Source organism: Dichotomopilus funicola (genome assembly GCF_033296635.1).
Source record: "Dichotomopilus funicola strain CBS 141.50 unplaced genomic scaffold C8A04scaffold_4, whole genome shotgun sequence".
NCBI classification, from domain to species: Eukaryota; Fungi; Ascomycota; class Sordariomycetes; order Sordariales; family Chaetomiaceae; genus Dichotomopilus; species Dichotomopilus funicola.
In genome coordinates, this window is record NW_026944025.1 from 516867 (window position 1) to 583674 (window position 66808).

The 66808-nt window shown below is 55.9% G+C and overlaps 19 protein-coding genes across 19 annotated transcripts; 9 read left to right on the forward strand and 10 right to left on the reverse strand.

Moving 5' to 3' along the window:
* Positions 1–613: 613 nt before the first annotated feature.
* C8A04DRAFT_24994 (fungal-specific transcription factor domain-containing protein) lies at positions 614–3951 on the forward strand (the record flags this gene model as incomplete). The annotated part of the gene is made up of 4 exons (XM_062779390.1): positions 614–894; positions 1175–1401; positions 1654–2129; positions 2191–3951. 4 exons carry the CDS (start codon positions 614–616, stop codon positions 3949–3951), a joined length of 2745 nt encoding a protein of 914 aa, XP_062640564.1.
* Positions 3952–6423: 2472 nt separating this feature from the next.
* Positions 6424–9144, forward strand: C8A04DRAFT_9227 (uncharacterized protein; the record flags this gene model as incomplete). Its single annotated transcript, XM_062785406.1, has 1 exon — positions 6424–9144. One exon carries the CDS (start codon positions 6424–6426, stop codon positions 9142–9144), a length of 2721 nt encoding a protein of 906 aa, XP_062640565.1.
* Positions 9145–10789: 1645 nt separating this feature from the next.
* On the reverse strand, positions 10790–12003 carry C8A04DRAFT_9264 (Alpha/Beta hydrolase protein; the record flags this gene model as incomplete). Its single annotated transcript, XM_062785419.1, has 4 exons — positions 10790–11429; positions 11511–11615; positions 11700–11862; positions 11931–12003. The coding sequence occupies 4 exons, from the start codon at positions 12001–12003 to the stop codon at positions 10790–10792; spliced, it is 981 nt and encodes a 326-aa protein (XP_062640566.1).
* Positions 12004–14645: 2642 nt separating this feature from the next.
* On the forward strand, positions 14646–17501 carry C8A04DRAFT_34393 (glycoside hydrolase; the record flags this gene model as incomplete). The annotated part of the gene is made up of 4 exons (XM_062782810.1): positions 14646–14907; position 14966; positions 15034–15461; positions 15517–17501. The coding sequence occupies 4 exons, from the start codon at positions 14646–14648 to the stop codon at positions 17499–17501; spliced, it is 2676 nt and encodes an 891-aa protein (XP_062640567.1).
* Positions 17502–18859: 1358 nt separating this feature from the next.
* C8A04DRAFT_34395 (ribosomal protein L34-like protein) lies at positions 18860–21355 on the reverse strand (the record flags this gene model as incomplete). The annotated part of the gene is made up of 5 exons (XM_062782811.1): positions 18860–19226; positions 19291–19419; positions 19861–20294; positions 20346–21275; positions 21341–21355. 5 exons carry the CDS (start codon positions 21353–21355, stop codon positions 18860–18862), a joined length of 1875 nt encoding a protein of 624 aa, XP_062640568.1.
* Positions 21356–22581: 1226 nt separating this feature from the next.
* On the forward strand, positions 22582–23057 carry C8A04DRAFT_25000 (ribosomal protein L38e; the record flags this gene model as incomplete). The annotated part of the gene is made up of 4 exons (XM_062779391.1): positions 22582–22611; positions 22685–22718; positions 22801–22929; positions 23008–23057. The coding sequence occupies 4 exons, from the start codon at positions 22582–22584 to the stop codon at positions 23055–23057; spliced, it is 243 nt and encodes an 80-aa protein (XP_062640569.1).
* Positions 23058–23436: 379 nt separating this feature from the next.
* On the reverse strand, positions 23437–24240 carry C8A04DRAFT_25001 (uncharacterized protein; the record flags this gene model as incomplete). Its single annotated transcript, XM_062779392.1, has 1 exon — positions 23437–24240. The coding sequence occupies one exon, from the start codon at positions 24238–24240 to the stop codon at positions 23437–23439; it is 804 nt and encodes a 267-aa protein (XP_062640570.1).
* A 1994-nt stretch (positions 24241–26234) lies between these two features.
* C8A04DRAFT_34398 (ribosomal protein S5 domain 2-type protein) lies at positions 26235–27924 on the forward strand (the record flags this gene model as incomplete). The annotated part of the gene is made up of 2 exons (XM_062782812.1): positions 26235–26549; positions 26644–27924. 2 exons carry the CDS (start codon positions 26235–26237, stop codon positions 27922–27924), a joined length of 1596 nt encoding a protein of 531 aa, XP_062640571.1.
* Positions 27925–29754: 1830 nt separating this feature from the next.
* On the forward strand, positions 29755–30936 carry C8A04DRAFT_9209 (geranylgeranyltransferase; the record flags this gene model as incomplete). Its single annotated transcript, XM_062785398.1, has 2 exons — positions 29755–29914; positions 30014–30936. The coding sequence occupies 2 exons, from the start codon at positions 29755–29757 to the stop codon at positions 30934–30936; spliced, it is 1083 nt and encodes a 360-aa protein (XP_062640572.1).
* A 353-nt stretch (positions 30937–31289) lies between these two features.
* On the reverse strand, positions 31290–31958 carry C8A04DRAFT_25004 (uncharacterized protein; the record flags this gene model as incomplete). Its single annotated transcript, XM_062779393.1, has 2 exons — positions 31290–31807; positions 31913–31958. The coding sequence occupies 2 exons, from the start codon at positions 31956–31958 to the stop codon at positions 31290–31292; spliced, it is 564 nt and encodes a 187-aa protein (XP_062640573.1).
* Positions 31959–33164: 1206 nt separating this feature from the next.
* C8A04DRAFT_9290 (uncharacterized protein) lies at positions 33165–34455 on the reverse strand (the record flags this gene model as incomplete). The annotated part of the gene is made up of 2 exons (XM_062785432.1): positions 33165–33994; positions 34122–34455. 2 exons carry the CDS (start codon positions 34453–34455, stop codon positions 33165–33167), a joined length of 1164 nt encoding a protein of 387 aa, XP_062640574.1.
* A 1884-nt stretch (positions 34456–36339) lies between these two features.
* C8A04DRAFT_25006 (protein trafficking Pga2) lies at positions 36340–36877 on the reverse strand (the record flags this gene model as incomplete). The annotated part of the gene is made up of 2 exons (XM_062779394.1): positions 36340–36665; positions 36757–36877. 2 exons carry the CDS (start codon positions 36875–36877, stop codon positions 36340–36342), a joined length of 447 nt encoding a protein of 148 aa, XP_062640575.1.
* A 649-nt stretch (positions 36878–37526) lies between these two features.
* On the forward strand, positions 37527–38116 carry C8A04DRAFT_25007 (kinetochore component CENP-S-domain-containing protein; the record flags this gene model as incomplete). Its single annotated transcript, XM_062779395.1, has 3 exons — positions 37527–37559; positions 37684–37807; positions 37941–38116. The coding sequence occupies 3 exons, from the start codon at positions 37527–37529 to the stop codon at positions 38114–38116; spliced, it is 333 nt and encodes a 110-aa protein (XP_062640576.1).
* A 188-nt stretch (positions 38117–38304) lies between these two features.
* C8A04DRAFT_9193 (uncharacterized protein) lies at positions 38305–40321 on the reverse strand (the record flags this gene model as incomplete). The annotated part of the gene is made up of 5 exons (XM_062785393.1): positions 38305–38749; positions 38858–39091; positions 39164–39670; positions 39732–40210; positions 40286–40321. The coding sequence occupies 5 exons, from the start codon at positions 40319–40321 to the stop codon at positions 38305–38307; spliced, it is 1701 nt and encodes a 566-aa protein (XP_062640577.1).
* Positions 40322–40725: 404 nt separating this feature from the next.
* On the forward strand, positions 40726–45682 carry C8A04DRAFT_34403 (WD40-repeat-containing domain protein; the record flags this gene model as incomplete). The annotated part of the gene is made up of 2 exons (XM_062782813.1): positions 40726–43511; positions 43993–45682. 2 exons carry the CDS (start codon positions 40726–40728, stop codon positions 45680–45682), a joined length of 4476 nt encoding a protein of 1491 aa, XP_062640578.1.
* Positions 45683–46559: 877 nt separating this feature from the next.
* Positions 46560–47829, reverse strand: C8A04DRAFT_25011 (eukaryotic translation initiation factor 4E type 2; the record flags this gene model as incomplete). The annotated part of the gene is made up of 3 exons (XM_062779396.1): positions 46560–46785; positions 46874–47719; positions 47801–47829. The coding sequence occupies 3 exons, from the start codon at positions 47827–47829 to the stop codon at positions 46560–46562; spliced, it is 1101 nt and encodes a 366-aa protein (XP_062640579.1).
* A 2260-nt stretch (positions 47830–50089) lies between these two features.
* On the forward strand, positions 50090–52285 carry C8A04DRAFT_34405 (uncharacterized protein; the record flags this gene model as incomplete). Its single annotated transcript, XM_062782814.1, has 2 exons — positions 50090–51950; positions 51996–52285. The coding sequence occupies 2 exons, from the start codon at positions 50090–50092 to the stop codon at positions 52283–52285; spliced, it is 2151 nt and encodes a 716-aa protein (XP_062640580.1).
* A 1041-nt stretch (positions 52286–53326) lies between these two features.
* Positions 53327–55427, reverse strand: C8A04DRAFT_25013 (uncharacterized protein; the record flags this gene model as incomplete). The annotated part of the gene is made up of 3 exons (XM_062779397.1): positions 53327–54474; positions 54825–54974; positions 55292–55427. 3 exons carry the CDS (start codon positions 55425–55427, stop codon positions 53327–53329), a joined length of 1434 nt encoding a protein of 477 aa, XP_062640581.1.
* Positions 55428–58866: 3439 nt separating this feature from the next.
* C8A04DRAFT_9292 (uncharacterized protein) lies at positions 58867–59841 on the reverse strand (the record flags this gene model as incomplete). The annotated part of the gene is made up of 3 exons (XM_062785433.1): positions 58867–59335; positions 59401–59607; positions 59678–59841. The coding sequence occupies 3 exons, from the start codon at positions 59839–59841 to the stop codon at positions 58867–58869; spliced, it is 840 nt and encodes a 279-aa protein (XP_062640582.1).
* Positions 59842–66808: the final 6967 nt, after the last annotated feature.

The following is a 66808-nucleotide window of genomic DNA, read 5'->3' on the forward strand; positions in this document are numbered from 1 at the left end:
GGAAGGCGGCGTTGGCAGCTCGCCACTGATGAGGAAGGAGTCAACGAAATATGCGGCCTTTCCTGGCTCGCGACTGCCGCTTGTCGATGGAGCATCGCCCGCAAGGTCCCCACGATTCCTAAACAGGATATCCATGACCCCAGCCTTGGCCCGGTATTGAAGTGGCACCACCCCGGGGTCTCCATCTTTTAACACTGCGGGTACGTATCGCGGTTCGCGGCTTGTGACTCTGGGGAAAGTGCCATGGCTCGATATAATGGCTGGGCCCCTCCTCTCCACCGAGAGGCTCGCATTCACTCTCCTTTTACTCTAAACTTACTCCCATTTTACACCTCTGTCTGGTGTTTTGGCACTATTTCTTGGCCATCAACACTCAAACGACCTGTCAACATCACGGCCTCACGAGAGTTGAATACAGCCTCACACGACGCACATATACATCACACGTAGGAGCCGTTCTCGCCCTGGATTCCCCGAGTCTCGACCACGCCACCGTTTGATCAGAATCAATTCCTCTTTGGGTACACAGCGAAAGTGCGAGTTCGAGGCCCCGGCCACAAACACACCGCCATACTAGCCAATTCATGTTCCTCACCTCACAAATACCTTCACGATGTCGGATCACGGCGATACACCTTCACCCCGGTCGTCATCGGAGCAGGCAAGCTCCATGTCTCCTCCTCCCGCGCCTGCCTCAACCACCGAGCCTACATCGTCCTCCAAGAAGCGCGCCTCAGTAGCGGGAGAGGGCAAGGCCACCAAGCGACGGGCCGCGCGGGCTTGTGTGTCCTGCCGGGCTCGCAAAGTGCGGTGCGATGTTGTTGAGGGCGCCCCTTGCGGGAATTGCCGTTGGGACGACGTGGAATGCATCGTTCAGGAAAGCCGCAGGCGGAAGTAAGTTCTAGGGCCCGTCCGGAAGCCAGGAAAGGTGGGGGGTAGAGCGGTTCGGGATTGGAGACGGCATTCGGGCTGCCTTATCCGGCTTCGCAAGCCGTTCCAAATTCTGCTTGTGAAGCGGGAAATGAACGCCCTGCATCCATCTATCCTATCCTTTTGCCTCTCTTCCCCTTCCTTTCCTTATTTTCCCCTGCATTGCGTCATTTTTTTCAAATGCCAAAAAGCAGACACGGAAGCAAGAGACGGGAGGCTAACTTCGGCACCCCTGCCGTGGTAGAAAAACTCTCCCGTACAACTGCGGCCCTGCATCAGCGGGGGCGCGTACTGGGAGTGCCGAGGCACTGCGCACCAAAAGTATAGGCGCTGCTCCTCCCATTATTACGGCCAATCTTGCGAAGCAGCAGCAACACCAGCGGCCGCAACAACCAACTTTTGTTTCCCATGGATCCTTTTCTATGCCTACCAACGGGGCCAACGGTGGACAGGCCGCTTCAAATTTACTGTGTAAGTCTTGGAACTCTCCGATTTCTCCAATCTTGGGGCACTGTCATTCCCCTCTTGAAACCCCATTTTCCCCTTTTGCCCCCCTGCGCCCCGCGTGACCCCACCCAGCCCGGCCGTGAAGAATCACATGCCAGGGCACGGTGGTGGACCAGGGGCCGGGAACAGGGAAAGATGAGAAAACAATGCCGCCCACCATCAAAAAAAGTTTCTGGCTTGTGACAGAGCTTCTGGTCTGACATGTGCTTCTCACAGACCAACCGAGCGCTGGTGCATTCACCGCTCCTGCGTCGGCGACCCTGACCGACTTCTCTCCGGCGACTGCCGGCATCCCGGAGTCCCCGGCCCTCCTTCACCCGCTCTTCCGGACCGCTCTCGACCGGGCCCACCATGAGTGGCCGGCGTTCATCAAGCCCATTCCGGATCGGATCCTGTCCGAAGACCGGCAGTACCTCGTTCAGAAGCAGGTCTTCTCATTACCGCCCTTACCTCTTCAGAATGCTCTGCTTGCAGCCTATGTCGAGTTTGTGCATCCTTACATGCCGCTCTTGGAGCTGCAAGACCTGCTTCGGGTGATCAACGACCGGACCGGGGCGTCGGGCAAACTTAGCCTGTTCCTGTACCATGCCGTCATGTTCTCGGCTACCGCCTTTGTGGACGAGATCCTTCTGAAGGAAGCGGGCTACGATAGCCGTCGCGATGCCAGAAGAGCCTTCTTCTCTCGGACAAGGGTAAGTAGAATTTACTCGAGCGGTATGTTAGCTGGCGGATTGAGACTGACTTCCGGTGTAGCTCCTCTACGACTTCGATTACGAGACGGACCGTTTGATCCTCGTACAAGGTCTGCTGCTTATGACATACTGGTACGAGACGCCAGACGACCAAAAGGATACATGGCACTGGATGGGCGTTGCTATCTCACTCGCCCACACCATCGGTCTCCACCGCGATCCGGCCAAGACACCCATGGTTCCACAGAAGCAGAAGTTGTGGAAGCGTATCTGGTGGTCCTGCCTCATGCGTGACCGCCTCGTCGCCCTCGGCATGCGACGCCCGACCCGGATCAAGGGCGAAGACTTCGACGTCCCCGTGCTCAACGAGGATGATTTTGAGATCGCCGCCCTCCCTGAGGAGAACCAATTGCTCGGACCCGAGTGCGCTTTGATCCGCGACATGGAGATGCAGCGCGAGCTTGCCATCATGTGCATCGAAAAGGCCAAGCTGTGCATGTTCATCGGCGACATGCTCAGAGTGCAATACTCGGTCCTCAGCCGCAGTGGTATGGGTCCGGAGCACACCACCAACAGCACACACATGTTGCTGCCCAACAAGAACGGCGAGAACATGGAGGAAGTCGAGAATGTCGACCGCCATCTCCAAGATTGGCTCGCCAGCCTTCCTACAGCCTGTCAGCACCGGCCCCTCAACACAACGAACGTTACCGAGGCCAACAAGGTCCTGGCCGTGCAGCGTAACCTCTTACACATGATTTACCACACCACTATCTCTGCGTTGCACCGCCCGCTCTTCCTCCCTGCCTCGCCTACCGAAGGCCCCAGCACCCCCGTCGACGTGCAGGAGACTGCCCGCCAGCGGGTCCGCGAAGCGGCCGAGAACATCACCCGCATGGCTGCCGAGATGCGCCAGCACAACCTCGAGCGATTCCTCCCCACCACGGGCGTGACTGTAATCCTCCCGGCTATGATTGTCCACATGCTCGACACCAAGAGCCAAGTCCCAGAAACCCGCGACTCCGCGATCCAAGGCTTAAAAGAATGCCTTACCGTCATGAGCAATCTGCGCAACATCTATGCCGCGGCCGATTTTGCAACCGGGTTCCTCGACGCTCTCCTGCGCAAGGGCATGCTCGGCCAACAACAGGGCTCGCCTGCTCCCGCGCCTGGCCCCACTGCTGCCACACCGGTGGGCATGAAGTCTTCCAAGATGCTCCATCGTGTCCTTGCCCCGGCACTAAACATCAGCCCCCAGGGCATGCTGTCAGGAATGGCCGACCGGTCGTCGACCCCGCCACCTGAGAACGTGTTCCTGAACTTGCGAACGACCGCCAACGACAACAACCGGAACAATATGTTCACCGCCGCACGTTTTTCGCAAGAACCCCCAACCACCATGGCCCCGACTGCCGCGCAATTCATCCCCGATACCAACGCCGACGACAGCTCCGTTGACTTGTCCGCCCTCGCAGCGGCCGTTGGTGCCGCCACCCCGCCTCACACCGACAGCGAGGATGCCGATGTGGAGATGGCCAATATGGCTGATACCATCATCGGTGCTGTCGGCTTGGACTTGAGCGGGGCTAACGCGACTCTTGGTGGGTTCGGGGACGGCGTCACGCCCGGTGGCGGACCGGTTGTGGGTAACCTCGACTTTGACCAGTGGCTACAGTTCCCTGCCGAAGGAGGGCTGAGCACTTCAGATGACTCGTTTATGGGCGGTATGTTTGCTGCGGGAGCTAGTGAGCACCAGCCTCTCCAAGGGGGGTTGGAGCTTGGAAGTGAGTGGATGAGCCTGCCGGAGGGTATTAGCCATTAATTCTCTTGCATTTTAGCGGGATTGTTCTTGGCTTTTTTTTTTTTCGTTTCTTGTTTACCACCTTTGGTATCTTTTTTTTCACACTTTGCCCTACCCGCGGTCGTCGGCATTTAGTTGGGTATAAGGGCCGGCGACCGGCCTTTCTGGGCGGGTTGGTTTTGAGATAATATGGATTACTTGGGCATGGGTTGGATCTGGAATGGACACATGACGGCGGCGTCTGGGTTGAATGACTTGGCCTCGGGTTTAAGAGAGCCAGAGAACGTACATATTTACCTTCGTGATGGTTTTTTAAAAGGCCATGTATGGGATTTGGGCCGGAAGACAAAAGCTCTAGGGTTAAGGAGGCATATCCGGCTAATCATTGAGGAATTCATGAATATCTAAACACTTTCTTGGCCGTGTTTCGTGTTGATAGTGGGCAGTATTTACGAAGTAACTAACAGCTAACCATGGCCAGCTAAGAAATGAGTAGGAAGTTAGTCTGAGAAGCTAAGCTCTTCATGGATTTAACACCCAGAGACATACATTACCGTCTCATAAGACCAGGGTTTGTTAAGCTGGGGGCATCCAAGTTACTTCCTCAAGAGGATTTGTTTGTATCATGAAGACAAGGGAGATGAAAATTCAAAGTGATCTTGTTTGCTCGACAAAGTGATGGCTTGTCAAAAAGCCAGCAACATTGGATTTTACGTCCTGCTTGCAACCGAGAGATGCAATGCGAATTTGATGCAGCCATCCGACGATTTGTCAGACTAACCAGGCATGTTGAGGGAGACCGGGAGGTTGGTCTGGGCTTTCGTCCGTTGCGGCCGCCAGGCGGCCCGTTTCACTCCCGGCCCAGCCCATGTTTCTCACCTCACCTCGCCTCGCCTAGCCCCCCAGGTGCCACGATGTATGACCCCGTCTGTGGTAAAGCTTCAGCCACCGTCGGTTGACTGGGACACAAACCTTGTCGGGGTCGAGACCTTCGGACTCCGGGGACCTGTTCGTTTCGGTTGCGTTGCTCGGCCACCAGCGAGCGCCTTCGGGGGACTCGGTTCTTGGGATATGAAAAAGCAAGAAAAGTGGATTTTTTTTGGGTTTCCGGGCGCAGTCCTGGCCACCTCGTGGAGTTGTTTTCGTCATCTTGTTCCCTCTGGGTGGAGCATCGCAATCTTGAAGAGTTCGAGCTTGTGTCCGGGGGGGGGGACAAAATGTGGCTTCGGATGGTCGCTGGGGGTTCATAAATTCAATATGGTCCGTGCGGTCCCTGTTGGAGCAGAAAGCTTTCCCAAACGGCTTTCATGACGCGCCTTAGCGCGTTTTTTCGTTGCTCTAACGCTCGGTCACTGAGATTTTGCGGTGGGTTTGTTAGGGAGCTGGTAGGGGTCCGAGCTTGTGTGGGACCATCATGGCCCGTTTAGGAAAGCACCTGACCTGCCAAGAACCCCAAAGAGGTTTAGACCAGCCGCTTCGGCCGAAATCAAATCTCCAAGAAAGCAGATCCGGTCGCACGCCAGATCCCCATCCCGTGTCCGCGGCTTCTCCAATTTAATCTGGCCTGGGTGCCTCATTTTGAGGGCCGGCCCTTCCTTCCATCTCACGCGTTCCCGGCTCTCCTGCTCTCCCCCGCCCACAAGGAAACTTCTTTTGTCGCTCGCTCTGTCTCTCTCTTGCCGCGTTTGTTGTCTTTTGCGGCGCAACCCTCGTTTATTCCGTTTCAACTTCTTGACAACTGACCACAGTCCCCTGCCGCGAGCCTGCGGTTTCATCTTCTCGTCCCATCATTCGCTTTCTCATCCCGCTGCATAAACGCCCACATTGCTTGGGTGGCGGTTGTCTTTTTGGGAACCGGAGTTTATACCCGCGCCTATACGTCGCACCTTCTAGGCCAACACATACTCATACCCACCTCACCACGCTCGTTTGACGTTTCACGGTGCCCAACCTTCCTTCGGCAGCCGCCCGCCTCATTTTCTGTCTCTCCTTTCTTTCTCTCGCTCGTTCTTTCAGCTGCAGCACGCGCCTGCTTGCCAGCTTGGACAGCAGCAGCATCCTCCGCCCTGCCGGTCAGCTTGTCTCTTGTCTTGTGTCATTTCCTCAGCGAATCAATCCGCTGTGGGCCAAGCTCGGAGCAAGCGGGGAGCAGCAGCAGCAAGGCGGCAATCAGACGCACAGCAGACGCACAGCTCAGCGGCCTCTTGTCCCACACCGAGCGAATCACAGCAGGCCTCCCAGCCTCGCCCAACGACGCGGTCGCCCTTCTTTTACCGACTAACTATGGGAACTTTCGAAAGACGGCTTTGTACTGTTTCGCCGGGTTCGTAGAAAAGGGCCATCCATTATGCTGGGCGCCGCCCGTCCCAGACGCCAACGCTATCACAAACCACCATCATCACCATCGTCGTTTCGTCCCGGCTCACTGTCGGCCACAAACACACGCGACGACATCGTAACTGAGAGACTAACAACTAAAACTATCAACAAATCATGAACGAATCGCCACTGGCCCGGGCATCGACGCACCTCGCGCCGGCCCGGGGCCGCCCGCTCCGGTCGACGTCCGAAACGTCCCCCACGCGACACCGAAACACCGACGACCTTCTTTCAAATCTGACCCCGCGAACGGTGGTCGATGCCTTCCGGAACCCCTCGGGTACCCTGAGGGCCTGCATGCAGGCGGCAACCCCGGCGGAGCAGGCCTTTGCCCTGCGGGTTGCCATTGCCTCCAACAGCATACACGAATGGCTGGCCGAGCTGTCCGCTTGGTCGTGGCCCACGAGTGGGGGCTCTGCGGGATTTGAGATGCCCGCCGTGAAGAGGAAGCTTTTCGCGTCGCCCTCACCGCAACAACAAAAACAGGAATACTACGGAAGCGTCCTGGCGTCCGACGTAGAAAGGTACGAGAGGCGCATTGACCGCATTGCGCAGGAGCTAGAGGAGCTCGATATCGAGGAGATCAAGAGCCAGGTCCTAAACAACCACATCATGCCGCTTTCCCGGCCCGGGACCCCTATGATGGACTCAGCCCGCTCTGTCATGTCTCTTTCTAGCATTTCGAGGCTGGACGATTTGACGGCCATCGTCATGGCCACGACTGTCCAGGCACTGCCGAATCTTTCCAGGCTTGTTAGGCTCATGGGTACTTGGAACTTTCGCCTCTTGGTGCTGCGCAAGATCCCAGTCTTCCTGACGTCCATTGCGGGTGCCGAGACCGCTTTGCAGTCTGGCTGGAAGACGATCAACGCCCCCAAAGGCCAAAATGGTGCATCTCATGCCGCGCCAGCACCCCTGTCTCGCGAGGAGTGCGACGTCATGAAGGCTGTCTTGGGAAGCAAAGTCGCCAAGGCCGGTCGCGACCTGGACGCCATGCTGGACATGCTCGAGGGCCAACAAGACACCCTCCCGGCGGAATGGATTGACAGGATAGACACGCTTGAGCAGGGGTACGGCGAATGGACCGTGGCCTGTGACAGGAAGCTCAAGGAAGCTGACTTGGCTGCCGCGGCGGCTCGGGCTGCTCCCAAGAGCGTCCCGGCTGCTGTCAGTGCCCAGTCACTAGGCGGCGACGGATCCAATGACAGTGTGGACAGCCCCAGTTCTACGCCTGCTGTCCGGCCTCCAGTCATCAAGGTTCATCACACCGCTGACGACGGAACCGCTTCGACTGATGAAGACTGCCCGGATACTGACAACGAGTTTGATGCGATGACACCGGACGGATCGGACGATGTGGGGGATTCCTCGGTGCTCGTAACCCGACCGGACGCACCAAACACAGATGCACCCGGCTCCGACTCTGAACTCTCAGATATTGCGGAGGATGGGGTGTTCCGGATGGAAGACACAACAGGCTTGGATGAGGGACCCAGCATGTTTACGGACTCCTTTTCTAGTGACATGATTGACCAGAGCACGCCTGAGCGCCCCCGCCCGCGACCAACAGACGCCACCGATATTCCCGAGACGGACCCATTCCGCTCGACCGCGAGGTCGTTCTCTGTGAGCTTTAACGACATGCCCACTGTGGCGGAACTTCCGAGCTTCCCGAGCCCTCCGGGCACTCCGAGCAGGTCGGGCATTGTGGAGGACGACGGGGTTACGGAGCCTAACACGCCCGTTGAGAGGAGCGTGCCCGGCTTGGACGACCATTTGCAGAAGCAGATTAGCGAGATTCTCGAGTCGGTCCCGGCTAAAATCCGGCTGTCTGCGGAGCTCCCGGCCGTCAACCTCAACCCGCCGGATTTTAAGATGCCCACGCTGCGGAGGAGCTCGCGGCCCGAGGTCATTCACCGCACCCAGTCTAACACGTCCATGCGCTCGGCCTATTCTCGCTCCGCAACGCCATCCTTCACACTTGCGCCTGTCCGTCGCCCGCGACAACAACGTGGGAACCAGGAGATCAAGATTTATCACCTCTCCCGGTCCACCGGTGAGGCACCCATCAAGTTGTTCATCCGTTGCGTGGGAGAGCACGGCGAGCGGGTCATGGTGCGGGTGGGTGGTGGTTGGGCCGACCTGGGGGAGTACCTCAAGGAATACGCCAGCCACCATCTCCGCCGCGCTGTCGCTCCGGGCGCAGATAGCAAGGTCGAGGTCAAGGACATCCCTCGCCCCGGATCTGTCCGCCCCGCCGATTCCACGCCGCCGAGCCGGCCATCGTCCGCCATGGATTCTCACTCCCCCATCTCCCCCTTGAAACTCCGCAAAACGCGCAACCCGGCGGCAGCCGACGACGAGCCCCATCGCCAACACCGACGGGCGTCCGCCGCACGGCCCAAAACGCCGCTCGCCAACATCAGCAAGCTCTCAGCCACCCCACCCTCGGACGCGTCGTCGTCCGTCCGGTCGTGCTCGAGCTCGCGTGTCAGCTGGGACGAGGAGGACGCGACGACCGCGCTAGGCATGGCCGGCCCGCGCGCCAAGCGGATCGAGATGAGCGAGGAGAGAAAGGCGTGGGTCGAGACCATTGAGCGGAAGGTCCGGATTGCCAGTTACGAGCGGAAGCCGGCTCCTACTCCGTCTCTGCATGCCCCTGCGAACGGCCATGCTACGCGTCCTGCTAGTGCTGCGGCTGGTGATCTGGGCGGGGCCGGGTTGGAGGCGAGTTTGATGGACCGCGGGAGGGCGGACGGGAAAGGGAAGGGGGGGATGTTTGGGGAGATGGGGAAAGCTGGGAGCACGACAAGGTTATTTAGGAAGGCTGGATAAGCCTTGGGAGGGTGGTGTTTTGTCTGTATCATGGGAGGAGTGCTTTGATTTATTTTTACGGCCACGACTGGGCGCCCATGGTGGATAGGTTGGGTAAGGTCGGGTCAAACAACAAAGGTCAGGGTCTGAATACGGGCATTATGGGGCTGGCGGGTGCTTTACTCGGGGTTATCAATTGGATGGGGAAGAATCAACATTCCTTTTCCTGCTTTCCCTTTGTCAAGGCCAGGTCAGGCAAGGTCAGGTCAGGCAAGGCAAGGCGCGGAGAAAGGGGAGTAAGCAGGGGGGATAGGGGATAGGAAGGGATTGTTGACTTTTGAGAGTAGTCGTTATTATTATTAGTTGCATGGCATGGCATAGCACGGATAGCACGGATGGATCGGGATTGGGATGGTACGATACAAGATACCCCTTGGGAAATTGGGGAATGGAAGGGAAGGGGGTGGGGGCAGGGCAAAGGCGAGGCGGACTTATTTGTAGCAAGCAGACGGATGGGTGGCAGGCAATACAGCATATTCTACTTTACATATGTGGACTGGGCGTGCGATACCTGTGCTTCATGGACTTTGGAGGTGGTGATTGCTTACACTGTCTGGGTGAGTCGTTGTCTTTGGTTGTCAGGGTTCTTCCGCTTCAGTTTCCTTCTGCTTCGTGTTCCTCCCGTATTGGGTTCCTCCCGATTTGATTTCCTCCTGTGTTAGATCCCCCCGTGTTAACTTCCTAGGTAAGCTGTTATTGTTATTACCACGCCCAATGTAGTCAATGTAGTGCAGTTGTACCGTAGCGCATGTCAAAGAGTGAGGGTTTCAGAGTTACCGACTTCACTCCACTTCACTTCACTTCACCTCTGATGACCGGCACTTTTGCTTCTTTTCCACTTCGCCTTCTTTTTCTGGTGCGTGTACTCCTCTTCTTGTGGTGTGGTGAGAATGTTACTTACTGGGAGTGTTTTACCGAGTGTAGTATCGGATTATCCGAGGTAGTCAGAGCTATTATTAGATTATTAGATCGGTCGTTGTTTTGGGACGGAGACACTGAGACGGAGGTACGGAAGGACGGAGGTAACATCATCGGCGGGTTAGAACTTACACTACTGTGGAGAAGGGCGGGTTAGAAGGGTTGAAAGGGAGTGCGTGGGGGAGGCTGCTTACTACACTACACGTGGGTTACTGTGTAATAGTCCATGGATGTATGTACACTACAACACTGCAGTACCTCGGTCGTTAATTAGGGAGGCTGTTTGTTGTCGGTGTATTGGAGGTTGGTTGGTGGCTTGGATGGGAGGGTGTTGTCTGGATTGTTTGTGTTGTTTGTGTTGTATGTGTTGTATGTGTTGTGTGTGTTGTGTGTGTTGTGTGTGGGTGTCATACTGGTGGGATGGATGGAATTAGTTTGGCTGAATGGAATCTGTCTGAACTGCATCTGTGTGGGATTTGTTTAGTTGATGAGATTGTGGGAGTATGATCAAGACGTTGGACACTGACTTTCCAAGCAGTGAAGGTGAGTACATGTTAAATTCCGCTGTACTGTCTCATAGATACTTTTGTGGATTATATCCAATCCCTAGCATTTGTACATCCAATTCTCTCCATCTTTATACAACCCACTATTACCAATATCCAACTCTATCTCCTCGTAGATACACCTAAAAATCCCCCCTCGCCTTCAACGACACGGCAATCTTCAAGTCCGCCTCAACATACGCCGTCAACTGCTTTTTCGTGTCCTCGCTTACCGCTCCCGTCTGCGGATCCGAATCCGCACACCCCTTCAACTGCTGGAAGTACCAGCTATGCGCATCAAAATCCAACGCGGTCGTGCCGGCGTTGCACCCGGTGCTAGCATACCCCTCGCAGTACTTCACCTCGTCCGTGGTCAACACCCCGTCGGAGCCCGCGTCAATCCAGTACTCCGGGCTGGTATGGCGGTAGTTGAGCAGGAGGGGCGGCAGGCGGGGGACGGGATCGTCGGAGTGGGTGACGCGGTATTCGCGGCCCGGTTGGGCGGTGACGTATTCGGCGAAGGCGAGGTTGCCGACGCGCGGGGAACCGTAGGTGTACAGGTCGACAGGGACGCCGGCGTCGCGGAGGGAGGCTGCGGCGAGGGTGGCGACGGCGCCGCCGAGGGAGTGACCCGTGGAGATCACGGAGAAGGAGGGGTTTGCGGTGAGCGCGGCGGTGACGGCGGCGTGAGCGCGGTCGGCCACTTCGAGCCAGGAGGCGTAGAAGCCGGTGTGGACGAGGCAGCCGGAGGTGAAGTCGCAGGGGACTTGGACGGCGAGAAGGCTGGGGGGGGGGTGATGGTTAGTAAGAATGGGATATTTCCTTCTCGTTGTAGGGAAGGGAGGTGAGCGAGGGCGAACTTACTCGGCGATGGTGTTGGCGGTGGTGGTGGTCCCCCTGAAAGAGACGACGATTTGCTTGCTCGCAGGGTCGATACCGACAAAACCCTCCATGTCCAAGAGAGAACCACTGTAGTTACGGCAATGGTAAGTTAGATCAAGTTATTTCTTCAAGACGGTGACCATCATGATACTCGAAACCAAAAAGGCTTACCCGAAAGAGGCAACGACAGTTGCGCCATGGGACTCAAACAAGGTGCATTGGCCCTCAACGCAGGTCACCGGCTGGCCAGCGGCCCTCTTGCCGTTGCACGAAGCGGCAGAGGACCACTGGGCGAACAGCTTGAGGGCATCGAACTCCTGGGGCGTCACGACATCTTTGTCGTTCCATGTTAGAGTTACAGAAGAGAATAAGTGAGGGACGTTGTGCGAGTTGTAAACTTACCTCGTCTGTTCAAGCTTGGCGCTCCGAGTACGACAGACGCCAGCGAGAGGCCGGCGAACACAAGACCCTTCATGTTGGCTGATCTGGAGTATTTCCCAGGGATCTAGAAGATCGAAGGTCACACGGGATCAAGGAGGTCTACCCAGACACAGCAGTCGTGCGTCCACAGGCTTCTTCTTGATGGCAGGACAAGACAGAGGATGTCTCGGATTTATCAACCTTGGCTGCGCAAGCGCCGGGGATCGAAGACATCTCTCAACAGCGGCGTCCGTCTATTGGCTTTTATATTGGGCCACTGGGCCTCGCCCAGTCTCGCCCAGTCCCCCGCAGGGGTGAGGAGATGGGGAAAGCAAACACTGCCTCGGAGCCGCGGAGCATGGGGAAAGCAAAGGAGGGCTGCTGCGTAGTGTACACAGTAAGTTAGGCCAAGTCGGCGGACCACAGTTACATCCGAAACCCCGAACACGGGGTCGGTCTCGTCCGGAGAACCAATACCACGACATCGCGAGTTCTCTATTCCGGCGATGGTGGTGTGGGGGAGAGGGGAAAGGCTGCATGTGTGTGTGTGTGTGTGTGGTGTGCATCTCTGGAGAATGTCACCGAGTCCTGCGTATGCCGTCTCGTCCATGGCGACTCTGACTGGGCAGGTGGTCGGCGGGAAACCTGAGCCACACCGCTGTGTGGTGGAAGCAGAACATCGGATTCGTCCAAGATCTCTGTGCCTCAGTGTGAAAGTTGAGCTCCGACTGGGCTGACAAGCCTGAGGCTGTCAGTGGCGTGCATGGTCAGCGGCGCGGGATGACCCGTTTTGATTGCCGATCGTCGCCAAGGACGTGCAAGTGACTTTTTCTCAGCTGCGAGACAGACAAGACAGACTCACAAAGTCGGCCAAGTCATGGTATTTTTAGAGGACCATCACATAAAAAAAGCAGTCAGCGCCAAGCGCAATTTGGTCCAGTTCTTGGTGGCGTGCTTAACGAGGTGAGAACCGACATTTTGGAATGAATAGGCTTGCTGCGAACGGAAAAACGAGAAAAAAGAAATGCTAATAAATTAACGTTATGGTCCAGATCTCCCAAGCCCCAGCTGCACGATCGAGAGGGGTCAAATGCCGAAGCTGCATCGCATCCGCCCTGTCGAATGTACAAAGTATTGTACTCGGAGCACCGTGGGTTCCAAATTGCAGCAGACCTCGAAGGAAGAAGCTTGGGATTTTTCCCACCTTCTTTCCAGCCTTCTTTTCTTCTCTTCTCCCCGCAAGAGAATGCGGGGCATCGAACTGACCCGATGACCTTGAGGTGGAAGTCACGACCAAATCCCACGGGCGGAGGAATACTCTGCCCCGGCGGACAACTGTGGAGTGCAGATGCACAAATCTTGGAAGGGGTAACCCGGAAAGCATCGCCTTGCGCAACCCCACCAGACCTTCCCTTTCCAGAAGCCAGCGGCCGGGGTATTGGCCGAGCCGTGTGCTCTCTTTTGTGCTCCGTGCTGCGTTTCCTTTTGTGCATTTCTCTTTTGCCCGCTGTCTTTCCAGCTCCTCGGATTTGTTAAGTTCCGATTCTCAGCAAGGAACCCTCGCATTTGGCACGTTGCAGCCGTGTCTCTCTGACCACCACCACGTTTATTGCTCCGACAAATCGGCCTTGCACGAGATGGAGGAATTCCAGCTTCTCCGTTCCTCAGCTGGACCTTTCTCAGGTCCTAAGGCACTTGGAAAAGCCACTGGATGAGAGCTGCTCCGTTCTGGTGCTCGGCTGGATCTCTTCGAAAACCTGCTTTGTGCCACCGCACCTCCGCACACATGATCATACTTGGCCGCCCCGGATACAACTCTGTAGTGGAGAGACGGCCGTTTATTCGCCAAACCGCGTCAACGGATCAACAACTGGCTGGACTTGATCACAAACAGACCATACATGTAGCGGACGATGGTCGAACCGGCCGGCCGACTTTCCATGTTTGCTCTGTTCGCCGTTCGACACGGCGAGCTAACCTCTTTAATGGGTTGATGGGCGATGACGCCCGGGAAACAACATCCGACGCCATGCAAACCGTTTTCAAATGTCAACCTCTCGACTGACTAACCGACTACTACTATGTCCATACGTAGTAAGCAACTCGCAACGACCGAGGTAGTTTATATGCCTGAGATATCCCCCCATATGTTATATCCCCTCAAACTTGGTCTCGTCGCCGAGGACACCGCGGGGCATTGCCTTGGCTACCCAACCGGCAAATGAGAAGCACCCCACATTGAGGCGCGTCCTCTGGTTTGCCGGGCGCGCCAAGGTCGCAGCCATGTCTTGAATGAGCACATCTTGTGTCTGTCCCAGGCAGTCTAAGGCCGTCCATCCTCATTTCGGCCATCGTCCGTTGTTTTCTGGGGCGTTTTCTCCCTTTCCCTCACGGTCGTGGCCACCCTTCTAGGAGATGCCGACAGCGATGAGCCGCCCGTCGAGTTATCTAGATCCGCGCCTGTAGAATCCGGAGCCGGACGTAACCTTGCGTGTGCTGCGATCGGCCCGCCTCAGCTGGCTCCGGCAGTCTTTACCGAAACGCGCCCTGCTGGGGCTAGAACAAACAATAAATCCCAAGACGGGACGCGTGCCTGGCCGTCCCATTTGTCCGTTTGCAACCTCACCGTGCTATCTCGCCGTCTACCTTTTTGTTTGTTTGAATTGCGTGCGTGGGGGTCTTGACGAAGTGGTCGATATGGTCTACCACAACGCGGGCGCCAGCGTTTGGCTTTCGCTCGCTTTGAGCCCCTTTTTGGCTGCCTCGCCGGCACTTGCTCGCACTGTCGGTCCCAGAGATCCGGTCCCGGATGGATTCCATGCCGCGCCCTACTATCCCACGCCGTACGGCGGCTGGCTCGACTCGTGGAAGGACGCGTACACCAAGGCCGAAGCGTTGGTCTCGCAGATGACGTTGGCCGAGAAGACAAACATCACATCGGGCACTGGCATTTTTATGGGTAAATTACCCTGTGGCCCCTTTTGAGAATCAAGCGGCACCTGCTAACGTACTACCAGGGTCAGCATGATTACTTTCAGGTATTACTTACATTAATCGAATACCGGCACACTGACGAAATATCTAGGCCATGCGTGGGCAACACCGGGAGCATCGACCGACTCGGCTTTCCCCAGCTCTGCTTCCAGGACTCGGCTCTCGGCGTAGCATCCGCCGACAATGTCACGGCCTTCCCTCCTGGCATCACGACAGGCGCAACATGGGACAAGTCCCTGATGTATGCCCGTGCCGTGGCCATCGGTAAGGAGTTCCGCGGCAAGGGAACCAACGTCCACCTGGGACCTACCGTCGGTCCGCTCGGGCGGAAACCCCTGGGCGGGCGCAACTGGGAGGGTTTTGGCGCCGACCCTGTGCTCCAGGCCAAAGCCGCCGCGTTGCATATCCAGGGTGTGCAGGAGCAGGGCATCATTGCGACCATTAAGCATTACATTGGCAACGAGCAGGAGATGTACCGCATGTACAACCCCTTGCAGCCGGGGTACAGCGCAAACATTGGTTCGTACTGCGGCCGACCAGGGAATTTGACAGTCCTAGTATTGACATCGTCCAGATGACCGCACGCTTCACGAGCTGTACTTGTGGCCCTTTGCCGAGGCCGTCCACGCGGGTGTTGGGGCTGTTATGACGGCTTACAACGCCGTGAACGGGTCGGCCTCGTCCCAGCACAGCCATCTCATCAACGGCATCCTCAAGGACGAGCTCGGCTTCCAGGGCATGGTCATGTCGGACTGGCTGAGCCACATCTCGGGCGTCGATTCCGCCCTTGCGGGCCTCGACATGAACATGCCGGGCGACACCAACATCCCGCTGTTTGGCTTCAGTCTCTGGCAGTACGAGCTAACCCGGTCAGTGCTCAACGGCTCGGTGCCCGTGGACCGCCTGAACGACATGGCCACGCGCGTGGTGGCGACCTGGTACCAGATGAACCAGGACAAGGACCACCCGCGGCCCAACTTCTCGTCCAACACGCGCGACCGCGACGGCCTGCTGTACCCGGCCGCCCTGTTGTCGCCCGTCGGACAGGTCAACTGGTTCGTCAACGTACAGGACGACCACGCCCAGATTGCGCGCCAGGTCGCCCAGGACGCGATCACTCTACTCAAGAACGAGGACAACGCACTCCCGTTGTCGGGTTCCAGCAAGATCACTGTGTTTGGCACTGACGCGCAGGTCAACTCGGACGGACCCAATGCCTGCCTCAACCGGGCCTGCAATAAGGGCACGCTGGGCATGGGCTGGGGCTCGGGTGTTGCAGATTACCCGTACTTTGACGATCCGATCTCGGCGATCAAGAAGCGGGTTTCGGACGTGGAGTTTCACAACAGCGACAGCTTCCCTCTGATCTTTGATACCCCTGCCGATGATGAGATTGCGGTTGTTTTCATCAGCTCTGATGCTGGCGAAAACAGCTTCACCGTCGAGGGCAACCACGGCGACCGTGACTCAGCCAAGCTCGCCGCCTGGCACAACGGCGACCAGCTGGTCCAAAGAGCCGCAGCCAAGTTCAAGACCGTGATCGTCGTCGTCCACACCGTCGGCCCACTAATCCTCGAGCCCTGGATCGACCTCCCCTCCGTCAAAGCCGTCCTCTTCGCCCATCTACCAGGCCAAGAAGCCGGCGAGTCCCTCACCAACGTGCTCTTCGGCGACGTCTCCCCCAGCGGCCACCTCCCCTACTCCATCACCAAGTCCGCCACCGACTACCCCGACAGCATCGCCAACCTCCGCGGCTTCGCCCTCGGCCAGGTCCAAGACACCTACTCCGAAGGCCTCTACATCGACTACCGCTACCTCAACAAACAATCCACCCCGCCCCGCTTCGCCTTCGGCCACGGCCTCAGCTACACCACCTTCTCCTTCACCAACGCCACCATCACCCCGGTCACCACCCCTCTCTCCCTCATCCCCCCAGCCCGCCAACCCAAGGGCTCCACCCCTTCCTACTCCACCGCCCTCCCCCCGGCCTCCGAAGCCTACTACCCGGACAACTTCACCCCCATCTGGCGCTACCTCTACTCCTGGCTGCACAAACCCGAAGCCGACTCCGCCCACGCCATCGGCGCAGCCGGCACAAAGAAATACGACTACCCCGACGGCTACTCCACCGAGCAGAAACCGGGTCCCGCGGCAGGCGGCGCCGAAGGCGGCAACCCGGCGCTGTGGGATGTTGCGTGGGAAGTCAGCGTGGTGGTGACTAATACCGGGAAGGAACATAAGGGGAAGGCGTCGGTGCAGGCGTATGTGCAGTTTCCGGAGGGGATTCCGTATGATACGCCGACGGTGCAGTTGAGGGATTTTGAAAAGACGGGGGAGTTGGCGCCGGGGGAGAGTGAGACGGTGAAAGTGGTGTTGACGAGGAAGGATGTGAGTGTGTGGGATGTGGAACTGCAGAATTGGGTTCTTCCTGGGGCTGCGACGGAGGCTGCGAATAAGGGGTATACGGTTTGGATTGGGGAGGGGAGTGATCGGTTGTTTTTGGCGTGTCGGACTGAGGGGGGGAGTTGTGAGGAGGGGTTGGAGGGGCCGGGGGCGTAGAGCCGGATGTGCAGTGGAAAGTAATGATTTGGATAAGGGAGGTGGATGATGTTGGGTTTGATTCTGGGTGTGTGTGAAGTAACTGTGGATTTTTTGATCAATGTTAGTATCGTTGTACCGTATTATCGTTAATACCTGGTATATTTAGTGTTTATAGTGTATAGCGTTTGATACAGTACAAATCCTCGTATCAACCAAGCTCGGTCATTCCCTTCCCAGCATGCCGAAATCTCGTTTAGTGTCGTGAGAGCTACTATGTAGACGGATGCCGGTCTAGTTTGTATTTCTACTATTATAGCAATAAGATGGACCGCGCTGCTTACATAGTTACTTGAACCCAGTGAATGGCAGCTCTTCATCGGCTGGAAGTGGTATGTACGCTTTTGTTTTGCCCATAGCAGTTGACCACAAACGGTGGGCTTTGTTGATTTCATGAGCATGGACTGTCGCAAGGAATATGTAGTAGAAGTCTAAGGTTACAGCGTTGGAAGTCTCAGCTAGTTTCGGTGTGGTATAGCTCAAAATGAGTCAATCCTTGAAACGCAAGCTAGTCCCACTACATAGTACACAGTTCGGTTGGACGTAGAAACCTACTGCCTCCCTACTCAACGAGTAGAAAGTAGTAGACATATATCATGGAATCTACCCATGTTGCGGTGGGATTGTACAGTACATACTTGTTACACGGCACACCTGCTCATCAAGGGATTGCCGCCTAGGATCACCGGTGAGTGTTGTGAGCCTAGTCAGGGGTAAAACCTTGGTCGTCCTTCACCTAGCCAGAGTTCTTAAGGTCCTACCTCGGGTAGTTTATAGGTTCGAGAGGGATGTTTGCATCCTGAAATATCTTAACCTACCAGTGGTTCCTCAGGTCGCTCGTCCTCCTTTCGTTGTGACTGCTCCCCATGGTACCATCGTGGTCAAGGCCGAGCGTAGCACTGTGAGTTAGTACCACGCCTGGTACTGTAGGTAGCACATACGACTCCACGTACGGACGGACTAACAATTAGGTAGGTAGACGAAGGATCAGTTCTTATACTCCCATATGGTACATTTTACACCCCTTCTATGTCAGGTATAATATTCATACACCGATTCCTTCCCCTTGATGCCATTCCTTGTCCCTCTCGTCATCTATCGTCCACCCCAGCCTTGGGAATACTACCCCCTTCCTCCCTCCTATCTGGTAAAATATCTTCCCAACTCCCATCACCATACCCCCAAACCACCCACCCATATCCCAACCAACCCCCCCCAATTCTCCATCTGCCAAATCGTCCCCCACCTAGTCTCCCACCACCCATCACCCACTTATTCCCAACCCCACCCCTCTTGTCCGCGACTCAGTGAATAACCCCCTAATGCCCCAACTTCTTCCTCCCCTTCATCCTCCGTCGAACCAACATCTTCTGCCCCCCGCGACTCCGCTGCCGATTCAAAAACCCATGTCTCCTCTTCTGAATCAGCCTCGACGCGCCCGACATGGTAGGACGCGGTCCACACCGGATTTGGCTGGCTAAGCCTGCTAGGGCGGGGTGGGATGTTATTGAGGTGCGGGGGAGGAGGTCCAGCGTTGGCGCATCGGCGGCGGCGGGGCCGAGTGTTGAGGGGGTGGTGGTTGTGGTGGTGGGGTGGAGGAGGGTTTGGTTGGGGTTGCGGAAGATGTTTGCGGTGGAGGATGAGGAGGGGAGGGAGGGACGGAGGGTTGGAAGGTGGGAGATTGTGCTGCGGGGGTTAGCTCAGTCTTCAAGTTAAACTTAAAAAAGGGGGGGGGGAGTGAGGAACGCACCGAGTCGCCTTGGGCGTAGCAAGAGTAAACCCGCAGCGAGGGGCTAGTTGGCTGGTCGGCCGTCGCAGCGCCTGGAGCAGCGGGGATCGGAGGCTGACGCGGGACATTGTGGCGGTCGTGAGTCTCAATCTGTGTTGCGCCCGCGGGCGGTGGATCGAGCCGCTTTGTTTGCCGGGTGGGGGTGGTGTTTTGGTGTTGTCGTTGCTCGCGCGGGAGATCTCGTCAATCGAAGTTTTGGCGAGGTTCGGGATTGGGTGTGCCGAGCGGCTTTTGCGGGTGGCAGCTGGCCGGCAGCTGTCAGATTGACCGGCCTCAATGCTACAGCATCGGCCTCCTGCGTAGAAATTCAGAGTTCTCTCGAAATAGAACAACGCAAAAACATAGGAAACCCTCCAATGCTTGAGTTTTGGTTTCAATTTTAACTTGTTAGGTTAAGATAAGTCGCACGACTCGAAAAAAGGCTCTGGTGTCGCACCATTTTTAGGGGTAACGTTTGATGACATGCATATTACTACCTTACATATCTCGTCTATCTATCCGAAAATCAGTCTTAACACGATTCCCATCTACAACTCATCCCGCCCGGTGGCCGTCGCAACATCCTCACCCTCCGCCTTCTCACCCCCCTTCACCTCCACCTTCTGCGTCGGCTGCCACTCCAGCGCCTTCAACCGCTCCGATAAGATCGGGTGCGAGAAGTGGTAGCTGGCAAAGATCGGGTCGGCATCCATGGTGCTCAGATTCTGGATCTGCAGCTTGATCAGGGACCGCGCCAGCTCATCGTTGTACCCCAGGTTCTTGGCGAAAGCGTCCGCCTGGAACTCGAAGCGGCGGCTCAGGATGTTCATCAGCAGCTTGATAACATTGTCTAGAGGACCGAGGATGTCCGAGAAGAGCAGGAACCCAATGATGATGGGGTGCTGGTTGGTGAACCCGAAGTCTGCATAGAGGGAGTTGTTGTGCACAAAGACCGAGAAGAGAGAGAAGATGTAGAAGAAGTGAGCCTGCAATTACGTTAGCACAAATCCCTACGGTTAGAAATCAGGGCCACCAACCTGAGAGATGCCAAAGAGCTTGGTGGTGTGCCCGAGGCTCCAGTGACCCAATTCGTGCGCGAGCACGGCGACAACCTCGTCGCTCTCGCTCTTCTCAATAAGCGTGTCGTAGATCACAATGTGCTTCTTCCAGGGGAGACCGAAAAAGTAGGCGTTGCTGTGGGCGCTGCGCTTGCTGCCGTCGATGACGTACAGCTCGTGCAGCGGGAACTTGAGCTTCTTAGCCAAATCCTCGACATCCGTCTTGAGCTTGCCCTCGTCCAGCGGCGAAAGCTTGTTGAACATCGGGAGAATAACAATCGGGTAAATTGTAATCATAAAGACTTGGAGGAACGCCCCGAACATCCAGAGGTAGTAGAAGAACTGGTTGCCCGTCTTCTTGACGATGGACAGGAAACCGGCGAGAATCGGGGGAACGAGAGCGAAGGTCAGGATGTTGGTCTTGATAATGTCGGTGACGAACAGCTTCGGAGTCTGTTTGTTGAAGCCAAACTTCTCTTCCAGGACAAACGTGCTGTAGATGCTAGACGGCAGTGACAGGACTTGTTGGATGACAATAAACGAGAGGATGAAGACGATCGAGTGGGAGATCTCGCCGGTGAAGCGCGCGGGCGCCCAGCGGACGAGGAGGTCGCCAGTCCATGACCAGAGTTTTGGGAGTACGTCGAAGTGGTAGAAGGCTAGATTCTGAATTTGTCCGTAGAGACCGTTGAAACCGGTGAACTTGGCCTTGGCACGTCCGTAGGCCTGGCTCTTGTCGAAGACTTCCTGCGACACCTCGTGTTCGAGAACCTTGGGCGGCTTTGTCTTTTGGAGAATTTTGTACTGACGGTAGCCGAGAAGCCCCTCGAAAAGGTATTGGCCGACGGAGAAGCCAATGATCAGCTTCTTCCACGGGAACAGCGGGCGGTCCAGGAACCGCGCAAGGCGCTGCGGGACAGCACCGGGTTAGTTCGGGTCAATGCCAACGTTGTTTTTGAGCGCTTGTGACGTACCTGAAGAAAATCCATCGTCGCAAAGGGGCCGCGACTGTCCTGCGTCGCGGATCCAATTCAACGATGGGGATGTGGTTGGAGGTTGATGCACGAATGGCTGCGGCGCGCGGACAACAAGTTGTCCTTCGTTAGGGCGGGCGCAGCCTGCAGGTAATCACCGAGGTTTATCTTATCAGCAAACAAGCTCTTTCATTGGTTGATATTTCTCGCCCACCCCCCACCGAGACCCATGCTCGCCATGCCATCTCCATGAATTCCTCAGCGAATTCATTGAATTGCACTCTCCTTTGTCCTTCTTCTCTTCTCATTAGTGTGCTTCTCATTTGATCAATTGAATTCCCCACGAGAGCCAATGCTAAATAGTTTCTAGGGAGCTTTCTCGCCTAGCATCATTCCTGCCATCGCTACCGTTTCTCCCTTGTCTCCTTGTCACCCCGTTACTGTCTTGATATTCTCATGTTTGCTCGGACGCGCTCTAATAACTGCTCCCTGGTATCTGAGCTTTGAGGATAGAGGTTTCGCTACCCAAAACATCAGCATCAGCACAGCAAGGGATGTAACTGCCATTGGACCATAACCCACAGCTGCGAGCCACCGCCGTAATTCCTCCTTGGACCAAGTCCCCGGGTCACCTTTGGGATCCTGCTCTTGGGGGAACATGTCGCCGCCCCAGATTGCCCAGACGGCAACGCCCGTCACCAAGCCGCCGAAGGCTGCGAAGAGTTAGTGAGAGTTGGGCAGCAGCTTCTGGTATTGGATCTTACCAAGCAAGGCGTTCTATTACACTGTTAGTGAGGCGGCTTATTAGCCGTGTCGCAAAGCGGGTCGTGGCTCACCTTTGACTTCATCGCACGATCGAGTGGCGTCGGCATGTTGGTTGTTGTGCAAGCTGCGGAAATTTAAAGTGAGATGGAAAGACCAAAACTTATAAACGAGAAGTTAACGGGAACCTAAGAATGATTTTAAAAGTACGAATAATGCTCCTCACGACGTTACCTGTCAACTTCTGTCTGGCCTTCTCTCTGCCGAGGCGTGCTAACGCCACAGGCCGCGTCAACTCAGCCACGGACGAAGCTCGGACCACACACACCCCTGCCACTCGCCAAACCCATGAGATGCACCTGTCGGGGTCCCATCCCCACCAGTGAAGCCCACAGAAAATAATTTCGAGAAATCCAACCCGATCTTGGACCCGAGTACCCCTTCAGACCAGTTCAGGAGCCTCGACACAACCAGCCAAAATGCCTCAGGAAATCGGAGACATCAAGAAGGTGCGAATTTAAAACCCGACACTTTTACGGTCTTCGCGCATCCAAGGCAGTGTACTGACGGTTTTTTGCACAGTTCATCGAGATCTGCCGGCGGACGGATGCTTCCTGTACGTTTCGACACGAGAAAACGAACGAGCCAGACGAAATTGTTCCAATGGATGTGTTTTTCTAACCCTCCCATTTTAATAGCCGCCCGGATCAAGAAGAACAACAAGAGCCAGCAGATCAAGTTCAAGGTCCGCTGCCAGAGGTTCCTCTACACCCTGGTCCTGAAGGACTCTGAGAAGGCCGAGAAGCTTAAGCAGAGTCTCCCGCCCAGTAGGTCCCCCCCGCGGCACGGCCCGGACGAACATACCGAGAATGCAGCCAAGCTGACGATGGGTTTCCTCGCAATAGACCTCCAGATCAAGGATGTGCCCAAGAAGAACAAGCAGAAGTCGACATGAACTGTTGACGGGTCCTGAAGGGGAGACGGGTTAGGGCAAGAATGGGGAAAGCTGGCCCGGCACTGAGCGCGCGGGAGTGGGCACGATGGAAAGCACAAATGCATTTGCCGGTCCGGGTTGGACCTGGACTCAACAAACGGCGTCTCGGGTGGGAAATTCAATGCTGGGGAACTGATGCGATTGCTTGCTATGGTTTAACCCGCGATATAAGGGTGTGATGTAGTGGGCAAGGTTCCCCAGAAACGGAACTGCAATTCATCGGCCACGGCCACGACTCAGATCCCATGTTTCTTCCGTCTCCCTGCTCCCTCGCTCCGTCTTTTGACACTATGCTGTGAGCCTCCGCTTGTCCAGGGTTGTCCTGTCCCAGCGGCGGCTTTCACTCCAGCGAGAACCGCTGATAATGCTTCAGTTCCACGCGCGCGATCAAATCACGAATCTCGCCGTACTTAGGGAACTCCGCGCTCTCAGCAAAAGCAAAGTGCTGCGCAACGCTCTCCCAACCAGCAACCAACACAAACTCCTCCTCCTCAGCACCCTCTTCCCCATCCTCCCGCCACCCAAACCGCACCGCATGAGGGCGAGCAAACCGCTCCAAAATCCCACGAACCTCCTCAAATTTCGCCGCAAACCTCTCCCTATCCTCCCCCTTCTTAACATACATCCTCCCCAAACTAATAACCGGACTCTCCAACAACCCAACCTCCTCCCCCTCCCCCTTCTCCCCCGCAAACAGCACCCCACCAACATGCCACAACCCCGTATCCTCCGCAATCACCCACCCCTCCTTTCCCTTTCCCTCCTCCCCGTCTTCTTCCCCAGTAGTAGAGTCCCCCGCCCCCGCCTCTGTCAACCCGCCCATGACACCTGCATTCTCAGGACTCCGAATCCAATCCCAATGGGCCTCGACTGATGACCAAAGAGCGGTGGTGAGGATCCAGGAGGGGTCTTCGATCTGCCGGAACCAGTGGGCTGCGCGGGCGAGGGAGGAGGAGGGGAGGGAGGGGAAGGCGGTGGCGTGCCAGGTGTCTTGGATTTGCATGGCGTGGGAGAGGGTTTTGAGGAGGGGGGTTGGGAGGGGGGTAGGGGTGTTGGTGTTGGTGTTGGTGTCCGCGGGGGCGGTGGTGGTGGTGGATGAGGAGGGGGTGTTGAGGTGGAGGAGGGCGAATTCGGTGACTGTCATGTTGGCGGATTATCTTGTAAGTGACGGTCTTGGGTTAATTGCCTGGTTTGCCGGAGGGTTTAATTGTTAAGAGATGGCGTAAGACTCGTGGTGTAGTTGTCTCTGGCGAGATTCAACTTTCACCCGTCTGTCGCCATATGCGAGGGGCATTTATATGTTTTCTCTCGCGCATTTGAGGTGAGGAACCATGCTCGTTTCGAAGCAAGAATACAGCGTCGTTAGTGGTCAGTGGGAACTCTTTACCTAGCCGGAAACAGGCAGCTGGCCAACATTTTGCCGCGGGGTCTTAAGTCCGATCGAATTGCCCGCATAATAGACGCGTCTGCAATACGATCAACGCGACATAGCATACCAAAATCCTGGATTTCGTCAAGTGAGGTTGTAGATGTTAGGGATGGTGCTGAGTCAGGTACTAGTTTCTCTCTCAAACTCCACTCACTTTCCCGCGGACCGCCGCGGAAGCTGACACGGCCTTGGCAGCTGTTAATCGCCGTCAACTAACACTCGTCAACAGGTTTCATGAGAATGAATCTTTTGGCGGCACAGCGTCCCTCAACCTGGAAGCCAGAGCTTGTCCCGGTCTTAAGACGGACTTTGGGCCGAATCGGCCCCACGTGCGCCATGAGGACAAAACGGCGCAACGGCGGGTTGGATCCATGGCTCCCACGCTCCGAAACGGCATGGCTGCAGGTGACAGACGCAGTCTCACTTTCAACCAGCTCGTCCGCCCAGTGATAAGTTAGCATCTGCAAGCAGTGGTATCACGAGAGAGTGGTTAGTCAAGTTCGTCCTCAAATAAGATGCTGGATCCCGCCCGGCGTCTGCTCAATTTTGGACTAAATTTCCCCTCTACAACAGAAAAGAAACCACAATGGCCGAGCTAGGATGTGATGCCCAGCAGAGGAGTCACGGGGTCGTTGAAGTTTTCGGCGGAAATTGCTCGCCGCTGACCTTTGGGGGCACGGTCACTGGGCACCGCGGGGCAAGGGCCACAAAACGGTCCGTGGCCACTCATAGCTTCGATGGAATACCGCCCGGCTCCAGGCCCAGGCCTTTCCACTTTGGACTCCCGCTTGACTTGGCCCCCCCGGCCTGTATCGGCCGGTTCGGCCAGTCCTCCGTCCCACTCAACGTTTCCCTGCTGTTTCTCTCCCTTGGCTTTCTCGGCTTTTTCCCCCCAGCAACCCAGCCGGACGGAAAGGCCATTGGCACCAATCAACGTTTTCCAAGGTTCCAGAATGTCAGAATGCAACCCCAAATGCCCAAGACAATCAGGAACCCCCTGCTGCCCCTGTTCCAATCGTCATCGCGTGGAAGGCAGTGCCACAGAGCGAGCTCGGCCACTATTTTCCTCGAGAGCTGGCCCCCCCATCCCACGTTCCAGGCACGATTTCCCATCCGTTCCACCTGTGTGACCTGCTGAGCCGCAGAGCTTCGCTGATCTAGAAACAACCTCACGGGGAAGAAGGGAGGACTGTTGAATAACTATTTTTTTTTTTTTACGCCGCTGCATCAGGGCTGCTCTGCATCTGATCTCCGTGTGCAAAATCGAACTTGCACTTGTCCATACCGATCGAACCGGATTGCTGGGGCCTGCCGGGTTCTGGACTCCACTTGTCTTAATATTGCACCTCTTTCCTATCTTGGCGGATAATATCCTTTTCCCAGCTTCACGTCCACGTCTTCCTCGCGTCTTGCTCGCCCCAACTTTTGCCCAGCAACAGCAACACAGCAACACAGCAACACAGCAACACCGCCCCAACCTCAATCGCAGCTCCCTCCAGGTATCGCAGCATACTCGTCGAAGCAACAACCCGTCTGCCGTGTGCCCCAACAACTTGGTTAACACATTCCAACCCGTTTTTGGTGCTACGGTCGTTTCCGTTATCACTCGACCGCCCCCCCTCGTTCCTCCCGCCCAAACAATTCTGTCCCTCCTTCGAAACCGACACGGGACACAGTCGTGAAAGGAATTGGCTGCACACGGATCCGATATGACGGCTCCTCCTGCATCAACAAACGGCGTGGCCAATGGCCACCACAATGGCACCTTCCACAGCGACTCTGAACCGGATAGCGTAAGCACCGATACCGGTAGCGACGATGCAGCTAGCTTGGACAGCGCACAAAGCGCCGAGGGCAGCACCACGAACGGCACGGCAACGACAAACGGCAATGGAACGCACAGGGCCAGCAGACCGCGGAGGAAAATGAAGCGCAAGCAATCAAGTCCGATGATGCCGGCTTTCATGGTCTCGGCGCCGGGCAAGGTTATTGTGTTTGGTGAACATGCAGTCGTACACGGCAAGGTGAGTTGGATGGATTGGATATACCTGGGGGGGGAAACAAAAGAGGAGGATTGTGCCAGGGCGACCTCAGGGCTAACATGTCTACGTTTCACAGGCCGCGATAGCTGCCGCCATCTCGCTGCGATCGTACCTCCTCGTCACAACGTTGTCCAAGTCGAAGAGGACAGTAACGCTCAAGTTCCCAGATATCGACTTTGACCACAGCTGGAATATCGACGAGCTGCCATGGTCCGTCTTTCAACAACCATCGAAAAAGAAGTACTACTACTCGCTGGTGACGGAGCTCGACCTTGAGCTTGTGGCTGCCCTCCAGCCCTTCCTGGCCACTGTCTCGCCGGATCAGCCGGCCAACATCCGCAAGGTACACCAGAACTCGGCCGGTTCGTTCCTTTACATGTTCCTATCGTTGGGCTCTCAGTCGTTCCCCGGCTGCCAATACACACTGCGCTCGACGATCCCACTGGGTGCAGGCTTGGGCAGCAGCGCTACGATCGCCGTGTGCATGTCAGCCGCGCTCCTGTTGCAGCTGCGCACGCTGTCGGGCCCGCATCCGGATCAGCCGGCAGACGAGGCGCGTACCCAGATCGAACGCATCAACCGCTGGGCTTATGTCTACGAGATGTTCATCCACGGCAACCCGTCCGGTGTCGACAACACGGTGTCGACGCAAGGGAAAGCCGTCATGTTCCAGCGTACAGACTACGATAAGCCACCATCGGTGCGCCCACTGTGGGATTTCCCTGAGCTACCGCTGCTGTTGGTCGACACGCGCGTGCCCAAATCGACCGCGCACGAGGTGGCCAAGGTCGCAAGGCTTAGGAATACTCACCCAAAACTTGTCGGTAGCATTCTCGATTCCATCGACAAGGTTAGCGAATCGTCAGCCGCGGTGCTGGGCGAGGACGACTTTGACACCACCAGCGAGGCAGACCTCGCCCGTGTTGGCGAGCTGATGACTATCAACCACGGCCTGCTAGTCTCGCTGGGCGTGTCGCATCCTCGCCTAGAGCGAGTGCGGGAACTGGTCGACCACCAAGGGATCGGCTGGACCAAGCTGACGGGCGCGGGTGGCGGTGGCTGCTGCATCACGCTACTGAAGCCAGATGTTGACCGGGCCAAGTTGCAAAAGCTGGAGGGACAGCTGGATGAGGAAGGGTTCCAGAAGTTTGAAACAACGCTGGGTGGAGACGGTGTGGGTGTGCTGTGGCCAGCAGTGCTGAAGAACGGCATGGACGAGGACGACGAGGGCGGGATGGAGATTGATTTGGAGAAGTTCCTCAGCGCCGAGGGCAATGAGGGTGTGGAGAGGTTGGTGGGTGTGCATGGGGGAGGGGGTGAGAGAGAAGGTTGGAATTTCTGGAGGGTTGAGAGTTAGTTGTGGTTGAAGGGGTGCTGCTATGTGCCCCGAAAGAGGAGGGTGTGTTCTCAGGGGGGCTCCGAATGAGGCATTTGCCTGACAAGGGGTGATAATATTAGACGACTTGTTTTCCGAGGATATTGTGTTTGGACTTTTGGGAGTTCCGAGGGTGGGCGAAATGCGTGGCTTGTTTGTCTTTTTTTTGGATCTTCAACAGAGGGGAAGCGATTGTTTGCCGTCCATTTTTTTACGCGGCAGCAGCGGAAAAGGGGAAGAGGATGGATGGATGGATGGATGATAGGGTGTTGGCCCCGTGGCTTTTGCTCTTTTTGTTTTCCTTCTCTCTCTCTTGTCCTCCTTTGCTTCTTCTCTTCTCTGTATCTAACTCTAGACCGTTTTGACCTTGCGGTACTTACTCCTCCTTTCTACCATGTTTACTGGGGACGTATTTTGTACAAAACTCCCTTACTTACATGATGTAATTAGCCCGCAGATAGTGCACAATTTATACAGAGAACGCAGGACGCAAACAAATATTCACCTGAAGTCTGGGGCTTAAAACAATGTGGAACTTGAGCTATGTGGGTGTCGGACTTGAGCTGTATGTGATGCAGGTAATGGGACACAAACGAGATGTAGCACGTCACAAAGGTAGGTAGGTCCCATCCTCCCTTCCTCCAGCTCTCCTCTTCTTAGTATTGTGTTGAGTCCTTGTGTGACCTTGTCTTACGATTGTTCCTTGCAGCGGCATTCGCATTGATACCTTCTCTCCCTCAGACTTCATGCAGCCTTTCTCTACGTAGGTCTCCAATTTTCCCCACCTGTTTTGCCCACTCCCTTGCCCCGCTTCCTTGCAGAATCAACTGCGGGCAGTTCCCGTCCCCCAAGCTTGACATGCAGCGGCCGAGGAGCGAGCTTTCTCGGGCAGCTTTTTAAGCAGCTCGAAGTGGTGCTCTGCATTTTTAGCTAGGAAGCGGAATGATCAGCGGGGTTTTCTAAGGCGAAAATTGCCCCGCCATCTGCTTGGTGCGTCCGACCCCCACCCCACCTACCATTGTCGATTTGTAGAGGTTGTCTCACTGTGCCGGCACCTACCTACCTAGTCACGACTGCTAAAGCAGCCGAAGGTGAGTCCCTCGTCGTTTTATTTGTCTGGTGTTTAGTGGTTTAAGGGATTTGAAATACGTTTTCCATCCCTTGCAGATTCTTGGACTCCACTGAAAGAGACGGACGGGCCGGGCGTGGAGACCTGCAGTTGCCTGCCCGTGAGGTGCATGCTTGGATACAAGTCAAGTTGAGTCGGTATTTGGTATGTACATACCTATGTATTGATTACAGGACTCGCTGACCCCTCACTCACCCAGCTCGTGCACAGAGATTCAAACAACTTACCGTCAACCCCGACTCCAACTCAAATTTAAACGCAAGCCGCCATCACCCACCACATCTTGGACACCATTACTACATACCACCACCACCGGTCAAACCAGTCACAACCGCACTCTCGCCCACTACTACACCGCCCGTCCTTACGAGGCTGTCTTCTAGGGCCAACGCTACAAGGGCTCACTTTCTACCGTTACTTACAGCGTCTGAACGAGCTTGGGGTGTCGTCACAGGCTGTTTCTTCGCTGAAGACGGACGGACAGTGTCAGAAAGGAGCAGGAGCGGGAGAGTCGCAGCTGAGTGCGAAACTAGTACCAGGCACAGTAGGGGCGAAAACGCGATCTCAAGCTGTCTGATACTGGACAGCCGTCTGTTTTCGGGCCCGGCGTGTGCTCGCGACAAGCTAGGGGGCTCTGTCTGGCCAGGTTCTGGTGATAAACAGCAGGACGTGTTTGAGGAGGGATGGCTGCTGAGCTGAAGAAGGAATTGTATGGCGGGGGTGTCGGGGGTGAAGACGGGAAGCTGTCGACTGATCCGGAGTGGGCTGATGTTGAGCCTGTTGTGCTTCAGGAGCCGGAGGGGGCGCTGGCGGCGATTGCGTATCCGGATGATTATGCTGAGGGTGAGTTTCTCCCCCTTTTTTCTCGGTCATACTATCTCTATCTCCTTGAAAGGTAAGGGGAAGTAAGGGCAAGAGAGGGATTGCTGACAGTTACTCCAGCCATGGCCTACCTCCGCGCGGTGATGCAAGCCAAAGAGCACTCCCCACGCTGTCTGCGCCTAACCGAGCACATCATCGAGATGAACCCGGCGCACTACACAGTCTGGCTATACCGCGCAGCCAACGTCTTCGCCCTCAACCTCCCCATCCTCGACGAAATCACCTGGCTCAACGAAGTCGCCCTGCAAAACCTCAAAAACTACCAAATCTGGCACCACCGCCACCTCCTCGTCGAGAACTACCACCCCCTCATCGCCTCCGACCCCGCCGCCATCTCCGCCTTCGCCGCCTCCGAGCGCGCCTTCATCGCCCAGATGCTGTCCGAGGACACCAAGAACTACCACGTCTGGTCCTACCGCTCCTACGTAGTCTCCAAACTGGGGCTCTTCGACGACGCCGACGAGCTGGCGGCCATCGAAGGGTTGATCGACAAGGACGTGCGCAACAACTCGGCCTGGTCCCACCGGTTTTTCCTCGTCTTCTCTAACCCGGCCTATGCCACGCCCGGCGCGGCCGCTACGGCGTATGATGCCGGCGTGCCTGCGGAGGTGGTCGATCGGGAGATTGAGTATGTGACGGGGAAGATCCGGCTGGCGCCGCAGAATCAGAGCGGGTGGAATTACTTGCGGGGTGTGATGGTGAAGGGCGGGAGGAAGTTGGCGAGTGTGGAAGGGTTTGTGAGTGAGTTTGTGATTCGGCTGGGGGAGGAAAGGAGTGAGGGGGGTAAGGAGGGAGAAGGAGAAGAAGGAGAAGGGGAGGATGTGTTGAGCACGCATGCGCTGGATTTGCTGGCGGAGATTTATGCGGAGAAGGGGGAGAAGGAGAAGGCGGATTTGAGTTTGAGGCGGTTGGGGCAGAAGTGGGATCGGATTCGGGTTGGGTATTGGGAGTGGCGGCGGAAGTGCTTGGAGGTGGGCGCGTAGGGGGGGAGAAGAATTGTTCGGGAATAGGATGTTGTACTTGGTTTGCATATGGTGTTTTTATAATTGAGCTTGTTAACTACGTCGTAAGCGGCCAATATGCCCTAGGTAAATGCTCACAAGACAATTCCAGAACAACACATGGCATATAATCACATTTGTTAAGTCTAAATCAAAAGCCAGAGCCATGTTGCCGGTCTCAGATCCCGTGGTATACCTAACGCCTTTCCCAGTCTATTTCCAATCCATGCCATCCACCCCATAATCTGGGCCCTTACGCCCTTGTCTTTTTTTTTTATTCCTTTTGCCATTTGGCTCAGCTCCTTTATTGGATTTAATACCCAGAACAAATCCTCCTAATTCGCCCGGTAGTTATGCGAAGAAATGAGATATTTCCTCCCGTACCGCGCCCCCGGCTTCTCCAGCACGTCCCAGTTCGGCACAAGAATGAACCGATCATGAAAACTCTGCTTCTCCCAATAATCCTCCGCCTTGCTCCTTCCCGTCCCAAACAACACTGACCCGGCCACCGTCAACACCATCATCATGCGCACGCCGTCGGTGGGGGCGTTCAGCTCGAGCATTTTGGCTGACGCGCCGAAGCGGTAGTCGGCGTTGATAACGTGCACGTCGAAGCTCTCGACGTCGTAGCGCACGCGTCGCTTGTTGGGGTCGGGCTGTTTGGGCGCTTCGCGCTGTTGGTCGAGGAGTTTGTCCCATTCTTGTGGGGTCGCGACCACGAGGCCGTTGATGCAGATGTCGGCCGGCGCGTGGCCGGCGTTGGTGTAGGCGGCGTGGCCGTTGATGTAGCCGTGCGAAACGGGCTTGGCGTCGTTGAGTTGGCGGTAGTACCAGTCGATGAAGTTTTTCGCAGCTGGTGAGGAGGGGAGGGTGTTAGTGAGGTGTGTCTGTGAAGTGAGGGAGGGTCTGTCTGGCACTGTATGATGGAGTTGAACGGGGTCGGTGGGTATTATCTTACCTTCGCTAGAGCAGCGTATGTTTGTCTCGTTGAAGTTGGCAGACATCGTTGCGGTAAATGCCTAGAAGGCTAAAGAACCGGGAAGTCTGGTGGTAAGAATACGTCGTAACTGGCTGTGGTTGGCCGATACACGGACACTCCGTGGTGTCTTTGTTGCTTGGTTGGAGGGACAGACTGGAGAGTCAGTCGCGAATGTATGTTCAGTGGTGGTGGTGGTATGGACAGATTCAAAAGTGTGGGTGGAACTTATTGGAGATTTGTAATGCGAGTAAAACAATCAGGTTCCGGTTGAACAAGACGGGGGAGATGGCGGTCTTTAAATACAAGGCTGAAGAGCGAAAGGTTCTTTGGAAGCTAAGAACCTAATCCAACTGCGTGATGCTGCCGCCGCGAAGCGCCCCACTTTCATGCAGTTGGTGGGGCACCTAACTAGTGGGGTGTATGTAGAATCCAACACGGACAGCACCAGAACCCACCAAAACACCAAAAATATACAAGGAAAAGCCAAAAACATACAACACCGGGGATTCCCCAGTCGTCACCGACCTGAGTACTAGTCCGGCGGTCAGTAGTTTATCTAGGGGAGAGCGGACGGGATCCCGAGCTTTCTACTGCCTATGGTCGTATGTGATAGCCAAGTGTCTAGGTGGAAGCTTATGTATTGCACGACGGGAGGATTCTACGGCGGCATTCATGATATCTACTAGCTCTCAAACTGACCATAGAACTATGGTATTGTCGTAAAAGACAATCGTCAATTGCGGCGGCAAATAGGACCCTCTTATGCTGTGGCCAAAAAAAGCGGCAGACCAAAACCCTGGATACCTAACTTACTTTTCTACAAAAGTGAAAAAAGATCAAAAAGAATAAACCAAAAACAGTGAAAGAAGACAAAAAAGAATAAATCTAGAAAGTGAAAAAAGGCCAAAAAGAGTAAATCGATCAAAATTTACCAAGATTTGATCGAATGTTATTGGATTGGACTTGAGCTATCTGTCTGAGTGTGCCGCCTCCTGTGGCCGAGATCCCGAGATAACCTAAGAGCTGCTCCCACAACCCATCCTAATTCTCTCTAGTTCCGAGAGAATTTAGACCTAATACTCCCAACCCTCATATCCATTGCCGAAACCTTCCGCCCTAGTGTGTTGACACGATCGCGGAAGCTAACCTTGGTTTTGTCCTTGGAAACCTCGGAGGAAGGCTCAGTTCCACTCGGAGGGATGAAGAGCTTCGCCAGGGGAGATTTTACCTTCTAGGTAGAACCACTGCCGCCGGACACGGGAGGAGAGGTTGACTTCTCGACCTCGCCCCAGTCACCCGCGTTGTCTTCGTCCGTACCAACCAACTTCCCCTTGTTGTGGCGCTGGTACTCCTCTATTATGGCGTTTTGTTTGGCGGCCACGCCTTCATGGTACCCAAGCTCATCTGGGTCCTCGTTGGGGTCGTAGTAGCGCTCGTAGTCGTCCTTCACCTCAGCCGCTCCACAGATGGCGCTGATGCGCAGCAGATTCCACTGCAATTCGAGAAGTTCCCAGCTTGGCATTTCGGCGTGTTGTCGGAATAGGAATGTTTGGCCGTTCCGGATCTTCACACCACTCTCCCGGTGTGCTAATTCCTGGCCCCAGTTCAGATCCACTAACCCAGCCTGTAGCAAGATGTCCTCATGGGAATGAATCTTGAAACGAGGCAACAAGGGACTCTTCTTCAACCAGTGCCATTTGACCGTGATGCCTTCTTGTGTTTTGCGGAGCGGCTCGAGAGCGAATACTGCTCTGTTAAACCAGAAGTGCAATTGTCGATTCAGTGAAATTCCGTTTTTCGCTGAGTTGGCGATGCTTGCTTGCTCGTACATTCTGCGCCATGCCATCTCTTTTTCATGACTCCAGAATACCGAGACCATGTCGTTCAGGCTGCCTAAGTTTTTGTTCTTGGATGCCGAGAATGGGAATATATGCGCAGCCTCGGGATCAGAGGTGCCGGAAAATAAGCAAACGTGCCCATCCCGTGTCTTCACGCGCTCGGCAAAACCGCTTCCCGTGACCGTTGTTTGGGCGACAGGCATGCCTGGCTCATTCAGGTTGGCTGCAGGTATCGTGAGAGGAGTCGTCGTCCCGGTACCGGGGGTGGGATCAGGCCGGTGAGAAAGATCTGGGCCACAATCAATACAAGTCCGTGTGGATTATCGCAAGATTTGAGGGGATTCACGTACAAACTCCGAGTGCACCTGGGACCTCTCTATCGAGGTCCCGACACACGAATTTTGCGTTCGGGGGGTACTGGTTGATCCTCTCCAGACAATCACGAAGATCGCCTACGGGGGCGACCATGAACACCGCCAGTATCACCGCAGGCGGATCGCCCTGCCGCAGTGTGCGATATCGATCAAAGAGCGCCCGTCTGACCTCCGTGTCGGTGATATAATCTACCACGGGTTCGTGAGGTGGGGGGTTGTCGTCCAGGAATTGGACGAGACCCTCGCGATCGTAGTGGGCAGCCGTAATCAGCTTTGCGATATGCTGGGAACCAAGCCCCGAATCTGCCATGAATTGCTGCATTATTGAGGTTCGTAGATGATTTGTTGTTGGGATCGGGTTACGGCAGGTGATGCCTTATTTGTCGAGATCGCGGTTATTTGCTCGAAGAGTATAAGGCAAAAAAAAGAGGTATGTACTGTAATGTGCACCCACCATAACCACCTAAAGTGTAGACGGGAGGGAAGGAAGGACCCCATGGGGTAATGCTGTAATTATGACCTAGGTAACCTTGACGCGTCAGAGTATACAACTGCAGATGCCGCCCAGATTTAGAAAAGTTTCCGTCAAATTTAGTCCGCAAAATTCAAGTCCGCCTCTAACCACCCACGAGCGTATCGACGAATCCTGAATTTGGACGCCCGTGCCGCCGGTTACCTCTTTGTTCTGGAGCTTCCCACGTTTCTTTCAACAGCGAGCTCCTAGCCAGCACGATACCCCACGGGATTGCCCACAAAACGGTCGGGCGACGACAATTACGACTGGGGTTACTTACTGATGGTCCTGGATGCGCATCGCCAACGCTGAGTTAGGCGCTGGGCATGGCCTCCAAGCAAGTCCGTTAGGTCTGGTCGCTTGGCCCGGCTCTGTGGTTTGCCTCGAACCTTTTGAGGGTGGCCGAGTTTAGAGAGGGGTTGGCGCCAACCGTCCCGCCATGTCATCTCCCCTTCTTTGACTGTTTGTCTCGACCGGCAAGGCGGCGGCAGGCAAAGCTTTGGATGAAAATGAGGCGGGAGGCAGCCAGGGCACATGAAATGAGTTGGCTATAAAGTCCCCGCCTGGGACTAACATTGGCCTCTTCGTCGGCTTGTCCGTCTTTCATCTTTCGTCCCTGTTGTGCGTGCTCTTCCGAAAACTCAGCGATCTGTACCAACACATCGACTAAACGTACGTATCGAGCCACCCAAGCGTCACTCCCCGCAACAAAAAAATGTGATTTTTTATGACTTGGTACTATAGCTGCGGGTGCGAGGTCCCGGAGACATGGGGAGTACGCTGCGGGGCGCCGTGTTGCCCTGGGCTTAAACGGGAAGTCGGGAATTACATACTCCCTGGGTCTTGTGGTGATCCGGATTGCCGGGGGCGGCAACAGCAAGCGTCCTCTGAGCTTAAACGTATAGTCGAGAAACCGCTCTTCGAACTCAATGACGATCCCGGCCACTCGGAGCAGCAGCTGGAACCGTCCCCAGGGCATGTACAAAAAGTTGAAAGACCTCTCTCTCAGCCGCGTGGCGATCTCGAAGGCCCCCAGCAACAGCTAGAACCGCCCCGCGAGCCGAAACACGTAGCCGAGAAACCACTCTGTGAGTCCTGCGGCAATCCTGATTGCCCGATGAAGCAGCTGGAATAGTTCCTTCGGCTTAGGCAGGAAGTCAAAAGATTGTCTTCTCAGCCCGGTGGCAATCTCGATTGTCCAGAGCGGCACCCAGAACGGTCCCCTGCGCCTGAGAACGTAGTCGAGAAACCACTATCTCAGGCCTGTGGTGCTCCCGATTGCCCGGAGCAGAAGCAGCTCGAACGGTCCCCTGAGCCTGAACAGGCAGTTGAGAAACCACTCTCTCAGCCCTGTGGCATTCCCGATCGCTAGGAGCAGCAGCGGAAACGGTTCCTGATGCGGTGGCTAGGAGCCTTCAAGTCAACTGTCAGGAAACATTAGTCGTAGGGCCGCGCGGTCATCTCCAAGGACTCGAGAATCGAGAGTATGTAGCCTGACACTCGGTCGGGCGGAATATACTGGTTATTTCTGCCTGGAAACCCCTGGATCCCGTCGGTCAGCGAACGTAGAATGGACAGCGCAAGACAACCAACCCGTCGGGCATATCAACAATTTCATGATTATCTTCATACGAATAGTCCCCACCCTCAACCCAGCCCCCTTTCCATGCACCCATCCCTTCATTCCTTAACCAAAAACTCCTCAATATCCTTATCCTCCTCCTCCTCCCGACTCTCCCTCAACCTCTGCTCCTCCGCATCCAACAGCTTCTTCATCACCGCCCGCTGCCGCCGACGCGCCTTCTTGCCCCAGTCCGGTCCGGACGCGCCCGCTTTCCCACTCTCGTCGTCCTCGTCGTCCGTGTCGTCGGGGATGTCGACTTTGCCACGGAGCTCGTTGGCTGAGATCTGCGCTTGTTTTTCTTTTTCGGCGGCTTCTTCTTTTTCGTGCGATTGCATCTGGGCGCGCATGCCTAGTTTGACGAGGTAAGGGCGGAGGAGGAGGTCTGGAGATGGGTGGGTGTGGGTGTTAGTAGATTTCTTTGGAGTGGGCTGTCGTTAGGGGGAAGGGTAGGCTGGAAGAAGGGAAAGACTGACAGGCGCCGGCGATGATGACGAGACGGATGATTTGCTCCGGGGTCATGCTGGTGAAGGAGCCTTTGAGGTTTGTGGCGAAGCGGTTGCCTACTGTTGAGGCGAGGTCGGCGAGGTTGTCCATGATGCTTTTCGGGAGCTCGTCGGTAGAAGAAGGTATGGGATTATTTCCGCACAATGCCGAAGTTTTCACTATTACTGATTGCGATGTCGTAGGAATAGGTCAAGAAATTATATACGACAGACGTGAGATTGCTGGAAAGAAAGTTGAGATGAAAGTGGTGGAAGTTTGCATTTCTAAGGTTGCGCGAAAATCTCCAAACAATTGCCGCTCGGTAGCTGACGTGCAGCCAAGGCCCCACTGCCGCCGGCATCTCCGGTCAAGCATGAGGTACTTTGCACGCAGCAAAGCTTGGAGCTGAACCACCCACACTCGTGTCCGGGAAATAGCATGGCGAGTCAATGTTTCCATATACCGTTTATGATACTCTAGTTATAGAATTAAGGCTGCAAGCCCGCAGTAGTACATGCCCATTTCACGATCAACATCTGCAAGTCTCTTGAATGCTACTTCGGCTCATCCCGCGCTCAAGAAAATTCGACAGGGGTCTAACTTGTCAATTGAACCTAACCAGACCAAGACTAGCGCATTTTATCATCCCCACTTTGCTGCAACCCCCAAACGCGAGAACACAGGACCACGCGTCTCACTGACAAAACCGCCGCTCCAGCGTTATCGCCAAACGCCAAGACTTTCCACAGTATCAGACTAGATGGCTGACCTTTCAGAAGAGGAGGTGCGAGAGGTAGGATGGTTACTTACTCCTCCCTATCTATAACCCCGATTTCGTCGTCCAATCAGTCCATTACTCCCTCCTTATTCACAAGTAAAGTACCTTATATATACCTATGCAATGCTAACAACCCCAGCGCCTCAAAGCAGCCCTCTGGTTCTCCATCGGCAAAATGGTCGACCAAGAATCCCTCCAGCGCAACCGCAACGCCACGCCGCAGTTCATCGGCGCTTTGACTGATATGGTCTGGCATCAGATTGGTAGGTTCCTCCCTTTCCCCCTCTCACACTTTACCTTGCACTCGGTTGTGTGCGTGTATATTTTTCGTATCATCGTGTGTTGTATCTGTTGTCCCGGTTCTTAGTTCTTTCGAGCACTCACACCCGGCAACAGAAAATGTCGCAACAGACCTAGAGAGTTTCAGCCAGCATGCGGGCCGCACAACGGTCACGACAGATGATGTGCTGCTGCTGGCGCGGCGGAACCAGGATTTGTACACGGTGATTAAGGATGGGATTGATAGGGAGAAGGCGGCGAAGGGGAAGGGGAAGGGGGTGCGGCGGGGGTGAGTTGCCGGTTTAGGGACATGACGGCGCAATCATAAACGACGTGATGACTTTTAACGTTGTTATTTGGGAATTTACTTTTATTTTTGGAAGGGTATCCTGTGACGCTGGGTTCGGAAAACAAAACAAGCTTTGCTGATGTGGTATCCATGATGTGGTGTGTACACGACACTAACCAATACTTCCGACGCCTAATTCCCCCCCTCAGCAGCAGCCAACGCGGCCGCCTCTTCTCTCCGCTCGGCCACAATAATATTCACCGCCTCCTCCACCTCCCTCACCATCCATTCCTCCTCCGTATACCGCCACCGATTCGCGACCAACATGATCGCCGCCCACGACTCGGCCTGCAACACCCCCAGCAACAGCTCCAGCCCCAGTAGATTCACCAGGCCCCGAGCCGATTGCATGCCAAACCAGAACCCGGCGCCTGTGTTGACGATGTCTAGACTCATGCCCATGCGGCGCATGTACGAACGGGCGAGGAACACGTGCACGGCCACGGTCATGGGCATAGCCATGAGGCGGGCCGGGGTGAGAGCGAGGATGTTGGCCGCGAGACGCGCGGGGAGCGCGGTGAAGGCGTTTTCGCGGTAGACGGACTCGTGCCGGTTGTTGATGCTGCCGGTGCCGGTGCTACCGGCTGCGGCAGCTGCGGAGGCTGCTCCTGCGTCGTCGTCGTCACCGCCGGTACCGTCTACGCCGTAGGTGGCGCCTTCACCGCCGCTGCCGTCGGCGGGGAACCCGTAGCCCGACGAGCGGGAGTTGTCGGGGATGTTGGGGCGGAGCTCGGCGGACCAGATTCCTGGTGTTGTGTCACCGCCTACAGCACCGTTGGGGGCGGTTGAGCCACCGGGGCCTGATGCGCCCGGAGTTGTGGGGTCAGCAGCCTCGACGTCAAAACTAATGAGCGTGGCGCTGATGATCTCCGTTTCCTCGTCGTCCGAGCCAAATTCGTCTACACTACCGCCACCACCACTACCACTAGGTTGAGGCGGTTGCTGAGAGGATAACTGGTCTTGGGACTGGCTTTGCCGGCGACGGTGAGACTGGTCGGCGGCGGTGGTGGTCGTGGCTGTCGTGACATCGTTGTTGATGCCGCTGCCACGGAGCGACACGGTGCTCTGGCGGCGAAGAGGCGGGGGTCCCGTGGGAGAGGTAGAGACGCCTTCGTCTGCGCGCGGGTCGGCAGGACTGTTCGGGGTCCCGAGACGGAGGCCGGCCCAGGTCTGTCGTCGCAGAAAGGAGTTGTCCGGGCGGGGCAGGTGCTTGTAGATGGCATCGCGCAAGTTCTTCGCCAGGTTGGCGTGGACGCGGCTGGAGAGGTAGAAGCAGAGGAAGGGGGCTGTCCCGAGGGCACAAGCACCGAGCCACGGCAGCAGGCTTCCTGGGCGGAAAGAGGCGGGAGGTGGTGGGAGAGATATAGGGGATAGGCTGGATCCGGGGATGAAGAAGCGCCAGTTGGGCAGCCAGTGATTGAACGGGATGATCTCGATCCTCTGGAAGAAGACATATATTGCCAGATGGATGCGGATATAGGTCATGGCAGACCAGAACCTGTCCCGAAAAAATGAGCAAAAAATTCGGAGAGTAAAAATACAAGGACGAGAGTTCATACCAGTTGTCTTCCTTCCTAGAAAACGACACCAGCTCAAGCGAGGTAGCGGCCAAGAACGACGGGAAGCCTGCGAGAAAGTACGGCGCAAAGGAGCCCGAGCGACGAGCCATCCTAAACATGCCATAAAAGGTAGTTTGCGAGTACGGTTGGTAGACCCACAGACGTTGCCTGATGCCGTGGACAGCCCAGTTCGACGCCGAAGCAATCTGAAAGGCAGCCAAGTGCAGGCGCGAGCCGATCACGTCCTCGAAGCGGTTTTGACGATGGGTGGCGTCCATCTGGGCGTCGGCCGCGGTGCCGCTCTCGGGCTCGGCTACGCCGATCACCATCATGACCTCGTTGTGCGAGCGGATGAAGTCGCGATTGAGGCCCTTGATGACTGGGTTGTAAAGCCGGCCGCGGTCGTCAAAGTAGGCATATTGGTTGGGCGGGTAGTCGTTGCCCTGGCCGGGGACGGTGTCATCGTACGGGGAGCGGCCCTAGCCGGAGGGGAAGGGTCAGAAAGTTGATGAAAAATCGAGTGGAATGAAAACCTCATGAAATGAATTGCTTACCAGGCCCTGCGAGGTGAGCGGCCCCAGTCGCCCCATGGTTTCTAGGTGTTGTTAAGCGGCTGAGGGCGAATTTGCGATTCTCAGAAAAGTCGAGATGAGCAGCAAGTTTGAGTGATACCGTGCCGAAGCGCCATTTCGGGGTCTCAAAGTCGCGGCTTTATGTCGTCGCGGGTCCTTTCGTCATACGCCGTTTGTTGAGTTGTCCATATGTTTGATGAGATGATGGAAAGCGGCCTGGACATTTGCAGCGACCCAGTGACAGTGAACCAGTGAACGCAACAGCAGGGTTGCAGGGGTAGTGGCGCTAAGATAACCTTATTTCCCCCCGCCAACTCCCTTATCGGCAGCATCAGCCAAAAAGTTTTGGGAAGTCCCGAGGTTGGCTTCTGCAATTGAACAACTTTCCGTCTTGGAACGCTCGCCCACCTACACGCCTCAGCATGGCAACACGGCAAACGGCCAAGACGACCTTCGAGGTCGACAATGTCATCCAGCCCATCTTCACAGGCGGATCCGTGGCCCTCGAGAATGGCGCGCGCATCCTGGCCTCAACGCTAGGCGAATCCGCTGTCTTGACCGAGCTGACGACGGGGAAGCGCCTTGCCGAGATCGAGGGTGACGGCGAGCCCATCTCGACCCTCACGATCACCCCGGCGGCGTCGCATCTGATTGTCTGCTCGCGGTCGCTGACGATGCGCATCTATGCCCTCAAAGTCGCGCCGGACTTCGAGTCTGTCGAGGCCACTCTCGTGCGAACCTCGAAACCCCACGCCACGCCCGTCGTCGTCCTCGCTGTCGACCGAACTAGCACACTACTCGCTACGGGCGCGGCAGATGGTGCGATCAAGATCTGGGATATTGTTGGGGGATACGTCACCCACACCGTCAGCGGCCAGAGCGTGCTGGTCTCGGCGCTGCACTTCTTCGAGATTGCCGCTACCGCGGCCGACGGCTCGTCGTCAGACCGCAGGTCAAAAAAGGGGTCACGCAAGAGCAATAGCAACAACCAGGACGATTCAAATCAAAACGGCGACGTGGCCTCCCGCTTCCGCCTCGCCTGGGGCACGCAAGACGGCCGGATCCGCATCTTCGATCTGCAGAAACGCACGACCGTGCCCGTCTACGCCGACACGAAGCGCAAGAAAGAGGCCCACGAGTCTAACGTCCAGAGCATCGAGTACTGCCCCGAACAGCACGCCCTGCTGAGCGGCAGCCGAGACAAGACCATGACCCTGTGGCTCTGGCGCGACGGTGGCTGGCAGGGGACCCCCATGCTCCGCCACGAGCTGGTCGAGTCGGTTGGGTTTCTGCGTGAGGGCCGATGGATGTACTCGGCCGGGAGCAGCGGGCTGCTGCGGATCTGGGATACGACGACTCACCATGAGATTACTGCGAAACAAGACGCCAAGTCGGAGGCGGAAGCGATTTTGTCGGCTGTCTCGTTGCCTGGCAAGTCGCTTGTGCTTTGCGCCCAATCTGATTTCACCCTCGCCATGTACCGTGTGCCGTCCCCGTCTGAGATCACATCGAGTGAGGGGCTGCCTATGGAGCCGTTCCGGCGGATTTCAGGCACTCACGACGAGATTTTAGACTTTGCTTATGTGTTGCCCGACCAATCCCTCATGGCGCTGGCCACAAACTCGGAGGATATCCGGCTTGTGTCTGTGGCTGATACAGGGGCGGAACCAAGTGGCGAGAAGGCAGAAGGGCAAGAGCGAGAGGAAGGGGAAGGTGTTGGGTATTTCGGGCATGATGTTGCGTTGCTACGAGGCCACGAGGACATCGTCATGTCCCTCGATGTGGACTGGTCGGGCCATTGGGTGGCCAGCGGCGCAAAGGACAACACAGTACGCCTGTGGCGCGTCGACCGGGCGAACAACTCGTACACCTGCTATGCCGTCTTCACCGGCCATCTGGAGTCTGTCGGCGCGGTCGCTCTCCCCAAGGTGGTACCCCCCGAGGGCTCCGAGGCTTTCACCAACCCGCTCGACCACCCGCCAGCCTTCCTCGTCTCCGGCTCGCAGGATCGGTTCGTGCAGAAACGGGATATTCCACGCCAGTCGCAACAGTCCAAGGTGTCGGCAAGCTTGAAAAGGTTAGCGCATGAAAAGGATATCAACGCGTTAGATGTTAGCCCGACCGGGCGGCTGTTCGCATCGGCGTCGCAAGACAAGACGGTCAAGATCTGGGACGTTGAGCGGCTCGAGGTCCAGGGTATCCTCAAGGGCCACAAGCGAGGTGTTTGGACAGTTCGGTTTGCCCCTCTCCACACGCCCGCAATCCAGGGTGAGCAAGGGTCTGGATCCGTGTCCGGCAAGGGCGTCATCTTGACTGGAAGTGGTGACAAGACGATCAAGCTCTGGAATCTCTCCGACTACACCTGCCTGCGGACCTTCGAGGGCCACTCCCACAACGTGCTCAAGGTCGTCTGGCTACACATCCCGACCGACGAGTCGTCATCCAAGAAGCGAATCCAGTTCGCAAGCGCAGGCGCTGATAGCCTGGTGAAAGTCTGGGACGCCAACCTAGGCGAGACCGAGTGCACGCTCGACAACCACGAAGACCGACTCTGGACCCTGGCCGTGCACCCCAAAACCAACACCCTCGTCTCCGGCGGCAGCGACTCCAAAGTCACCTTCTGGAAAGACACCACCACCGAAACCCAAGCCGCCGCCACCACCGCCGCCCTCAAACTCGTCGAGCAAGAACAAGAACTCCAAAACTACATGCACGTCGGCGCCTACCGCGACGCCATCGTCCTCGCCCTCCAACTCAACCACCCAGGCCGCCTCCTCAACCTCTTCACCAGCGTCGTGACCACCACCAACCCCGAACCCGACAGCCTCACGGGCGTGCGCGCCGTCGACGACGTCCTCGCCTCACTCTCCGACGAGCAGCTCTTCATCCTGCTTTTACGTCTCCGCGACTGGAACACCAACGCGCGCACGGCGCCTGTCGCGCAGCGCGTGCTGTCGGCCCTGGTGCGCAGTTATCCGGCCGGGAAGTTCTCGACCTTGTCGGTCAAGGGGGCGCGCGGGCAGAAGAGTTTGGCAGAGGTGTTGAATGCGTTGAGGGTGTATACCGAGAGGCATTATAAGCGGGTGGAGGAACTGGTGGATGAGAGTTATTTGGTGGAGTATACGTTGCAGGAGATGGATGCATTGGCACCCTCAAATGTTGCAGGGTTGGTTATGGAGGATGGGGAGGATGCGGTTATGGCTGGGGCGTGAGACTTGGGTGCGTTGTTTAAGAAGAGAATAGAGTGATGGAGGTGTAAGTGGGAAGTGAAATGGGGTTAGGGTTGTATATGGTTCAAGGGAAGATGTTAATACGGCGTTATATGGTGGGAGTTATTAAAAAGTTGAAACCTGTTACGTACAAACCCCCAATTCTGTGTTGAGCTCCTCAGCGTCGTAACCTATTTTTGACTTTTAAGCGATTAAAGAGTCTCATGGATTCATCCTAACTTTCAAGAGTGCTCTGTATGTATATACACATACACGGCTCGGCGCTGCTGTGTGCCAAGCTTTCCAGGCAGAGCTCGAGTGGGGCATTCAATTGGCAGCGCACCTTCGGGCCTGTTCGCAGCGACTTCAAGAAATTCCAACATCAACAACCTCGACTCGACCACCACATCGGCCCCAGCGACCCCCCGGGATTCCACGAACTGCGTCCTAGTCGAACAATACGTGATTTATCTGCGTGAGGATCACGGAAATGTCTAAACGCCAGGCCTCCGAGGCCCTCGAGGACCTGTCGGGCGACTCGCCCGCTTCCAAAAGGTCGAGATTCGACGACTACAACAAGAGCCTGACTCCCGGGAGCGTATCGACGGAGAATGGAGAGGGGGAGACGACGATATTAGCTCTGCGTAATGGGACGGCGAGGAATCACGAGGGCGAGGAACAGGAGGAGGAAGACGACGACGACGACGTACCCGAAGAAAAAGCCCCCATCCGACAGTCCGCGCCAACAGCCGGCTACGACGACCTCTACCTCGACACCATCGACCGCAACGTGCTTGATTTCGACTTCGAAAAACTCTGCTCCATCACCCTCTCCAACATCAACGTCTACGCCTGCCTAGTCTGCGGCCGCTACTTCCAGGGCCGCGGGCCGAAATCGCACGCCTACTTCCATGCCCTCGACGAGGATCACCACGTGTTCATCAACATGGGTACGCAAAAGGTTTATGTGTTGCCAGAAGGGTACGAGGTGAAGAGCAAGTCGCTGGACGATATCAAGTACGTCTCCGACCCGCGCTACACCCGCCAGGAGGTGGCCCAGCTCGACCGCAAGCCGCACGTGTCCTGGACGCTGGGGGGCAAGGAGTACACGCCCGGGTTCGTGGGGATGAACAACATTAAGGAGAACGACTACCTGAACGTGGTGGTGCAGGCGCTCTCCCACGTCACGCCGCTGCGCAACTTCTTCCTGCTCGAGGATTTCAGCACAGCTCCGGAATTGGTCAAGCGCACCTCCATCCTCTTCCGCAAGATCTGGAACCCGCGCGCGTTTAAGTCGCACGTATCCCCGCACGAGCTCCTCCAAGAAATCTCTCTGCGCTCCAACAAACGCTTCACACTCACCGCCCAATCCGACCCTGTTGAATTCCTCTCCTGGTTCCTCAACCACCTCCACCTGGGCCTCGGCGGCTCCAAAACCAAACCCGGCTCCTCCGCCATCCAGCGCATCTTCCAAGGCAAACTCCAAGTCGAAGCCCAATCCATCACCGCCCGCGGCGACGGCCTCTCCGACCGCCTCCGCTTCGAAGAAGCCGCCCACGTCGACACCACCTCCGCCCGATTCCTCTTCCTCACCCTCGACCTGCCCCCGGCCCCTCTTTTCCAAGACGAACAAGAGCGCAACATCATCCCCCAAGTACCCCTCACCGCCCTCTTGGCCAAATACAACGGCGCGACAGCGCAGGAACTCAACGCCCAGCGCCGACGGTACCGCCTGGTCCACCCCCTCCCGCCTTTCCTCCTCCTGCACGTCAAGCGCTTCAGCCAGAATAAGTTCGTCTCCGAGCGCAACCCGACCATCGTCACCTTTGACGCGCGCACGGGTCTGGACGTAGCGCCCTACGTCGAACCACCATCACCACGCACCATAGACGATGAATCAGAAGAGGACGAACCGATCTGGTACGACCTCGTCGCCAACGTGGTGCACGAAGCTGTGCGGGTGCGGGAAGACGTGGCCGATAGTGCGGTGGGCGAGGAGCGCAAGACGTGGAAGGTGCAGTTGCGGGATAAGGCGACGGATGAGTGGGTGGTGGCGCAGGATTTGTTTGTGGATAAGATTCGGAGTGAGTTGTTGTATTTGGGGGAGAGTTATTTGCAGGTTTGGGAGAGGAGGAGGACGACGCCGGGGAAGGGAAAAGGGAAGGCTTAGGGAGGAGATGGGGGGTGAAAATAGAAAAAGCGGAGGGGAGGGGAAAAGATACCACGGTAAATGGGAGATATCAGATCATTCTGAATATGATATCAAAGAGCGCTACTCGATGGGGTTGTCAACCCTTGTTGTTATACCGTAAATCAAGAACTACACCATCCTCATGTGAACCATCGTGTCAACCACAACCGCACCAACCAACGGGCAAGACACAGACGGGCAAGACAAGAATGGGCAAGACAAAGTCATTTCGTAGGTTAGTTACAATAAGTACAACTACAAGCCCGCCTCCAACCAACCAACCAACCACCTTACAGTAGCCAGTCCATGAATTCCCCAGTCCAGCCCACCCAGTCACCCGAACCCCCTTCCGTTTCATGCATACATTGACATTTCCTCATTCCTTATGTCCGGCATTCGCTCATAAAAACCTACAATCCGGTCCCTGCTGTCCCCACTGTTCGCTTTCCTTTAAACCCCGGGTTGCAAATGCTTTGTCGCTTTTTCTCGCATTTTCCATTTTTTTCTTTCCCCGTTCTCTTCCCGATTCCCATATTCACAAGGGAAAAACGAAAGGAAGATCGGAGTCAAAATCGAAGCTGAAAGTGGAAATCGAGCTTTGAGAAACCGAACCTCCATGGCCGAACGGTGATATCAAATCGAGTTGAGCCAGTTGGGGTGGCTCGAGTTGTTGTTGGGGAATCGGTAAACGCCACTTTGCAAACGCTGCTGCTGCTGCTTCTGCTACTACTCCTGCTGGCTGGTTTTGGTTGTTGTACATGTGCATACGGGCAAAACAAAAATAGGGCGGGTACGCTTTGCTCTCATCATTCTCACTCCCCCTCCCTAACCGCTCGCTCTTCGTTGAGCCCGGTATTTATGGGTTGCTGGGGTTAGTCTGCTGCTGCTGCTCGTCGTCATACTGCTGCTGTGACGATTGGTGCTGCTGTTGGTGCTGTTTATTGGACCGTTTGTCGTGGTGATGGCTCGCCTTTTCTCGTCGCGACTCCTCGATGGCGGTGCGCTGCTGGATGCTCGAATCGTGGCTCTTCCACTCGAGCTTGGTATCGGGGGGGAAGGCGAGGACGCGCCGCATCGTTTCACTGGTACTGGTTAGCTTGGATGTGCGTTAGAAGAAGGGAAGGGGAGGAGAGGGCAAGTAAAGTAAACGAAAGTAAAAGAAGGACGCACCGAATCTTGAGGACCCGCTGTCCATTCGCACGAGCCCAGATACTGAGGATGTCCTCGCCATTCCTGACACTCAGGACGACGCCGCACACCTCCTCGCTGGCTTCGCCGAACTGGTCGCCAATGATGGCAAACAGCAGGTCCTCCCAATACCGATCCGCGACCCCCTTTCTCAAACGCACCACCCACTTCCCGCCGTTCTTGTTCTCCTCATCCTCCCATATTGGCCGGATGCCCTGCCTGAAGAGGTGGTAGTCCGACACCAGCGGAAGCGCTGATGGCCGCTTCAGGTGCTGGTATACTGCGAAGAAGTCCTCAACCGAGTCGATCGTGGCGATCGGGTGCAGCGTCTTCTCGTACTCGATAAACCCATTCGCCTTGGAGATGGGTGGGCGGAACCAGAACACCCAGCTGTTGCGCAGCTGGTGGGTTGACGGCTCGGCCGGCTGGTGCAACGCTTGGCCCCCTTCTTCCAGCGAGGTTAGCGAGGCAGTCTTGCTAACCGCCCTGCTTCCGCCGCCAAAAGCCCCCTCCTTTGCAGATTTCTCGGCGGTCGGGGTCTTTGCGGTGGCAGCGGCGCCTAGGGCTGCCTCGAAGGGGTTTCCGGGCGACTTGGGGGTCTTGGCCGAGCCGAAGGAGGCGAACGCGCCCGAGCCGAGGCCGAAGGCGCCAGAGGCCGCACCGATCGGGGAGGCCAAGTTGGCGCCTGGTGTTGTGACGGAGTTGAAAGAGGACTTCCCCAGCGAAGTGCTATCACCGCCAAATCGCTTGAAGGAAGACGAGGAAGTGGTGTTGCGTCCCGACGGGCTGTCCTGGCCGGAACCTGTTGCTAAAGAGAGCTTGCTCGAGCTGGCGCGGGGTAGCGATTGTGTTAGGAATGGCACATGATTTTCAAAGAAAATGTTTAAGGAGTGAGGGTAGGTCGCTTACTTGGCACGGCGACTCCATAGATTATCCATGGAGAAGTCGGGAACCGTGAAATCCTCGAGGGCGGGGTGGAAAGAGAGGCTCGGCAGGGAAAGCAAAGCCGTCGGGCGGAGCGCCGAGTGATGATACCAGGACCGGACAACAACGAAGACGACGACGATAATGCAATCACAGAAGATATCCCGGGACGGCGCAGTAAAATGAAAGGCGGCCTTTGCCTAAAAGCTCTCTGACCGTACGTGGCGCCGTTTGAGGCGGGGTGAAGCTGGCGGCGATGCGAAATTCGGAAAAAGAGGGTAGGTGGTGTGATGTCAGGAGGCGCTACTGGGGAAAATTCACAGCGCTGTTTTGGTGTGCCGTATTAGTTGAATTGGGGTTGCTAGATGTTGATGCGGTTGGAAGTGGCTGGCTCTCGTCGATGGATGCTATCTTGTGGCGAATCTGAAAGATGTAGAAGGACTGACTCTGAAACTGAGGTGTTGCTCGATTGGCAGGACGGGATCTTGTGGAAACTGGGGACTGGATTCTTTTGATCATGGGAAAAAGAACAAAACTTGAAAGCACACAGAAGGCAGAGTGGCGGGTCTGACTCCACCGGCCTGCAGCCCAAAAAAACATGAGTGGCCTTGGAGAGGCGCCGGGAGCCCACCAGTTTGAGGTCCGTGCAGGGACGCAGGGCGCTGGAGCACCGGCCAGGAGAGCCGAACGTTGCGGGCGGTGAATGTTGTCACAAAACATCCCAGGCGGTTTCTTGGCGGGCCATTTCAAAGAGATTTCCAAGGGGAGCTCCATTTCTTCCTCTTTTTTTCCCTTTCCATAAACCACGACCACAATCCATTGTATCTGCTAGTCTGCCACCAAACTACACCACGCTACTGGCAACCTGGAACGTGTGTCAAGATTGACTCTCTTAAATGCCCTTGTTTAAAACCATCATCACGAGTGCCCCATTGCGCGGCTCCATGATGCGGTGATGACCTGAAGCAAGACCTGGACATTTTGTCAAATGCTATGTGCAAATGTACCTACCTGATGCAAGATGGCTCTTGTTGAAGTTATGCAAGCCGACTTGGAATGATGTTTTTTTTCACGGGTAAGTAATTTTATATGTCTTGTTTCAAAAATGCCTTGATGACCCGTAAACATTCCGGTAAACCGACTCAGCAACGGCGGGTTTCTATTCCTCTGAGGAATGAGGCTTAAAGCCGTGGGTTGAACCTGAGGATGAATGGCTTTCTGAGTTTCCCTCAACCACCCGCCATTGCGCTCTCCTGCCCAATACGTCCTGGGCTAATTGTTCTGGGTGCAGGGTTAGCTCGAGACTACGAGAACGGTCCTTGTGGACTATGGGTAACACTGGTAAGGACGAAAGCAGGAATGCGGATATTGATTTTTTGGGTGGTTAGTTCATCACAGCCGCATTTTGAAAGAGGTTGATATAGTGCCCAATTCGTCCTCCCCCACACTTCATTCCTATTACCTTTGAGAAACTCGTACCAATGAAGCCACCCCCATCCAGGTTGGTATCTCCGGAGGAGGTGAACAATCCACACTGACAGCTGGGCTGGAACTTTGGACGTACTTCGTACTCGCCCCAAACAGACTAGGATGCCCGCTATCATACCAAGGGACAGTCACATCCGACGCCCCTCCACGTTGCTGATGATCTCCGGCTAGCAGGAAATCATTATCAATAACACCCCGTCGACTTCTCATCGGACATACCAGAGGAAGGTTGCTAGGCCGTGAGGGCTCGAGGACATCCACGTTTCGGACTTCGGGGGTTCGGCCCCACTCCTTCGTCTGCTTCAACCCCAAGGGACCACCACAACGTCAGGCTCTTCCCCACGCGCGCCTGCACCACCGCCTGCTGAAAAGGTGGGGTGGTCGTTCTTTCTTATTGCCGGCCCGGCAGTGCGACTCGTCGGGGAAGAGAATTTCCTGTCGGGACCTCGCATAAACCGGAAATCCAGAACCCTTTTGACAGCAGTCCCATGACACTACATAGAGCTAAAGCTTCCCGCTAGAAAACCACCTTTTTTCTCCCGTCAATTGTATTCCCAGGTGAAATCTAAGAAATACCCCCATTTGCATCGGTCCATTATTGCCAATTTTTCGGTTGTCCAGCCCGTCAGCGTCCTCAGCGCTGCTGAACGAGTGCCCTCGTTGCCCCTCCAAGTCCATTGCTGCCCCACATCCTCCAAGTCCTGTATCGCTAGGCCGTCATCCCTTTTCTCTCCCCCTTTCCCAACTCCATCCGCAAAACTCCCATCACCTTGAAAACTTATTCCCATGGGCGAACTTGTCCCGAGTCTGGATCTCCCCCCGGAGGCCGTCAAAAGCACCGCAATGGAGAAGATCACCGACAAGATCGCGGCGCTGCCCGCGGGGCAGGACTACTTCTCGCTCGAGTTCTTCCCGCCCAAGACGGCCATGGGCTTTTCCAACCTCCGCAGCCGTCTCGACCGCATGGCGCGGGCCCTTCGCCCGCTGTTCGTCAACGTCACCTGGGGCGCGGGCGGATCGACGGCTACCAAGTCCCTCGAGCTCGCCGAGATCTGCCAGCGCGAGTTGGGCTTGACCACCTGTCTGCACCTCACCTGCACCAACATGAGCCGCCAGCTGATCGACAAGGCGCTCGAGGACGCCAAAGCACTGGGCGTCCGCAACATCCTGGCGCTGCGAGGTGATCCCCCTAGGAGGGCCGAGTACCGCGACGTCAACGAGCCGGAGCCGGCCGAGGGCGCCGAGGAGGAGGACGAGTTCACCTGGGCCATCGACCTGGTCCGCTACATCCGCAAGACACATGGGGACTACTTTTGCATCGGCGTGGCGGCGTACCCGGAGGGCCACGCGGACGAGAGCCACCCGCTGGGCCAGAGCCTGGAGCACGATCTGCCGTATTTGGTTGAGAAGACGCAGGCCGGCGTCGACTTTATCATGACGCAGCTGTTCTTCGATATCGAGGCGTACAAGCACTTTGAGAAGACGCTGCGCGAGCACCCGAGCGGCGCCTTCAAGGACATACCCATCCTGCCGGGCCTGATGCCGATCCAAAGCTACCAGATGATCAAACGGACGACGAAGCTCAGCCACGCGCATATCCCGGACGGGCTGATGGGCCGGCTGGATGCGGTCAAGGGCGACGACGAGAAGGTGAAGGAGGTGGGTGTGGACATCATCAGCGAGATTGTCGACCAGATCCGGCAGATCAAGAGCGGGACAGCGGACGCAACAGCCGACGACAAGCCCCGGGGCTTTCACTTCTACACACTCAACCTGGAGAAGGCCGTGTCCTTCATCATCGAGCGGACCGGCCTCATCGCACCCATCACACCAGAGGGAGACGAAGAAAGCGCCGTCGCAGTCGACCAGAGCCCGCTACCGGACATCCGCATCCTGCGCATCAACGGGTCGACGCCGGACCAGTCGTTGCACGAGCCCCTTAGGCGGAAGCTCTCGATCGGGTCCGACCCGCGCGACCGCGTAATCGTACAGAGCCGCTCGGCGTCCCACCCAGACTGGGAAGTCACGGCGCTCGAGGCCAGCGTGCCCGCGGAGCCGATCAACTCGCGCGCCAACACGCTAGCCATCTCCGAGGGCGAAGGGGTACTCGGCCGCGAGGCCACCTGGGACGATTTCCCCAACGGCCGCTGGGGTGACGCGCGGTCGCCGGCGTACGGGCAGATCGACGGGTACGGCGTCAGCCTACACGTCACGGTCGCCCAAGCGCGAGAGCTCTGGGGCACGCCGCGGCGGTCCGAAGACGTCAGCGCCATCTTCATCCGGCACTTACGCGGAGAGCTGTCGACGATTCCGTGGAGCGAGGAGAGTTTTAGTGCTGAGACGGCGGAGATTCGTGACCAGCTGGTGGCGCTCAACTCCAAGGGGTGGTGGACGCTGGCGTCGCAGCCGGCGGTGAATGGGCTGCGGTCGAGTCATCCGACGTTCGGTTGGGGCCCGCAGAACGGGTTTGTGTTTCAGAAGGCGTTTGTCGAGTTCTTCCTACCATCAGCCGACTGGCGGGTGCTGGAGGAAAAGCTGAAGCGGCCGGAGATGCGGGACGTTGTGTGTTACTATGCTACCAACATCCGCGGCGATTTTGTCAGTTCCGATTCCGATTCCACAACACCAGAACCACCCACAACCACAGGCACATCAACAACAGCCGCCCCAACAACACCAACAACCCTCACAGCCCCGCCCCCAGAACGCGAAGCGAGCACCAACGCCGTGACATGGGGCGTCTTCCCAGGCAAAGAAATCGTCACGCCGACCATCATCGAGGAAGTGTCGTTCCGGGCCTGGAGCGAGGAGGCGTTTGGGATCTGGGGGGAGTGGGCCAAGATTTACCCGAGGGGGTCGGAGAGCGCGCGGTTCTTGGAGCGGGCGCGGTCGGACGCGTGGTTGGTGAATATTATTCATCATGATTTTGTGGAGGCTGGGGCGTTGTGGGAGTTGTTGGGGGTGGGTGGTGGGAGTGTGTAGGGTTGGTAGGGCTAGTAGGGTGGGTAGGACTAGGTTGGGTTAGGATGGATTACGAAGGGTTAGGAAGGGTAAAGTATGGATGGATGGGAGTGGGTTAGCGACTAGGTATCGGGTTTGCGAGGGATGAGGCTGGCCGGGTAAAAACGGATTTGCATCTTGTCTGGGGATATTGGGAGAGCTGCGTTAGCTACCGAGTATTTATGACTTACTTGCACATAACAAGCGAGGAGGACAACTCTCATCGTCGTCTCCGTTTCGAGTACTAAAGTATGGTGATAATTCGCGTGGGAGAACCCATAAGTTTAACAGACTGTATGTCGTCCATCATGGGATAGCGTAAATAGTTAGCCCTGGACATGCATATCACACACATTACACCACCCTCACATCAGCGACATCAGGGAAGCGCACATAACAGCAACACATTACATTTTAAACACTTCCCCATCCACGAACCCTCCCTCCATCCAGCCAGCCAACCAGCTCAAGTCAACCCAGCTGGCCCGCACCATAGCGGAGACCGTGAATAAAGCGAGTAACCCAATCCATACATCGACCAACCAACCATCCTCTCCCAGTCCACCGTCAATCATCCTCCGGCGTCGCGAGATATTTCGAGTTGGGTCGTTCATAGTAACAACAGACAGAGTCTGAGTGTGAGTGTAGTGTCCTTCTCTTTCTTGGGAGACACTGAAACAGGAAAGGAAAGGGAAAAAAAGAGAAAAGAAGAGAAAAAAAGAAAAAGAAAATACGGACCACCCGTAGAAACCGTATTGGTGCTCGTTTGAGCGGGTCAGGTAATCGACCAGACTCTGAAAAACTTCAAAGAAAAAAAGCCGATGTCAAAGCCGAAGACAAGCCAAAACGAAAAGCGGCGGCTTTCGAAATTTCCATTGTTGAAATTTCGTAACAATGGAAATTTCAAAACAAAGAAAACAAAGCCCGTAACCTTGTGAACCGAACCCCGTGGCGGAATTCCCCAAGTTCCCCGTGGCGGAGTTTGTGCACGCGCCGCGGGAAAACAAACCGGGCCGAGGCAAACTACACGTCCCCGGCGTCCCAACCGTCCTGCTGCGGCTGCTGCTGCTGCTCATGCGAACGATGCCCCTCATAGCTATGAGCGCTATAAGGGCGCGAAACATCATCGTCATAGCCATAGTGGCTAGCAACATCGCCGGCAGCAGCAGCCGGGTTCACCTCGGGGCCGGGAGTAATTCGGCCGCCATTAAAGTCGGCCGAATTACCACCCTGGCCGGCGGCGGTGGTGGTGGGGTACGAGTGGTGGTAGCTCTCGTACTGAGGGCTGGGGTTGGCACCGGAACCGGCGGAGTTGTGGTGGTGGTGGTGGTAGGTCGGCGAGTACTGGCCGCCCGTTGGGTTGGTGTTGGGGCCTGTGTAGCTGCCGCCATAGGTTGAGCCCTCGAAACTGCCGCCCTGCGGATACGGGCTGGTACGGTGGGTGTTGTTGGCGGCCGTATCCGCAGGGGTGCCATAGGCGGAGGAAGCCGGCGCTGGTGAGGCATAGTAGCTACTGCTTGAGTAGCTGGAGCCCGGGCGTGAGTCACGGAAGCTGCCTATCATCTCTATGGCTGACGAGGAGTGGCTGCTGGTCGGCCGGGAGAGAGGAGGCAGCACGTTGTAGCCGTAACCGGTGGCTGGGTCGGTGTATCCGTTGGGCAGACCGGGGGCGGGAGGAGCTGCGCCAGTGCCAGCAATGGGCGCCATGGAGTAAGAGGTGGCTGGCCAGGCCGGTGCAGGTGCTTGGGGGTAGCCGGGTGGTTGGGGGGAGGCGGGCGCTTGAGAGTAGCCGGCTTGAGGGTAGCCGACAGGCGGGAGGGTCGGCCGTGGGGCGGGTGCGAGAGGCACCTGGCGCCGCGAGAGGGCGATTGTATCGGCCATCTCTTGGGCTTCGTCGTTGTCCTCGACCTTGGGCAGCGCAAGGGAAGGGCCAGCAGTCCGGCGACGCTTGGCGGCGCTTGGTTTTCTCGGAGCTCGGGCTCGCTTGGTACTGCTGGTAGCAGCAGTAGAAGGGCCAGGGCCACCGGCGGGCTGGTAATAGGCAGCGAACCTCTCGACTGGGGACACGCCCTCCTCAACGGCCGTCTTGAGGACCTCGGCACCCTTCTTGATACTGCGGAATTGGAAGGCCACTCCCTCCGCAGTGCTCTCGCCGAAGAGAGCCTGGATCTCTGGAGTGGAAGTTGGGTTAGCAGGTGTGCTAAGGAACAGCGATGTGAGAAGTGGGTGCTAGGGGAAAACAAAGAAGGCGGTGCTGGGAACCCGATGCCACGGGGTTTGGGTTAAGAGGGCCAGCAGCGGGGATAGGCAATGCAGCGAGAAGAACCGATGCAGCGAGAAAAGCCAATTCAGCGAGAAAATCCAATGCAGCGAGGACGGCCGATGCGGCGAGGTGAGGACCGATGTGAGGGGGGCCAGGATTGAGACCAAAGGATGGAGACCAAAGGATGGAGGATCGAAACGTGGTGGGAAAAGCAGCGAAAGGAAGTGTGAGGTGTCGTTGCCAAAGGTGAGTTCTTACCCGTCGAGTTCATGTCGACAAAGTCATACTCCCCAGGATCCTCCCCAACCTTCACCAGCTCCGTCATGAGCTTGGCTTGAGCCCGGGCGGGCCGGAACTTGTGCTCCATGGAAGACTCGGTGACGCCGCTTCCAAAGAACTCCGCGATCCCTAGTGGGTTGGAATGGAAAGCCGTGGTTAGTTCGGAATTCGGGATATCCTCCAGGTAAAATCGCAAGGTAAAAGGATCGCTCGCAGGGCCCCCATCGTTTGAATCGCATCGTCCGTTCCTCGCCACATTTCGGATCGCCTAGTTGCAGAAGACAGTGGTCAAGTGGGTGCAGGCTGGGCCAGTTGGGCCAGGAACAGCGCAGCACAGAGTGGAGGACTGACGCCAAGTATGGGAGGCCGATGCAGCGGGTTTGAGGGGAGGTTTGAAGGAAGGTGAAAGGATGGAGCAAGGTGTGAGGAGAAAAGAAAAGACTCACTCTTGTAATCGAGGCGCTGGCCGTCCAGCGACGCCACCAGAGCCGCCAGCAACCGCGCCTGGGTCTCGCGAGTCTTGAAACTCGCGACTCCCCCCTTCTTCTCCTTGGCGTCCTTGGCGTCCTTGCTGGGCGCCATGGCATGAGGGCTGTCATGTCGGTTAGTGCGTGAACAGTATGGCACCAGGCCGCTCTCTGTTGTGTCGCTTTCCTCGGAAAACTCTTTGTTGGAGACTTCCCCAGCCTGTTGTGCTTCTTGTTGCGCCGCTCTTTATCCCACCATCAACATCGCGAAAGTGAAAGAAAGGGTCAACACCAAAGCGACGAGATAAACCAGCCCAGTCGCCCGGGCAGGCGCCAGGCGCAATGCCCGATGCGAGGAGGCAGAGGCCAATATTGAAGGTAAAACCGAAAGTGGGGGGAAATCAACTCTCGGGCACTTGCCCGGTCATCAAGTTGCAAAAAAATGCAGGTGACCTAACCTGAGGAGTGAATCCTGAGGCAAAGAAACCCCATTTTCGGTGCCCTAAATGCATCCTTCACAAGGCAGCAAGGCAAGAAAGCAGCCAGATCTAGGAACTTGGAAAACACGCGGGAAGTGAAGAAAATTTTTAAAGAGAGGGGAAAAAAAACTTGCCTGCCCAGCCGAATGACAGTGAGTATAGGCTGAACTTAGAGGGGAATGGGAAAGGGACCGGGCAAAGAGACCAGGGAGAGTGATTTGGGAGAAGTGAAGGAAAAGAGGGTTTGGAGAGGGAGGGGGGAAGCCTGCCTGTCCAGGTGAACGACAGAAGAAAGCTCAACGCAGCGAGCTTAGGCCAAAGTTAGAGAAAAGTGCCTGGGAAAGGGGACTGTGAAAAGGGACTGGGAAAAGTGATTGGCGAGAAGTGAAGGTTTTGAGAGAGAGAAAAAGCCTGCCTGTCCAAGCCAACACTGGGAGACATCTCGACGCAACGGGCACTGCCCGAAGTTTCGGAAACCGGCTGGGAAAAGTGAAGAAAACCGAGGTTTGGAGAGAGGGAAAAAGAGGGTTGGAGAGAAAAAGGATGCTTGCCTGCCCACACCAACGCCACAAGACATCTCGACGCAGCGAGGATAGGCTGAAATTTAGGGAAACGACTGGGAAATCACGCCTTGCGGCCACATACCTTGGAGAAACTTCTTTTCAAAAAAAGGAAACGGAAAAGACGATGCCCGTAGGCACACAGAAAAAGAAAGCTCGAGAGACAGCTCAGTCGAGAAAGAATCTCGACGAAAGGTGGTTGTGCAGATGGGCGAACGCGACAAACTGGTTGGAGGTGTGTGGCGGTCTGGTGAAAAGAAGAAGAGGGGAGGAAGAAATTTGGGAATTCAAGAGGGCGTGGGAAGAATTTATACTCTGGTGGGAGGATGTGAGGACCCGCGCGCGGGTCCGCCTCGAAGCCGCCTGATTTGACGACGGTGAGGTTGGTGATGCGGAGCGCAAGTCGGAAGGTGCGTCGAGGGGCGAGGTCGTGAAGCCGGATCGAGGGGCTGCGAAGTCGGATCGAAAAGTTGTGAGGCCGGACTAAGAGCTTGTGAAGCCAGATCAAGAGGTTGTGAAGCCGGATGACGACGGTGAGGTCGACGACAGGAGTGCAAGTCAGTCTGTACGTCGAGGAGGCCGGTGTGTCGAGGGGACTAGTGTTGAGAGGTTGTGAAGTCGGATGGCGACGGTGAGGTTGGTGATGGGGAGCGCAGATCAGAAGGTGCGTCGAGAGGGTGAGGTTACGAAGCCGGATCGAAGGGTGGTGTAGCCGGGTCAGGAAGTTGCGAAGCCAGACGACAACAAGAGGTTAGTGATGCGGAGCACAGGTCGATCTGGATGTCGAGGGAGCTGGCATTGAGAAGTTATGAAGCCGGACGACAGTGATGAGGGTGGTGACGGGGAGCATATGTCGGTTTGTGTGTCGAGGGGCCAGTGTTGAGAGGCTCGGTGTTGAGAGGTTGTGAAGTCGGAATCGAGAGGTTTGTGAAACCAGGTTCAAAGAGTTGTGGAGCCGGATCGAGGGGTTAGGAAGCCGGACGACAACAGTGAGATTGGTGACGAGGAGTGCAGGTTGATTTGTATGTCGAGGGGGCTGGTATTGAGAAGTTGTGAAGTCGGATCTGAGAGCATATGAAGCCGGACGACAGCGGTGAGATTGGTGACGGGGAGTGCAGGTTGATTTGTATGTCGAGGGGGCCAGCGCCGAGAAGTTGTGAAGTCGGAGTCGATTTGGGGGGCTTCGGGTTTGCGTCGGTCAGTCAGTCAGTCATGATGGATATCACAATGTGGAAGTTGGCCAGTCTTAGTGTTGAGAACCACCGAACGAGCAAGACTTGTACGGCTAGGACGTTCAGGGGTAAGGGAAGGGGAATAGGGGCTGGAGTAAACACGACTATGTCAGACAACTTGTCGTTGTGGTACTGTTTCTCACGGCTTAAAGCACAAAGAGGACCAAAGCGTTGAGATGGGTTGCTAAAAAATAGGGGCGCAACATCGTTGGAAGCGTTCTGCCCAGCGGCACTTTGATATCAAGTTGACAGAAGAAAGGGGCGTTGCTGCGGAGACAGTTTGGACAAGTAAAGAGAGCACTCGCTCAAAGGACCCTACCTCGCGCGAAACCTAGACACACCGCCGGAGCGATGAGAATTTAGCCAAGTCTTAACTCTTTTATCGGAACTTAGGCTACTCGGGACTATGAGCGAGGACCAAGAGACAGGGAAGTGAATATGTGACAAGGAGTATCAGGAACTACCTGATACCAGTCGACATCAATGAAGTCGTCCCAAACTTTCCTAGATAAATCCAAACTTAACATACCAAAAGCAAGATAATTGCACTCGCTCACAACCAAAACTGGCTTATATCAAGACCCCAACCTCTGACGCAAGCTCCTCCTAAACAAGGAAGTCCGCTCTCTTGCATGGAGCTTACACCCACGGCCTACGCACGCGGCTGAGGACAACGACAACGCGTTATTCACAGTTGGCCGGCCATGTATGTTTTGCATAGCGAGTGTAATTCGTCTTCTTAAAAGAGTGACAAAGTAGCGATGATTAAATGGAAGGGAGTCTGTGCCATCCAGCCTTTCATCTGATGTTGAAAAGGGAAAAGAGATGTTAATAAGCGAGACGGGAAGAGAAAAGTCGATTTGTTTCTAACCAAACAAAAACACCGTGCACTGTGGGTTTAGTAAGACTTATTGAGAAATTAAGATCTCTCAGGGACGGTGGTTATTATCCATCTTACAGCGCCCAAAATGTACGCAATGAAACTGAAAAATATGAGAAAGATGTTAACAGTAACTTAGGATAGTGTTCAAGTCCCTTTACATCGTTAACTTGCTTTAAACATTGTGGTGACAAGTTACTTGGTAACATTGATTCACAGTCTTGGCAAACCATGTGCTCCTATGCTGCTCTCCACAACAAATTTCAATGCCACTCAAAAGTCCTTTTAAACAAACAGACAACTACGAATGATTATTGCTTAAAACTGCAGGCTCCCGCTCATAAAATTCAGACTCTATTATTATATATCTATCCAGCCATATACCCATCATCATACCCTTCATTCATATCGTCTTCTCTGTCGTCGACGTCCTCCGGCCGGGCGTGTGGGAGTGGCCGCTCGCCGTGGAAAACCCATTAGACTGCATCTCATGCTGCCACACCGGGGACGCATGGTCCTTCGCGCCTCCATCCCCATACATCATATACTGCACCCCCAAAAAGGAATCGCAGCACGCCTGGAACATGCCGCAGATCTTGAACGCCCAGGGGATGGACGTGGTCGACGTAAAGAACCAAAACATCTTCATGGCGTCACCAATCAACCAGCTAGCCAGCAGAGACACCCGGAACCCCTTGCATGAGCGAGTCCGCATGTTGGAGAGGATCTGGGGGATCGGAAGCGTCGCCTCGACCGAAAGTCCGATGACGCCGATGAGTGACGAGTAGGACTGGTACACCGAGGGGATGGGCGAGAGCAAGAGTTCGAGAGCCACGAGCCCGACGAACAGACCGAGCAGAAACTGCCAATATCTACGTTTTAAGTGTCAGCATATCCTTCATTCTTATGTTTCCACCCCGCCTTCAGGGAAACCCACGGCTTGGCCGACCTCCACTGCCAAAAGTTGAACGGCCGCTGCGTCTCATTGACCCGCGAAAATGGAACCGACGCGTCCCCCGCCTTTGAATATGGTGCCGGCCGGTGGTCCAGGCCAATCTTCAGCAGCAACACCTGCATGACCACCATGACGAACGATTGGACGAGGAGCGCATTATCGTATTTGGCACCGGGGTAGTAGAATATCCTGTCGTGAACATTCCGGGTAAGTTTGTTTGCAGGGGGACACAATTTAACGGCGACCGCCAGGGACGTACCTCAGCAACGAAGCGATGAGCATAATAAGTGGGATGTCCAGCGAGAACCCGGCGCTGGATCTTGTCCGGTGCATCGAGTACGCCTGGTCGCTGTACGAAAGAACCGGCGAGAGGATAAGGAATGCCGGGGTCAGAAACCCCGTCAGGGTCGTTAACCAACTCATGGCTTGCCGCCGTGCCTGGGGCACGCAATGAGTGCGAGGAGATGGGGGCGGTAGTTGTTGACGCGGTATCACGCGGGGAGACCGGGAATGGCGGGAAGGGACGGGAAGGGCCGCGAAGGTGAGGCGATTGGCGTAGCGGGAGCTCGTGTGCTCATGTACAGGCCATTCCCGAGGTGGTAGGAGCTGTCGACGACGACGATACCGCAAAACTAACGGAAAATTCGGTGCTGGCGATAACAAAATTTCAGGTTCGAGATCGAGCCCGTAATGGGCCCTCAACCTAACACGCGGCGGGATCGACGGGACGGTCCCAAAATTGTGGAGTCGAGCCCAAGTGCCGAACTGTTTCACAAATTACCACACAGCTGGCACCAGTTGACAGGGCCCGAGACAGCACGGTTTCTTCCCGTTTGGGCAACTACGACAACAGTGGTTGCCGGGGGTTTGCGATAATTCGTAGGCAAAAGGGGAAGGGGCGGGACAAGTAGGCCATATACAGAGTGTCTGCTACACCTGCCTTAATACCCATCTTATTTCGATAGTTGGATTCCGGGGAAGGCGCAATGGAGGTTGACGCTAATTTTTCCAAAAGCCAAGCGGCCACCCTCTTTCCTCGTCTTCTCTTCGTCTCTCACTACCTTAATCGGCAACTGGGTAAGTTTGTACGATATCAATCCGGCGCCTAACTAAAGCAAAGATACAACGAATGACGTGAGTGTAAGTATCGTGTATCATCAGGCAAAGTTTTGCTTTTCCCCTTACGGTACCTATGGTGCTCCGGTGAAGCCCGAATCATTTCAGCTCTTATTCAAGCAGGGGAATTTTATAACTATGCTTCGAGTTGTGATGCCAAACAGCGCCCTCGACTGTTCAAAGACGCCTCGTTTATCACAGATTCTGAAGTGGATGGTGCTCGGTAGAAAACGACTCGGTATTTGAAATGGATTGTGCTGACTCGGAGAAGCTAGTGCAGATCTCAGTTCGGTGTCCGGTAACGCGTCTTTCTTCGATGTCGGCGACTCCAAATTAGGTCATGGCGCTGGTATTTAGGCCAAGTTTGCAAGAGAACGATGTATCATGCCACCACGGCCCGTCCCTCTGACCCAGAGAACTTGAGACATCGAGGTCGGGGGGCTTCCGCCGACGCCCACCCGCGACGCCGTCCACTCGCCACCAAGAACCTTGAAAATTTGAACGACTTAGTCGCCAAGGAGTATCCTCAACGTCTCCGTTGGCTTGCCATGTCTCAACTTAAGGCACATTCGGGCCGTCGTTGGTGTTGTCGCGATCAGCAACAAGGAAATGTAAAGCCCCATCCAGCGGGCATTCATCATCGACAACTTGAGCGTGCCGTTAATAATCCCGTGTTAGCCCTGGTGTTCTACTGTGATATACCAAGAAGCTACTCCGCCGTGGCAACCCATGGCTGTTTTCTACGAGCATCGAACGACAAGAGGCTTGTACTTGTTCCGGCCGTGTTTCGGTCATGTTGGGTAACGGAAACATCAAGTTGACACAAACCGACAAGCCATGCTGCACCGAGCAGAGATTTGGCGGAACATTTCCGTGCGGTATGGTATCAATAACTTCCAAAGGTGACACGGCAACATGGAGCTCCACGACCTCCCGAGAGGGGCAATTTATGATGGGAAGGGTTGTTGGCGCTGGTGGTAACGGTCCATCCGCAGCGGCTGGTGGTTTACAAAGCATCGCCTTGGATTTGCTCGAACGTGTCACCAGCGGCCCTGATTTGTTCAGTTGTCCCACACTCGATGCGTTCCCAACACCTCAACCTACCATCGATATCGAGTGAATACCTTTCCAAGTTGCACCCCTTCTAAGGCGGTTGCCTAGGAGCGTCAGCTGCACGGGGTGAAACCAAACGGAGTCCCGGCACATCGACACCGCTTGAGAATCTTTGCCTTGTTCCTTATGAGACCGGTGAGACAGCAAACAACCTCTTGCAGTCCCACGACCGTGTGCCGTCTCTCGGCCTGAGGACCCCGTTCTCTGAGTAGCACCCTATGATGTAAACACGTTAAGGAGTAGGTTAGCGGTCCCTCAACCTCCCGCGAGACAGCCCTCGCGCGGTCCAACCCCAGGCACATCTGACATCTGCAGTTGGGAAACACTGCATAGATGCTGCCACAATGTCGCAGGCACGCCATGCAGGCTCAGTTCCTTGACACGCGCAGTACCGGTCGCTCCCCCTAGGTCTCGAATCAAGCCCACCTCGTCAAGAGCGCGCCCTCCTAAACAGGTGACCCGGCCCGGATGAACGGGCCTTGAATTCCAGCTGGAGCGAACCATGCTCAGGTTGACTTCAAAGCGGAACAGGGAACAACCTCATTAGCAGGACGCTTTGCTACCTGGTGATGCGGTTTGACCGAGAGGACTGTGTATTATCGAGCGAGGCTTGCCGCGAACGGGTTGGGACGAACTTGCTCCATTTCCGAAGAACTGGTTCTCCCACGGCGTTACTGCGGGCGCATACTTGAAAAATGGCCGATCGCCTCGTCACTCGGGCCGCTCTCGGCGGCTTTTGCTGAAACGATGCAGGTCCTTTGCCTATCAGCGCCTCGATTTCAGTTGGCACACCGCATGAGGTGAGACGCAGATGGCGGTTCTCAGACAACCCCTCTGCCAATTCTGCTCGAATAAAGGTCGCTAGACATTGAGAAGATACGCCACAATTTGGAGGGCCGGGGGTTGAGGTCACCACTTGCTCCATTAGGCAGAGCGGATGGCGACGACTTGACATATTCGCAAGCTGCGTCCTCGAGCCTTGCAGATGGTCAACTTCACCGCCGCAGAAACCCAAAGCGCATCTATGCAAGTCTTTTCTCTTGAGCCGGTTGCGCCTAGCATAACCAACGAACGAAGAATACCACCCACCCATCATTTCCAAAGTTGTGAAACAGAAACCCTTTGGCATCGAGCCCGAGTTTCAAACCAAGGAAAATAGAAATCGCAACAACTATTCGTAACAGGACTGAATTGCTCAACAGCCGTGAGCGCCTTGTCACATTTACGAATACGTCAGGGGCCCCCGAAACCAAGAGTCTCCGGTCCCGAACCTGCGCCCGGCTCCGAAACCACCGCCTCCCGCTTTCTGACGGCGCAAACACCGCTCCACGTGAGATTGCGGGACTGCCAACTCGGGCATTTCTCCGACTTGGCTCCCACATTGCGAAAGGAGCTTCTGTTGAATTTCGCTGAACCTTTTCACCAGGTTCTCGAAACACTGGCGAAAAACGCAACACAATGGCGATTTGCCATTGGAGACTATTTTGAGCGTGTTCCCACACAGGATACAACGCCGGCTACGTTCCCGGCGACAAGCCGACACGGGGTGAGGTTGCGATTGGTCCCAGCGGGGACTCGACAAGGGAGTTGCATCTTTGGGACGATGGTCGTGTCAACGGGGATCCTTCTGAAAAGGAAATCATTTACCGTTGTACGATGTTCGCCGAGGCTCCTCTGCATGCGGGCTGCCGAGATTGCAGATATTGGCACGAGGCACCGTCCGATCTTCAAAAAATGCCAAGTTTCTGGGGGGCAAACTTTCATTTTCGTCCCGATATTCCGCAACTATTGGTGTTTGAACATGGAGGATCGAAGTCCGTGGCACCTTTTGACTGCGTACACTACACAATCTTCGGCACTGTGTCTGCCGTGTGGAAAAGAGAAGATCACGGGCTGCACACGACAGCAACGTCGGCGACAGCGCCAACATGCGTCAGTGCATGACGGCGGGGAGCTGACCTCATTGTTCGGTTACGTTTTATGAAAGCCCTTCCCCTTCCGCCCACCCACTTCTCAAACATTTAAGGTTGGCGCGGAATAGATTCTCAGAGCCGGGCCGTGTCTTATCCGCTCGTGTTATAACTCAACCCTCCGCCCGGCCATCTCAACCAGATTCCCCAGATCCGGGACGGTGTCAAGTTCTTTTATTAGAAGCCGGACGGGATGGTAGGCTCCGGCCTGGTTGCAAGGCGGGCTTCACACCACCGCGCTTGATGCTTAAAACATCGTGAACTCACTCAACTCGCTTGTTCCTCGTCGATCTCGGGCCTGAACTCGGCGTTTGATTCAACGGGTAATTATGAGTCAGGGAGTCACAGCATTTCGCTATCGACAGGAACATTTCCCCAAGCAATCATGGTCGACGGAAAGAGCTCGAATTGTCCTTGTTGATTTTCGTCAAACTGTCTCGCTTTCGGACGGTAGAGGGGCAAGCTCCGAGGACAAACGCACTAAGGACGCAACAAGACGGGGACGCGGGGCTGTCACGGACAGACCAACACGGAGCCAGGGTCCCGCTGGCGAGCCAAATGAACAATCGAAGCATTGTGGAAGCGACGCAAAGGAGCAAAGAATGAGAAGACCGTTGAGTGAAGGCGACGCCTCGACGATTGCGGAACGGAATGCCGAGCTTGACCGCCGTGTGGCGCACCTTGCCCAATGAAATCCCTGCCGAGACGAAGGGCTGGGATTTTCAGGTCGGAGCTGACCAGGTCAACCATTGCGCGGGACAGCTCCATGTGAACAGGCTAATTGCCGCTTTCGATATTTGCCGGACGAGCACTTGGGGCGCTGACAAGCGCAGGACCCCCGATACGGTCAATGAATGGTGCCAATGTTGCATGCCTCGGCTCAGTCGTCTCTTTCTTGCCTTCCTCGACACCTGAATACACAAGACTCCGCATAGTGTACTGTATACGATGTACAGGGTCGAGGACCGCGAATATTATCGAAGCCAGAGGCACCTTTTCTTGTCGTCCGGCTGCTCACTCCGTCTCCCGCACGTCTTCTTGCTGGGTTCGAGGGAAGGGGGTGCGGGCGTTCCTAAGCTCTTCTGTCTCGGCTTGGACGGCGCGCCCCGTCCAAACGAGAGAGCCAAAGGAGAAGTCTCGGCCGACGCCCCGCTCCTCTCTGATTGGCCACATGGCGAACACGGACCATGCGAAGATTGCCGTGTTGTGCCGGGGGCTAAAAATAACTAGTCGGACATATTGAGTTTAGCTGCCGTTTGACCCTCGCGATTGTGCCAAGCTGAACTAAGATCGGCGTCCCGACAACTCCGAAAAAATCTACCGACGCCGAGAGCGAGGTTGGGGAAGCTGGATCTCATGAGGTTGTGCCTGATTGTGCTAGACGCCGCATGTCTGGATTCGGGCGCTCCGAAGGCAGCGAATAGACCAAGACACAAGACACGGAGCCTTTGGTTGAGGAATGAGGTACGGAGCAAGATGGACGAGGCTGAGGACGACAAGGCACTCCGTCATATCCCTGTTCCACATTGCGCTCTGGCAAGCTGCATCGCTTCTGGGTTTCTTGCTTCTTGCACTTGTCTTCTCATTCGTCCAACTTCTCCCGGCCGGCAACCATTCCATCGATCAACATGCTAAAACTACGGCACTTGCGACGGGCGATCTCCTATTTGCATTCCCGCCTGACACGGTGACACCCTTTTTTCCCCTCTGCGAGACCATCCTTCGGGACTGAAGTGCCGCTTGATCTTGCCGGCAACCCGGAATGGTGTTCATTTTTCGAGAGCGGATTCTGGTGTGGAAATTCTCCGTCCACAAAACAAACGCTCCGCAAGCCTCCTGTGACACAACCAGCAAATCATTTCGTGATGCGTGATCGCCACACGAGATTCAAATCACTTTGAGCAAGAAACAAGAGCTGGTAGCCGCGGATCCTCCAAGCCGATCGCCCGGCGGCCGTCCCGCGACCGAGCGTTGATGACGCGGGGAATGTTGGTCCAGCGAGAAGTTCCCAGCAAGCCCGAGACAACCGCCCGCCCTGAGATTGAGAGCTGGCCAACTCGGTCTAGCTGGTAAATATGTGATTTTTGTGTGCCCTCGCCTTGTTAACGGCGTCGAAGGAGACAAAAATTTGATCTAGTTAGGGTTGGGGATCTTCGAGTCAGTAATCTGTGAATATCCGGCGGCGGCTTCCACTCCACGCGGCTGAAGCAAACTTCCTCCCGAGCTTCACCGGTCACAATATTCATCACCATGCTGGTTCAGCCGGCAATTCCGCTCGACTGGAACTGGGACGGGAGGATGGAATTACCGAGTCCTCGCACTCAATGGTGGCCCAGCACCCAATACCGAGAGAGGAAACGACCCAAGCACACGGCTTTCACAAACTTGCGGCGATCTTATCAGATACCCCCGGCCATTATCACGGACATTATGGCGAATTTTGCTCGATGTAAATTGGCGGACGAGACTGTGAGAGCTTCAGACAGCATTTGCTCCAAGATACACTACACTACTCTCTGGTAACTTTACTATGTACACTAGGACGTCGCAGTGTCGTGTACCAAGACGAGAGAGATGCAACGCTGCTCCAACGTGCCATGCGACACCAGCGGCGGTGGGTTGCAATGACACCCAATCCCGGCACTGATGAGGGAGACGCAACACGTGGAGTTTCGCTACGTTACTCCAAGTCGGGCCTGGCGCCAATGCGTCGCCATCGGTCCCCTGAACTTTTGTCGACCTCTTGGCCGGTGTCTTGTCGACAAGCAAGGCCGTAATTCCGAGTTTGGTGCGCTTGGTCCCCCCACGGGCATTGGCCTGACATGAGATTCTTCGGTGGATATCATCGCTCACCAACAAGCCACCTCCGACCTGCCTGCCCTGGCGTTCTTCCCCGTCCAATAATGCTCGACGGATTCCGAGCGTGATATGGTGCGTGCGTGGTCCGCGGACGAAAGACCAGGGTGACGTCGGTCGGTCGAAAGGACGACGGGGTACCGGGGGGGATCCTTTCTCATTCATCACTGACCAAGCATGTTGACGAGGGCGATCTCTCTGTTTGAACTCCGGCTTCACTCGCTGGAAGAATTGGAGGGAAATCCGGGTTTGAAGAAACGGGGAACCGAACCTCGATCTCGTCTTGGCGACCCCTGCCCGTAGCCGCGAACCAACCCCCGACATCTGTTTCTCGG